The sequence below is a fragment of the Sorex fumeus genome, unplaced genomic scaffold, assembly GCF_029834395.1.
Source record: "Sorex fumeus unplaced genomic scaffold, SorFum_2.1 ptg000030l, whole genome shotgun sequence".
Lineage (NCBI taxonomy): Eukaryota > Metazoa > Chordata > Mammalia > Eulipotyphla > Soricidae > Sorex > Sorex fumeus.
In genome coordinates this window covers 15,451,657-15,512,604 of record NW_026606087.1, presented here as the reverse complement: position 1 = coordinate 15,512,604, position 60,948 = coordinate 15,451,657, and the positions used below count along the sequence as shown (strand labels likewise).

Below are 60,948 nucleotides of genomic sequence, written 5' to 3'. Positions count from 1 at the left end.
TTGTTTTTATTTTCATTTAAGCACGCAATGATTTTATAGAGATTTTAAATAACAATTAATATACATATTTAGTCATTTAAGTTATAGTTTTCATTGTTTCTCTTCTTGTCCCCATATTTCCAGATGGAATTCTTTTCCTTGTCTGAGGAATTCTTTAGCATATCTTGTCAAACTAGCTGTTGATAAATTACTTCAGCTTTGTAAAAGCTAAACCTAAAAGATGTAGGCATTTATATCTTTTATCTGCATTTTTGAATAAAAATGTTTTGGACATAGAATTCTAGATAGTGATACCTTTCCCCTTTTAGAAACTTAAAGACATTGCTCTTTATTTTTCTCTAGTACTATTTCTAACAAGAAATGTAGGGAAGTGCTCTGCTGTTGAGCTGCATCTCTGGCCCTGTATAATTTGGTTTGAAATATCTTGCTTTAGTGTTCATGCTATGGCATTCATTGAGATTCTTGTATTTATACATTTATAGCTTGTTGACTCTTCTCCACTCTTTCCTTGTGTACTCTAAATAGTGCCCAAATTAAATTCACCTTCACTTGAAATTATTCCCTATCCACTGATGCAGTATTTGATTTTCAGATGTTCTTATCTTTCCATAATTATTTTTATGGAAATAAGAATTCCCATCTGTGGTCATTATTCTGGGCGGGGATCAATTCCAGTAAAAATTGGCCTAGCAGATTCAGGCCTTCTGCGATGGAGGAGAGAGGTGTTAGAGATCGAAGTTTTGACAAGTCACTGTTTTATGTGTATCATACATTCTTTGTTCTTTTTGGTGGATATCACTACCTGTTACTCCATCATGGCTAGAAGAAATCCCTGGGGGTCATTTCAAAACATATTCATAGTTCAAGTCTATATGGGAAGTTGAAGAGAGACCAGAAATAATTCAGGAGCCAGGGCAAAAAGGATAAGTCTGCAGGTTCACATACCTCTAAAACTCTTGTAATCATTATTTTGGAATTGGCCTGATAGAATGGCTTGACTTGACATCATTTATTTTTGCATAGCTTAAATGAGAAAACCTGTGTTGTAAATTTAAAATATATAACTGTGAAACTTATCAGTAAAATATGAGAAAACAACTCAAATTTATTTTGCTTTATTTATAAACAAGATTTTCTTTTTGCTTATTTAAATACGTAAGATATTTATTTTCACGTTGTTTGAATATTTCTAAAACACTATGAAATGTTCTCTCACTATTTTTGTTTGTAAGAAAGAAACCAGATGACATTGGCCTTATATGGCTGGCATGAAGCATAAGGGAGAGTTCAAGAGACCAGATTCTCCTTCGTTGGTCAGGAGTTAAGAAACCCAAGGTCAGGGAATAGGGACGGACACATTATTTCTGGCGACCCTGTTATGAGAGGCATAGGTTTCAGACCTTGGGAGAGCCTTGGAGAAAGATGGCTTAATCCACTGGGATCCAGGCTCAGCAAGTACTGAAGCAGGGACCATTCACAGAAAGAAGGCTGAGGACGGAGTAAGCTTTAGAAAGGGGATGAACTGGTACTTAATCAGGAGGCCTCCATGAAAGTTTATCCTGCTTTCCCCCCCCTAGCTGTGTTTGATAAATCGGGAAGAAACTGGAAGAAAAACTCTTCATAAAGGCCAAATTCACACAAATGCTTCTTTTAGCTTTCCTTTACTTGTTCGTGCATCCAACTTCATGTTGGGAGCTGTTAGAAGAATCCCAGCTGGCATAGGGACCATCTGGAGAAGACCCGAGGGACCCTTTTACTCACTGCTTCTACCCTCCATTCCCCACAGGTCATCTTCCCAGGACACAGAGGCCAAGAAGACCCACAGCGGGCTTGGAAGGGTTACCAGTCATTAGACCCTCTGGATTGTACTAGCCACCCTCTCTGCTTTATGCAGGGAGAAGCTGAATGTGGGAGGAGGTGAGACAGAATAAATAACCTTGACAGAGATGTCTAAAGAGGTGGAGGCGGAGACAGAGAAGGCTAAACTTTGGTGAGTCTGCCAGATCTCTTCAGAAAGCCTCCTGGAAACAAGGGCACAGTTCCTTCAGTGCAGCTGAGGTGAGTGTGGGGGGTTCAGTGCCGATGTGGGGTTTCTGTAGCTAAGATCTCCTACTGGGCTGGCGGAGTGAGTGAGAAGCCAGACCAGGCAGAGCCAGAAATGGAGAGGTGGAGCTGGGATTGGAAAGAGCTGCTGATGCATGGATGGAAAACCTCAGTGATTATTTGTGTGGTGAAGGGAAGAATGGATGGGATTAGAGCATGCTTCTAGGTCACTTTTGAAACAATTTTCCAATGTTTAGTTTACTGGGGATTCATCCTGGTAAGGTTAGCTTAAATGTAGGTGAACAGGGCCAGGGAATAAACAGGAGGGGGACTAGGTTAAAACTGCATTGGGTTTAGTATGTGAAGAAAGTCCAGTGTCAATGTAGTTGAAACCCACTTTGGGTTTGTGGATCATAATGCCCTCTTCGGGGTGTGGATGCTCACACATCAGGAGTCATTGTATACTCTGCATCAAGAGTCAGGCTATGACTGAGATGAGGACTCACTTATTTTCCTGGGGCTTTGTTCTATGCCTTGGATCAGGGTTCTGTCTTTTGCCCATTTAGAAAGTGGGTGGGTGTTCACACTGCGATTCCCTGGCTTTGCACTCTTTACTCCCATCTCACTACATATACGGCTTGCAGACTTCTAAACAAAATATATCCTCTTTCTCTCTGGGTTCTTGCATTTGCCAGAACACTCTTAAAAAATTAGATCGTGTTTGTTGCTTAAATTCTCCGTAGTCACTCAGAGTTCAATCAGAGCTCCTTGCAACATCCTGCAAGCCCCCGCATGACTTTGTCCTGGTTCTCCTCTGAAAAATCTCATCCACTCTCAAAACTTGAACCACTTGAACCGTAAGTCTTTTGTTCTGTGATACTCCAAACTCATTTTAGTCTCGTGACCACAGAGCTCTGAGTACACATGCCAACTCCTTAGAAAGGCTTCCAGAGACCCTCGTCTCAAATATGGGCCACTTGACCCTGTTCTTTTCTGTCTTGCCACTCTGTTTTTTCTTTAGTGCTCTTACTTTGTCTGATAGTTTCTGCTTATGTATGTTTGCTTAATTTCTGTTAACCCCTTTCTACTACATGAGTTCATGCTTGTTTTTAGGCCAGGCCTGAAGTTTCTGTGGTGGCTTACGTTTACTTCTTTCTTACTTGATGCTTGGGCAGTGCTCCTTGCAGTGTTTGGGGATCCATAGGGTATCAGGGATTGAACCTGGGATCTGTCATACAAGCTATGTGCTCCAGATTTCTAAGTCATCTCCCTGGGTCCTAGACATTTTTTTCTTCATCTCCAGTTTTGAACTCTTAGTAGACACTGAGTATATCTTTGTTGTTTAATCAAAATCCATACTGAAAGACGATAGAAACTGAGAACTGATCCTTAATTGAAAGCATATAACTGTAAGGAGATGGAGGAGAGGAGGGGCTGGGGACACAGGGACATGGTGGAGGGAAGATGACACTCTGGTGGCAAGCATGATGTTGGAGTTTCTTTGCATAAAACCATGCCAGTATCAGTACTGTAAATCACAGTGCCTAAAAATAAATAAATCCAGTGTTTCCACATTTGCAAATTCCAACAGACCCTATGACTCTTGGTTCATATGTCACCTCCTCAGGGAAGCCCTCTGAGGCTGACAATTAGATGAGCCAATATTCAGTTTACTCCAGAGATTTTATGCTGAGCCATATTCCAGAATTTATTGCAACATTCCACAATGTCTGCATACTTCTCTTTATTTCTTCCCATCACTGGAGGACTGACATGAATTTATTTTCTCTGTATCTCAATGATTCAACACTTGGCACACAATAGTCAATCAGTCAATTGCTGTCAAAAATATTAGTTTATCCATCAAGGTCCAAGATCTGGTTTTCTCATCTGCACCACATTTCCTTATTTGCAGGCTAAATCAGAGAATAGCTCTGTAAGTCATGGATAAGTAGGTTGAGCTCCAGGGCTTATGGCACTCTTATAGGCTTTGATCCTACTTCGAGGTCCAAGCAGTCTTGTGTGAGTAGAATAGGGTTGGGCTAATGCACACTCCCATCTTTCCATTCTTATTTTATTTCTGGCAAAGGCTTTGCAAAGATTCCACTGCTATATCAAATACAAGAAAGGCAGGGGGAATGGGTGGTGGTTAAGGGAATGTGAATGATTTGCAGTGAATTTAAGTCCAGAACGGCCACTTCCCTAGAAGGGAAGACTCTCTGTTCAGTAGCTCCTAAAGTCACAATGTACTTCTTAGTCATTGCATTGTCCCTGAGGCCTGCCCATCCCTGCTGGACAAAGGCTCCCAGGGGCTGGAGCGATAGTACAGCGTATAGGGCATTTTCCTGCACGCGGCCAACCTGGGTTCGATTCCCAGCATCCCATATGGTCCCCTGAGCACTGCCAGGAGTAATTCTTGAGTGCAGAGCCAGGAGTAACCCTTGTGCATCACGGGTGTCACCCAAAAAGAAAAAAAAAGAAAAAAGAAAAAGAAAAAAAGATTTTTTTAAAAAGGCTCCTAGATATTTCTGGGGTTTCCTTTAAAGACTTTTTCAGATTTTCCTAGAAAGGCTGGCAGTGGCATCACAGACTCCCCCTCCCCCCCACACTCCACACAGACCTCAAGGAAGCCATGAAATATGAGTGTATAGCTCAGATAGGTTGATTGCCAAAATTCTCTTTTTGTTTGTTTTCCCCACTAAACCAAAGTGGGGATGGATAGCTTATCAAGTATCCTGAGTTCTCTCAGTTTCTCAGACTTCATTGAAACCTAACACTATATTCACCCCGGGAGAGTGGTAGGACAGTCTTGGGATGCTTTGGAAAAAACATATATTGGGCACTGAGAGATCTAATTAAGTCTCAACATCCTGACCAGCAGATGGAATACAATATCATGCCTACTGGACAGGGTGATAGGAATCTCCAAACATATGAAGAAGAAAGTACTGGGAACACGATGAAGTGTAAACATCTCTATATGGGGCCTGACCAAGTCACAGCCAGAATTGATGGGGCTGAAAGGAAGAAGAGTTCAAAGTCAAGTCCAGGAGGGTCCTCATTATACCTTTTCAGTTCCCTTTCCAAGAGTCTTCCCACCTTATTATGCTTTTCTTCTACCTCACCTCTTGAGCAGCTTTTATGAACGTTCAGAAGATGAAGCACAATTAAAGACAGCTTGGAATAGGAGGAAATGTGCTAATCTTCCAGTTAAGCAGTGTAGATTAAGCACTGCTTTATCAGTGGACCATCAAACTGAATAATACTCTGAGAATATTATTTAAGTCCTTGGGGGTTTAACAATTCCACCCATAATAAAAGGGCACATGCATAGATATCATGTCAGGGTGAGTTGTTCTTTGGTTAGACAGAATCCTTTCTTACCTAGTATTTGACATTTTGTGGGTACTCAGTGATTTCTGTTCCATCATAAAAACAAAATCAGGAGTGAGAGTCACTTTTTTATTCTTTGGGCTAGAAAATGTAGAGTTCAGAGTCCCTGATCTCCTGCCCTGACTGCTTTTCCTTGGGGTCCCTGAGATGGCAGGACATATGAATTTCCACTTTGGGGGGCTCATGCTCTCCCATCCTCACGAAAGTGCTAAGATTTTCCTTTACAGTTCTGCAAACTTTTCTAAAAATTCCTAGAACTTTTCAGGGAAAGTATTGAGCACAGGGTTATTCCCTGGAGGTGGTCAGGGAAGGGTAGGTTTTCTCAAAAAGGAAAAAAAAATGTGTGTTCTTTTTTAAGGTTGGGTTTTATTTTCAAAACAGAGTGATTTAATTCACTTTTCTCCAGGGCTCTGAGTGCAAATGGTTATAATTAGCCTCTAGTCTCTATGCTGCCCCCTAAGGGCACTGAATGAAATTGGGAGACACCTGGGCCTCTCACCCTGGCTTCCCTTTTCATTTCTTCATTTCTCTCCTGCTGTAGACCTCATGGCTTCAGGCTCATATTTCAGTTCTACTGAAGGTGGCTGCTCTAGGCTCCTCCGTATGAACATAGGGACGTGTCCTTGAGGGAAAGCGAAGATTGATTTGATAGTGGATAAATGAAAAATTTTTGAACGCTTCAATCATTTTCAGGGAATCTGTTTCCTGTATGAAACTGTATGAAAACATGAGGAAAAGAACTCTGCAGACAAAGATGTAACTTTTATGTCCTTTGGCCATTACTTATCTTACAGGATTTTGAAGCTATCTTATGAAGTTATTATTGTCCTCTGCTTATTTAAAGCTAACACTAACTTAATTCCTAGCCCCAGAATTCTGAGCATCATATTATTTCACCCCCAGAGATAATAGGGATAAATATGCCATGAATCCAAAGGGAATCTTATCTGGAATGTTCCCTATGGCAACTTGACCACTCACCACCAAGCCAGCCCTTGGGATTGCCCTGCTCTGTCATATCTGGTCTGATGCAATTTCTGCATAGTGCAGAGTATCCAGCCCTCTGGAGTGTCAGTGGTTTTTTGTGCTGATGTCTCCAGATTAAGAATTCGAGATTTCTGGAATCCTCTCTCACGCACAGACTGTGCTGCACTTCCACTTGCATTTAGAATAAAGGCTTTGCACCTGCCCAGGCTTCACAACGTATCATCTCATATTCACCACCTCTCTATGTTAGAAAAATTTTCTCTCCTTGGCCCTAAAGACTTAAATTGAGATCATTTTGCACTGGTATTCCAAATAATTTTTCTTTCTTTTTTTTCCAGGGGTGCTCAGGGTTTACTTCTGGCTCTGAGTTTAGGAATAATTTCTGGTAGGATTTCAGGGACCACGTGGGTACCAGGGATTGAAATTAGGTTGACTGTAGGCAATTCAAGTGACTTACCCATTGTATTATTTCTCCAACTCCACATTTTTCTTTTCAAAAGTCTCTATAGTTCAATGACAGTCCTTTCTTGTTTGGGTATGTTTGGGGACTACACCCTGCAATACTGAGGGCTTCCTCCTAGCTCTGTGTTCAGGGATCACTTGTGGTGGAGCATAAGGACCCATAAGTGATTCTGGGTACTGAACCCAGGTCAGTCGTGCTCTGGGCAAGCTCCTTCCTGACCTGCTGTACTAGCTCTCTGGCCTTTAATTTTTAACATTAGCTACTTAATAAATATGGGAGTGTCCTTACTTTTAAGCAATTCATAATTCAGTGGGAAAATATACTGTAATAAGTCTAGGTTAGGATGCTAAGTGCATAAAAAGAGACCAAAACAAGTTCCGTGGGAGCAGAAAACATTTTATCATACTCAGGGGAAACAGGCCTAGGAAAATAGCACTGAAGAAAGTAAATCAGAATGTGAGTAAGATTTTGATGAATTAGGTTCTGACCAGTGGGATGTCAAGGGGAGTGTTCTGGGAGGATTGTGACAGATGGAGAATGAAAAGCCAGACCAGCACAGAGGCTATGAGATCAACATTGCATTTATGAAATGCAAATGGCGTATATTCCACTGTGGCTGGAACATATGGGCACAACTGAGGAGTGATAAGAGAGAAATGGGACAGAAGCTAAAAGACACCACCTTTTGCCATGCCACAATAGTTTAGTCTTTATTCTCAAATTTGGAACTTTTTTGTTGTTGTTGTTAAGTAAAAAGATAGGGAAGACAGGGACCTGATTTCATTTTCTTTTTTTTTTTTTTAAGGTTTCTTCTTTTTTTTTTTTTTTTAGTGAAACACCATGAGGTACAGTTATAGACTTACAAATTTTTGTGCTTGGGTTTCAGTTATACAATGATCAAGTACCCATCCCTCCACCAGTGCCCATCATCCACCACCACAGGTCCCAGCATCCCCCCCACTCCCCGTCTCCCCCGTCCCACCCTGCCTCTGTGGCAGGGCATTCCCCCTTGTCTCTTTCTCTCCTTTTGGGTCCTGTGTTTTGCAAGAGAGACATTGAGTGGCAATCATGTTTAGTCTATAGTCTACTTTCAGTAGCTGTTAGAAAAGATGAAGTCATGAAATTTACATACAAGTGGTACTACATGGAAAGTATCATGTTAAGCGAAATAAGTCAGAAAGAGCAGGATAGACACAGGAAGATTGCATTCATCTGGGGAACATAAAGCAACAAAATGGGAGAATAACACCCAGGAGTGGCTGAGATTAGTACCAGGAATTTTGCTCAGTGTCTTGGAGGGCAGTCACATGTGCTAGGGGAAAAGGAAGCTCTGATAGAGAAGAGAGCACCAAATAAAGGGTGTTGTGAGGATCCTCCCAGGGTGATTTCATTTCCTTAGCGGATACTTTAGACTGTGCAGATGAAGAAGGCAATCCTAGGGATGGGATAGTCAGAATCAGAATACCTAGTCTGGGTGATTTTCTAGGGCCGCAAAACAGAAGAAAAAGCAGAGCACAGGAAAATAGCTAACAAGAGATATACATTTTTGCACATTGATTATGTTCCAGGATTTTTTAAGTGCTTGACATTTATCATATCATTTAATGCACCATCTTCCCCAGGTAGTCACTATTACCACTTTAAACATTATAGAACTGAGGCTTAGAAAGGTGAAATTAACTGCCCTTAGTCATGTAGCCAATGAAGTCACAGGCTGGGATTTGAGTCATGGATCTATTTCATTGCTCTCATACAGTTCTGCATTTCTGCTTTGAGTTTGTCTTTTGGACATGGAATGTTTAATGTACTTGACAGACAGTGAACTCTTGTTGTAACTTTAGAAGTAAGACTAATTCAGAGCTTTGTCAAACAGATGGGGAATTAATTGTTTATACATAACGAACTTACTGACAGGAAGGACTGGGGAGAGCATAAGTGCAAGAAAGCACTGAGAGTAAAAGTTTGAGACTATTGTCACCTAAGACTGTGCTTGAGGGTTGAGCAAAGGAGGCTTAAGGTTTCAAAAGGAAACCAGGAATGAATGATGAGAGAGTACTGAGAAGAAGCAGAGGAGGTGTGAGAAGTTCCCCACCCCCACCTTAAAAAAATTATTTTGGGGGCCACACCTGGCAGTGCTCAGAGCTCACACCTGTCTTTGCACTCAGAGATCACTCCTGGTGGTACTCAAGGATTGAACCTGGGTTGGCCATGTGCAAGATGATTACCTTACCCACCGAACTATCTCTCTTGTTTCAGGATTGCGAGCTTTTTGAAGAGGGAAACACTCTAAGATGTGGTACCAGATTGATCATTATGATGTAGTGATATTGTGATGTAGTTGAATCTGACCTCTTTCCCTGCTATAGGAAAAACATGTTTTCATGTTATAGGAAAAGCATGACTCCTTGTATCTTTTCACTCCAGCAATTTGAATTAAACTGTCACTTTTTGTGCTAAGACTCATGTTCCCTATGTCTTCCCATTAAATTTGTGTCTAGTTGATGAGATCTCAGGGTAAAAGTTCAGTGGTGGAGTCAATATTACTGACAGTTCTAGAGCCCCATGAATGTGTAAGTCCCTGCTGATGGTAGAGCATTTCATTCATGCCCAACAACTATCTTTATTAATGCCTAAATCCCTTCCCTCAGTTGTCAAAGGTCAGATCTTAAGAATCTAACATTTTTATCATTCCCAGAATAAAAGAATCATATACACATATGACATTTACATATTATATATTGTATAGTATATAAGTATTTATAAACTAATAGAAAGCAAATGACACCAATATTTGTGAATAAAAAAGGAAAGAAAGGAGAAAGCAGTTAACTCTGATTTTTTTCCACAGGAGATCTGATTAGAAACAACTCAAGTTTCACTCATTCTATTTTAGTAATCTCTATTTATAGCCATCAATTTTATAGCCAGATTTGAAGATGCCAGAACCCTGCCACAGACTGATTATTCCACCAGAGTCTCCAAGGTTGTATCTTCCCTGTCAGTTCAATTCTCTTAGTCTTGGCATATCCCCTGGAAGCCAAGCTTGAGATGGAACGCTTTGTTTAGATAACATGTTGAAGGATTCTGTCATGGGAAGAGGAGCTGGGGAAGTAGCATATAGCTGGGCAAAGAAGTTGGATAAGGCTCTACCCTTAGAAGGAGATGAGCTTCAGTCTGGCCTCTCAGGAAGCTCTGAAGTTCACACTGCTTTATAGCTTTGGTTATACCAGGAGGCAAGGGGGCTTGCTTTTGCACATATATGTCATGTAGTCACTAATCTAGATGTTGTGTAGGTGTGTCCTGAAGAGGAGTATGTATTCCTAGATAAAGTAACTTTAATTATGTCAAGGATAGTTTTTTGGAGACAGGGAAAACCAGGAACCTTTAGCACTCAACTCTCATTGAAGAGAGGATATCAATGCATTCACCAAGGGAAGTGGAGCTGAATAACTTCACCCACTAAAGCCATTATTCCTTTTACATTATAAATTGGGTAGCTCAAAAGTATGATTTTTGGATGGGCACTTGGGCTAAAGTTAAATAAAGTTAGCATATCAGGGTTTAGTTTTCTTAATCATATACAGGTTATCATAATAAAAAGGTATCACTATTTTGGATTTTTTTAATTGGCTACTTGAATTTATGATAGGGCTTAAATTAGGATTAGTATTATAATTAAAGAGATTCTTGGAATTGTGTTAAGATTAGCTGTCAGTGATAAACTTTCTCAATATTAATATTATCTTTGAATCTGTCTTAGAGTTTAGTGATAAAATTATAGTTGATATAAAGCATAGGGGAGCTTAAGGTCATAATTAATGATGAAATTCTATTCCTTTTCTATTCTAAGTCTTATATAGGCCTTATATCTTAATCAACAACCTATCTTTGGTGAATGAAATGACTTAAAATATAAGAATTTTTTTAGTCTCTCACTTGTTTTTATCGTGTTTATAAGACTGGATGAGTATTCATTTGGGCCTTGAGTTACGAAGAATTTTAGGTTGAGAATTAGAGTATATATGGGCAAGGAAGTCAAAGTTTGTGTCAAAAAGTTTGGGTCTCAACATGATAGATAAAAAGAGACATGACAGTGGGATTTTGAAGGCTCTGATTATGCCTTCAAAAGGCTCTGATTATGCCTTCTTTTTATTCCAGCTTTTACCTGCCTGGTTTGGCTCAGCTTCTTCACCATGGTGTCCCCTCACAGCAATGGATCCAGTGCTACATATTTCATTCTGATAGGTCTCCCAGGATTGGAAGAAGCTCAGTTCTGGCTGGCCTTTCCATTATGCACCCTCTACCTTATTGCTGTGCTAGGTAACTTGACCATCATCTACATTGTGCGAACAGAGCATAGTCTACATGAACCCATGTACATCTTTCTTTGCATGCTTTCTGGCCTTGATGTACTCATCTCCACCTCATCCATGCCCAAGATGATGGCCATCTTCTGGTTCAATTCCACTACCATCCAATTTGATGCTTGCCTTCTACAGATGTTTGCCATCCATTCATTATCTGGCATGGAATCCACAGTACTGCTGGCCATGGCCTTTGATCGCTATGTGGCCATCTGCCACCCACTACGCCATGCCACTGTGTTAACGTTGCCTCGTGTTACTAAGATTGGCATGGCTGCTGTGTTGCGGGGTGCTGCACTTATGGCACCCCTGCCTATATTCATCAAGCGCCTACCATTCTGCCGCTCCAATATCCTTTCCCATTCTTACTGTCTACACCAAGATGTCATGAAACTGGCCTGTGCTGATATCCGTGTCAATATCATCTATGGACTCATTGTCATTATCTCTGCTATTGGCTTGGACTCAATTCTCATCTCCTTGTCATACTTACTTATCCTCAAGACTGTGTTAGGTCTGACACGTGAAGCCCAGGCAAAAGCATTTGGCACATGTGTCTCTCACGTGTGTGCTGTTTTTATATTCTATGTACCTTTTATCGGGTTGTCTATGGTACACCGCTTTGGCAAGCGACATGATTCCCTTCTTCCTGTCATCATGGCCAATGTCTACTTACTTGTTCCTCCTGTGCTTAACCCCATTGTCTATGGAGTGAAGACCAAGCAGATCCGGCACCGAATCCTCCGTCTTTTCCAAGTGAACACTGAGACTTCAGACCACTAGTTGTCAGTAATAAAACTACTTTTTCTTTTAAAGTACTTCAGTTCAGATTTTAATATCAACGTTTTGGAAGACAGTATTGTGAAAAATGTTCCTCAATTAAAAACAAGACTGATCCTTTGAAAATGAAATGGGTTTAAAGAATCCTCCTGTGAATAGGGCAGCAAAATCATTTACTTCTAATTTCTGCTTCTCAACAATTTTTCCTTTAGTTCTTTGCTAACTTTAATTGTTAAACCCTGAGGTGGTTGTGGTTGGAGTGTTATTACTTCCCACTTAATCACTCAGTACAAATATCTAAATTATTTAGCAAATAATTTGTAGCATTCTGAAACAAGTGTGTGGAGAGCTGAAGTAAATCTACCGAAGGTTCATACATGGCAAAAGTAAAATATATACAAGATTATAATATATCAGACAATCTGTTTTAATTGTCCTCTCTCTATATATTTTAATATTCTGTATATATTTCGTGTTCAGCAGCATGCAAGGGCCATTCCTATCTCTGTGCTCAGGAATTGCTCCTGGAAGTACTTTAGGGATTGTGCACTGCTGGAGGTCAAACCAAGTTAGGCCACATGCAAAAAAAGCACCTTAAATTCTACACTATCTTTGTCCCCAGATAATCTGATTTAATACTGTGATTTCCACTTCAGAACCCTAACCCATATTGTGTCTCAGGGAAAAATATGTACCTGGATCTCCATCTCCAAAATGATCTCTGCAGAGAATATTTTTTAATTTTGAGCACCAGATTGAAGAGAAGAATTGAAAGTAAAACCATGGAATGACTATTTTACCAATATTAACAAAAGATGATACATTATACTCTGAGAATTTTAAAATCCATGTATCCTTTTTCTTATTCATGTTTCTTATTAACCTTTTGATTTAGGCAAGAATATGATGGTATACTATTTTACCCATTGGGAGATTGATAGTCAGTGGAGATCAGTGAATTACAGTAGAGTACACAAAATGAAAATAAAATGAAGTCTCTTGATGTTCAAGTCTATATTTCGGTAAGAGACTGTTAGATCTGGGCTACCAGGATTTGGTTAGTTCAGAGTCTTGCATTTCCTGGAGGAGGTAATTAATTTCCCTTTTAATTTACCTGGTATTAAGTTTAGAAATTTTTTGTTAATTTTGCTTATGGCTTTACACCCAATAGTTCCTATACATTTACCATTGTACTTGTGTTGTAGTGACAGTACTGTTTTGGGGTAATTCCTGAAAGTGTCTAGTTTGTCACATAGAGAAATGGGTGATTTACTGATTATCCGGTGAAATATTTTATGACAAGATGTGGCTGAGAGCATCTAGAAACTCATGGAAGAAAGGTAGAACAGGCTACCATCAACTTGGGAGCCAAGAGAGGAAGTCTCATGAGACTGAGCAGGGCCGTGGCACAGATGACTAACCAGGAAGCAAGACAAACAAGGTTCTACAGAGAGTAGAGCACATATTCCTAGGACTCTGAACTACCCTATAAGGAAAGCACATAGATAGAATGCTCAGACATTAAGATCACAGTAGAGAACAGGAAAGGTATTATATCTGAGGGTTACTATTAACATATGTATCATTCTAGAAGCCCACCCATGCCATGAGCTCCACAAGGAATATCAGTTCCAGAAGGAAGTAGAATGGTAAGAGAGCAGTGGGCTCTACAGAAATGCAGGCATGAGATCATCCATTCACAAAAGGTGATCTGGTTAGACCCAAAAAGAGGTAGGGAAGTGTGAGAAGCAGGAAGTATTATATAGAGCAGGGCAGCACGTATGAGCAGTTAGATTTTTTAGGCCATACCTAGTGACACCAAAACTACTTTGTAGAGAGAGCATGAGAAAAACACATCCAATTTCTTGGGTGAGAATCCAGAATCCAGAATACTGTGAGCAGTATATACTCTGCCAGGACTAATGACATAAACAAGAGTCAGTGCTGACTTTGGGCACTTCGGATCACGTGGGTGTTAACCCATAACGCTCTAGTGCCTTGACAGTAGACTTGAGAAGAAAATACAGAATGAGACAATTTATTTCTTGTTATAAAAGTAATATATGATCACTGTAAACAAAGAAAATCACAAATACTTTGAGCATATAAAAGAAATAAAAATAAAAATTCCAATAAACTTGTCATCTTAAAATAAAAATAATATTATCATTTTTGTGTTTATTCTTCCATGTCCTTAATGTTTATGTGCGTGATTTTTATGGACTATGGTGAATGTATATCTCTGCTTTATATCGGAAAACCTATCAGAGATACTGATAGGTAATAGAGTAATAGGGGCTAGGAAGATAACTTAAAGTGGTGGAATTTATGCACTCCTATTTCCCCCTCAGAATCCATGTCCTCAACTCAGTACCACCATATATGGCCCTGGTGGTATTCCCAGAACTACCCAACAGAACACCAATGCATCAGGCCTCCACTATAGGCCAAGTGTCATGATGGTAACTCGAGACCCCCAAACACTGTTGGGAAACTCTCATAACACTAACAGAAGAAACACATTTAAGTTTATTTCCAGGTATGTAGCTATTATCTAGATTTTAGAGAATTCCAACTTTAGGGTAGAACCTACACTTAGGGTAAAGTTTCACGTCTTTGTTATCCAATGTCTCACTTGTTTATAATAAATGAATATTTCCTTAGATAACCTGAGAGGTCTTGGAATAAAGACCTCTATCTTCTATATGAATATTCCTTAAATGACCTGAAAGGGATTGGAATAAATAACTACAATGAGAAGGAGAAACAGCCTTTAGACTTGATTGGATATTACCATATGTTCTGGACAAAGACCTGCCTTCTGTGCCTTTTACCTGTGTGTTCTTTTGATCTTACCTGCTTGCTTTGTCTGGATAATCTAAGGATTTCCTGTTTTAGTTACTTGTACCTTTGTTGGGTCCTGGAGAAGACTGGATAATATTAAATTCAGTTTATAACCCATTTGCTCATTTAAAAGGTTTTATCTAGAAAAGATTTATAAATATGTCTTGTTTGCTCCATTCTGACAACTAATGCTCTAACTAGTTTTTTTTTTGCTTGGCAAATTGACCTAATCACAGTCATCTTACCTTGATTTTTTTTGTACCACTCCTAAATCCCAAATAGCTTACAGAAGTTTTACCAAACACAAATCTGGTTATTTTACTACCTTACTTAAAACTCTTATCAGCGGTCTCTTATTTCCTCCTATATAGTGATGCAACACTTAGACTTGGTAAGCACAGAACTTGGAATGAAGCTTCCCCTGATTGTAATGATAATCAAAGGGATACAAATACTCAGACCTCCATTTGCATATTGTTTCAGATCTGGTTACCTGCAGTTTCACAGTAATCAGCAACCTCCAATGCCCAGGACTGCAGCTACCCCGTCTCTTCCAGAGGCATTTTCCATTTTGAATTTTCTATTTTCCATCTTCTATCACAAGAATAGGCTGGAGTGATGATAGCAAAGTGGGTATGGAGTAAGTGGAATTTTGCTAAAATGGTGGTCAGAGCATAAAATGACAGAGCACTTTTGAAAATTATTTAGAGCTAAATATGCCCATATGTTGTAATGCAGTAATTCTATGTTTAGTCAAGAAACAAGTGCACAAATGTGTACTAACCAGCTCTTCATTGAGGGTTTATTCTACTCAGAATGACTGAGTAATTAAAACTACTCAAACATGGAACAATAGCAGAATGGATATGTGGTAGTGTATCCTTATCAATGGCAATATAGGTGAATTATTTTCACAAGCAATATTAAATAAAATAAGGTAAAAAAGAGAACATGATTACTTTTTGTATGGCATTCAGATGGAACTAATTTAGAACTAATTTATGAAGGTAGATGATTTGCTTTAATGAGGATGAGGAATAAAAACAAGAGGACTTTCAGGGAGTTTGGGGTTGCTTTTACTGTTCTATTTTTGATCTGACTGATATTCAAACGGATGTCGGTGGGCCCCAAGGGTGGTTTATGCGAAGTGAGGAGGAGAAAGATGGGCACTTTCTCCCCAGCCACCTCGCCCACCCTAGGACCCAGAGTTACTGGGTTCTTGTCTCCTCACAGAAAAGAATTTCAGGAGTAGATAAGCTGTGAAGTAAAAACAGATTTGGAGGGTTTTGACGGGGAAGAAAAGAGAGAAAGTGGGAGAGAGTAATGCGCTCAAGAGAAAATCTGGGCTTTTCCAAGGGTGGAAACCCTACACACACCCCAGCTTAAGATATGGAAGCATGAAAGTACACATCTCAAGAGGGAAGATGCGGGGACACTTGTGCTTTGGCATCACATTGTGCTCAGCCATGTGGCACAAACAGCACATGGGCTCAGGAAGCATGCGCAGTATATACGCGCCCTTCCTTGGTTCAAGGTGGCTTTTATAGGGTTTCTCCAACCTGCCCACGTGTGCGGCTTCTACCCAGGTAAAAGTCTGTTGCTAGGGAGGCTGCCAAGGGGGTAGGATTGGAGTGGTGATGGTCTTCTTTGATATTCCTTTCCTGGCCTTTTATTTCTGCTGGAGAAGAGGGTCCAGCCTTCTCTGGGTCTGTTGCTGGCCAGGTGAAAATCTTATCAGGCTTTAGTTCTTGTTTTCTGCAAAGTTGCCTTCTTGGAAGTTCAGGGTACTGATATCTTTACCTCCCAGGAAATTAATTGCCACTGCCTTGAGGGAGGGGGACTTCCCTACCTGCCTACCTACATCAAAAACAGTAGACATGTTTATAATTTGCAAAAATTTATCTTTATTATTTATGTATGTAATACATAAATAATGTATATGATATCACGTACATTAGATTAATGCTAGGTATATGGTATCTTAGGAATGATATCTTAGGTACATGACATAATGAAAGTGAAGCAAGAATAATGTATGAGAGCTCCAAACGATTTATAGAAGTTGCTGAATCTCAAAGAATACTTATTCTCACATTGAGAAAAAAAGTATGCTGGTTAGAAGTAGGAAGGTCTGCCATTAACTAGGGACATTTTGGATCCATATTTTATGTAAAAATAGCCAAAGGTTGTCAGCTTATTTTTGTCATAGGCAGGCCAGGGGCTATTTGTGCATTAAAATAGAGTTCTGAATAATCATTATATTTCTTTGTTTTACAAATGTGAAGCTGTAAACTCAAAGGTCAATTCCACTGCTACTTGTGGCCAATCAGTTGAGAAACACAATGAAGGGTTGAGAAGGAGCTTTACTGGCAAAAATCTGGTAGATCCAAAGTGGGCATCAGAATGAACAATGAAATCTCTTTATGGTCTGGTCTCACTGTCTTATCTGAAAACCTAAATAAAGTATGAGACTACAATGTAGGTGAAAAAATGTGGGGGTGAAGGAAATAGATACCTCTACAGAGAAATATACTGTCTTCCTATTGGATCCTCTTTGGTTTCCCTGAGAAATGCAGGGGATCAAAGGCAGGGATTCGGGAGGTTGGGGGTGGTGTGGTGGTGGTTAAAACTGGTAAAGGCTGTCAAGAATAATTGCACAGCATGAACCCTAAGGCCCCACAGGGTAGTGGTCAAACTACATTTGAGGTCCACTTGATCTATGTGACACATTAACTGGATCTCACCACCCTAATTTTGTTGAAGCTGTGTCCTCAGGAAGGAACAAGGGATTGCTCTGGAGAATCTGTTTCTGTTCCAGGTTTCCTAGATTCATTGTTCTTACAGAAAAGAGTTTCAAGAGGAAACAAATAGTGAAGTATAAAAGCTTTTATTTAGAGAATAAGAGAAGAGAGAAGAGAGAAGATATCCCATAAAGAAAAAAAAAGAAAAAGAAAAAGAAATACCATCCTAAAACTTGGCATATGTGTGAATCTATAATGGAATGTGTGCTGCTTGTTTTTGCAGAAGTTGGTTTAATAAGGTTTTCTCAACACACCGCACGAAACTTTTTAATGTAGTTAAGAGTCTGTCACTAGGCTGATGTCAAAGACTTCCCTTTCCAAGGGAAAAGGACTAAAGGAGTTTGAACTTTAGGATGTGTTCTTCCAAGTTCTTATACTAACCCTTTGCTCCTGCTGAATGTATACATTTGATTTAAAGATCACACCTGGCAGTGCTCAGGGATCACTCTAGGTAGGATAGGGAGACCAAATATGTTACCGTGGGTTGAACCCATGTTATCTACTTGAAGGCAAACACCTTACCTGCTGTACTTTAGCTCCAGCCCCATCCTGCTAAAATTTTTTGTCTTCCAAAGGATACAAACTTCTCTGGGGTAGTATTGATGCCATTCAAATCTTTATGACCCCAATTTTTGCCTCTTCAAAAGGAGTTCGGTGTTCATGCTTTTGGGATGCTTGGGGTTTGATAACAGAGTAATTTATTTAGATTATATCTTAATTTTATTACTTCTCCAAATTTGCTGTCAGTATTCCTCATCTACCTGACTATACCAGATTTTATAGGAAGGATAAAATGAAGGAAACTGTTCTTTTGGGGAAGGGTTAACTGAGGACAAACTCTTTTTATGTTTAATTTTTTGGACAAGAACAGTTGTTCTTGTCTAATTCCAGATCAGAATGCATCATGAGTCATTCAAAACCTTTCTGGTCCTTTCCCAGGTTATCATCTCTCCCAGGCATTTACCTAATATGTTGCTTATATTTTTAGCTGGAGGAGGCAGAGTAAATCATAACAGGATGAGACCACTTGGGACCAATAGCTAGATTGAACACTCAGTAGTGCCTCAGAAATAAACAATGCCAATGTCATTGAAAGAAAGGAATTTTCCTCCAATGGACTTGTCTTATTCTACATAGAAGTATGCACAAACCTTTAACATTGCATTTTTATATTATATTATACATTTTATTATTGATCTAATTTTTATAATTACTCTAACATCAACTTTGTGGTTTTAAAGTTGACAAGTTTCATCTTTAGTATAAAGTGCTTGTGAGACTATCTTACAGGTAAGATTCACAATTAGCAAAGTCAGTGACAAAGGGACCACAGCCCGTGTTTCAAGGAGTTCTGGAGTCTATCCTACCCTGTGGTCATCTTCAGCCAAGAGGTTCCATAGTACACAGATACGTGCTGTGCAATGCTTTGGAGACCTAAACTATGTTAAGGTCAAAGGCAAGAGTCTGTTGAATTTGGTCCTTTAGTTTTATGTTGCCTTTCTACTGCTCTGACAACCACAAATTAATTTCTGGAATTGATCTCTTAAGCACACAGGTTCCTAGGGAAGGGTGATGCTTAAGACATCTTCCCTCTGACTATGGCAGGCTAGCTGCATCTCTCCAGAAACATACAGATCAGGGTAGTTTGAGCAGAGTCCACTCACGCTCACCTACCCACCTCCAATGTATTTCCATGTCCAGCTCCCAACCAAAAAAAAAAATTATAGCTCTGGCAAAGGACTATTGTTCGTAAAATCAGCGACTGTCAATTAACTTGAATGTCTTTATAAGACTGCAAACAAGAGGAGAGCCATGAGCACTCTGTATCAGAACATTTCTTAGTATTTAAGAGTCCCCAAATCTTGGAAGAGCACATACATTTCAAGGACAAGTACTCCATTGGCATTTAAAAAATATTTGAAATAAATATAGGGAATAATGAATGCTCAAGTCACTGTCTTCCCATTGTTCATCGATTTGCTCGAGCGGGCCCAGTAACGTCTCCATTGTGACAATTGTTACTGTGTTTGGCATGTCGAATCCATCATGGGTAGCTTGCCAGGTTTTAACGTGTGGGCGAGATACTCTTGGTAGCTTTGCTGGGCTCTCCGAGAGGGGCTGAGGAATCGAATTCGGGTCAGCCATGTTGGCCACTTGCAAGGCAAACGCCCTACCCACTGTGCTATCGCACAAGCCCAATGAATGCAATTTTTAAAAATAATTTTCTGGCATCTCTTTGTGAAAATGCTCATAGAAAAAGATTTAGGCAGGAATTGATCTATCCAGGAGGTTTTTTGTTTTGTTTTGCTTTGTTTTTGTTTTTGTTTTGAGTGGTTCTATCTCTTTCAGATCTCTGAATTCTTGTAATAGTTCTGTATCATCAGTATCTGCTCTTCCCCCTGAGCACCCTGAGCATTGCATCTCTAATGGGCTTTTATTTCACACTGTAGATGATGGGATTGAGTACAGGGGTCACCACCAAATATACATACGCAACCATAGCATGTACAATGGGAGGCAAGTGCTTCCCAAAAGGGTGAATCATGGACATCGTAATGACCGGGATAAAGAAAACAAAGACAGCCAGGATGTGGGAGACACAGGTGTTGAGGGCACGAACTCGCTCCCTGGGGGAGGCCAGACCCAGGACTGTGTGAAGAATGAGAATATAGGATAGGATGATGTGCAGAGAGTCTATGCCTCCAGTGGAGGAAATGACATATAACCCATAGAGAATATTTATGGTGATGTCAGCACAGGCTCTTCTCATCACATCAGGGTGAAAACAGAAGGAATGGGACAAGACTATTTTGTTAGGGCAGAAATTCAGATGTTTAAGCAGGAATGGCACTGGGAAGAGCGATAGGGTGGCACGGGCCACAATGGCCAGTCCAATCTTGATGATGACATTGTTTGTGAGGATAGTTGCATAATGCAGGGGGTTGGAGATGGCCACAAAACGATCATAGGACATGGCCAGGAGCACAGAGGACTCCACCACAGAGAAGGCATGGAGGAAGAACATTTGGGCCAGGCAGGCATTGAAGCCAATGAGCCGATAGTCAAACCAGAGAACAGCCAGAGTGGTGGGCAGTGTGCACATGGTGAGGCCCACATCTGTGAGGGCCAGCATGGACAGGAAGTAATACATGGGCTGGTGCAGGCTGGGAGTCCTCCTCACAGCCAGGAGGATCAGGCAGTTTCCAGTGAGGGCCACAGTGTACATGGAGGAGAAGGGGATGGAGATCCAGCCATGAACAGCTTCCAGTCCTGGGATGCCAATCATGAGGAAAGCATGTGACTGGAAGAAGGAGATGTTGACATTGGATTGGGAAGGGAGCATCTCAGAAGGCAGTTGAGGTATCCAGAAAGGAGCAACTTCTTCAATCTGGGAAAACAGAAAAACACTGGTAGGATACTTCCCATTTGGAGAATAACTGTCTTTGTGTTGTGTTATTTTAATCCATTGCTTTCTGCATTTTGGTTCTTACATTATGTTAATAATGTCCATAAAATAGTAAATATGTCCTCAAAACAAATATAGAGTATGCACAATGTAAGAGATATGTTGAACTTTTCCTTGACTAGCACACACACAATGACTGAGATGTAATTAAAATTTAATTGCTTATAATTGTAAATTCTGTAGTGTTTCTATACAATAGTAGAGATGTTTCATAGTGGCAGTGTTATGTAATGGATGTTGATATGTAAAGAGTACTCTCCAAATTCTTACCTTTATCATTATCACCAACTTTCGTAGCCTTTGCTTGGTCATTATAGTTTCTGGTTGCTGTTGCACTCTTAAGTGGTTTAACTATTTTAACACTGTTGGTTTTTGATTCCATTGCTGATGGAGAAGGATAACACTTTAGCTGAAGTGAAAGCAAAGAAAAAATTATTTCCCAGAGAATCCTGAGCCAGCTATTAGCATTGGAATAACTTTTGTTTGGAGGGATTTAACACACATCCTAAGAAATTCCCTTTAAGCAAATTTCTGGCAATTATAAAGTCCCAAGCTGAAATTGAAAGTATCAGGCAAGTTTCTACTAGGTATTTAGTAGCACTGTAGCAGTGTAGCACTGTCCTCCCATTGTTCATCAATTTGCTCGAGCAAATCAAACCAGTAACGCCTCCATTGTGAGACTTCTTGTTACTGTTTTTGGCATATCAAATACGCCATGAGCAGCTTGCCAGGCTCTGCTCTGCGGGTGGGATACTCTCGGTAGCTTGCCGGGCTCTCCGAGAGGGATGGAGGAATCGAATCCAGGTCACCCACGTGCAAGGCAAAAGCCCTACCTGCTGTGCTATCGCTTTAGCCCAGGTATTGAGTACACTGAAATATTTAGAGTTCATCTATGCCTGGCTCATAAAATATCATCCTGGATCATTGAGTGCCCTTTTTGTCCATGCCCTACATTACATTGTGTGTAAAGTATCCTTCTTTCATTCTTTTTATTTGATATTCATGTCATACAGCTTTAGAATTGTTACTAGTTAACATTTTGCTTGGCCCCTCAGCACACCAATCCTGAGATCTTGATTTATTCTGAAATGTGTCTTGCAGTAGGTCACTCAACTCAGCTCTGTCATCTGCCTCTTCGGAAGTACCTGGAAGTACCACAGTTCTAATGGCCAAGAACTCTAATCTCCAAGTCAGAATTTACACAGATGCCTACTGAAAATAGAAATAAAAAGACATAACTTCATTTAGAGTTCACTGTCAACTGTCGAGTAATGTAACTCATTTCAGTGGCTTATGTGGAACTAATAAATTTACTACTATGTCAATCATTGAATATCTTTTATGTTCAAATATTAGTTTTATTTGTAAGAAATAACTCACTTTTCAAAAAAGATATATGTCAATTATGCTTTACTGTATCTTTATAAAAAAATAAAAATAAAACTGGGACCAGAAGGAGGTGGAAGAAGTGAGGGAGAGGATGAAGATGGTTAAAAAGCAATACAGTGGAGCTAACAGTTTAATCGGGTAAATAAAGCCATCTGTAAATGGGAGATATAATTCAAATCAGTGTCTATTTGGTTTAAACATTTTCCACAGATCATTAGTTACATGTAGCTTAACCTACATATTGAAGGTTTTTTAGTGTTGTGTGTTTGGATATAGATGGGAATAGTGGTTGAAGCAGATTATCTGAAGAGCTTATTTTCTTGTAAAGTTCCACACAACAAAACTTCTGACTATACAACTGAAGCTCCATCCTGTTTCTCTGAAAAAACTTCATGGGTTTCTTCCATGTGACATTTCTATAAAGCCACATGTCTTTAAGTGTGCTACTTACCTCCTCATTTCTTTTTTGTCACATTTATTGAGACACCTCATTGAATTCAAAATTGTATTCCACTGATTTTGGTGGTTCACATTTATTATCCTCTATTTAATTTTTTCAGTTACAATCAAACTATTAATAATGAGAAAAATTAAAAAATACAGTACTTTTTTTTAGCTTTTTAGGTCACACCTGGCGATGCACAGGGGTTACTCCTGGCTCTGCACTCAGGAATTACTCCTGGCGGTGCTCAGGGGACCATTTGGGATGCTGGGAATCAAACCCGGGTCAGCCGTGTGCAAGGCAAACACCCTTCCCGATGTGCTATTGCTCCAGCCCCAAAGACTGTACTTTAAAAAGTTTTCTTTTACCTTAATTTTTTACATTTGTATGATGACAATTAATGCTATATAGTTTTACATATTAAAAGTTCATCACACTTTCATTTTAGTGCACTTAATGCATACTATAGACAATTTACTTGTCTTTACTTTGGATCAATCTAGGAAAAACCCTTTGAAGTAATTAATTTAAATCAGAATAGGGTCTGATTCCTGTGCTCTACAATTTAATTTGATAATACGCAAATTCATTTTATCTGGGATAAATGTCACAGTTTTCTTTATCTTTCACTGAGTTATGTATTATTGGATGCTTTACATACTCTTTATCCCTTGTTACAGGACTTTCCTTTACCCAATAATATAAATGTAGGTCAATACAACTTGAGTTATTTGTCTGATATATTAGACAAATAGAAAAATACAGAAATGAAGTATTTCAAAAAGTTTTGAGATCACAAAGATTTTATCATAAAACATGTTGTCAAAATTTGGAGCAATTCATATAGTTAATAAAAAATACTTCTTTTGTCCAGATAATGTGCTTTTTATGACTTTTCATTTACCAGGTGTTTAGTTCTAAGATGGTCTGATGTTCTTAGAAGAAATTACGTGTGTGGAAGGATATATTTTATTTTGGCTCTTTTATTAAAATGCCTATTTCTATAGAGAGTTGTATTGACATATTTTCTGGAACCCATAAATTCCAAAAGCAACACGTTAGTTAGATTATTTCTGATATCAGATCACATTTGCTCTTCTAGACTTATTGTTAAGACAATGAATGTCCCAAAATAGTCACAGATTTTAAAGCCATGCGGGGAAATTAATTAAAATACATTTTGTATTTTAGTATTTTCAGATTTTGTTATCTGGAATGCATGAAAAGAAAATTTGTCTGTAAACAAAGCTAACTATACAATGCCCTTACATTTTTTCTCTCAAAATCAGCTGAATTTTTAAAATATTTTTCCACAAAAAAATGTAATGAGAGGACATCTGTCACTGTCACTGTCCTCCCGTTGTTTATCGATTTGCTCGAGTGGGCCCAGTAACGTCTCCATTGTGACAATTGTTACTGTGTTTGGCATATCAAATATGTCACAGGTAGCTTGCCAGGCTTTGCCATGTGGGCGAGATACTCTTAGTAGCTTGCTGGGCTCTCCAAGAGGGGTGAAGGAATCGAACTCAAGTGGGCCATGTTGGCCGCTTGCAAGGCAAGTGCCCTACCCATTGTGCTATCTCTCCAGCCCATCATGGGACATGATAGGAGTATTTGTAACATGATATTGATCCATTTTACAGTTTATGAAGTACTGTTACCTCAGTACTACTCCACTACAGTAAGAGTTGAGATGGCAAGTAAACATTCAAATAATTTGCAAGAAGCTCTTAAATTCCCCTCATATTCTTACCCTACTTAGAGAAACAAATGGTACTAATTTACCTGGACATAAAGAGTCTGGGTTTGTGAATAATTACCATAAATCTATGCCCCACAGAGAATGGCCTTCTACTCTCTTCTTTATCTTGGATATAGAACTCTCACCTGTAGTTGTCCAGTTCTCCTTACTTTTATTCCTGCTTTTGATATTGCTCATCCCCATCCCATCAATCTCTCCATTTGGAGGCATTTTAGAGAGAGAGGAGCCTAGAATAGCTCATTTTGCCCCATTCGTTATTTAGAGTAGAATGTACTGTGGCCCCAAATACTCACTCTGCCTGTTGTCACAGTCTCCTCTGCTTTCTGAACATCCTGAAGGAGCCCAAGAAAACTCTTCAACTGAGATATTGCCTTTATACTATTTGCAGGATGCCTTAGTGACTTGCTGTTACCCAGGGATTTGTAAGCCACAGACCACAGAGGAGAGGCTTTCTTAGGTTTTCATGGTCAATAAAAATGTATGAGATATGTGTTTTGGGAGAGACATACACAGAATGCAAGACTTTTGAGCAACTAAGTTGTTGGGGGAGAGAATTAGATGCATTATTTCTGTGTGTCCATATGCTCTACCACATGTACAGGAAATGTGGAAAAGTACTTTATACTTTTACTTTTATGTGCTTTTTCTATGATAACATACTTATCTTTTGAGTTACATAATACATTCTGCTCTCTTTAAGTTCACTTCAGAGACTCAGGTTTAATTGCATTTATCCTAGGCTATGGTGGTTGTTTACACTGATTAAGCAGCCCCTTCTTCTTCATTTAAGAGGCTTATTCTGTCCCATAACAAATATGTATAACGTGATCTGAGATATAGATGGGATAGAAAAACCCTCCAAGGCAGAGAAATCTGAGTGGCGGTAGACATGTTGAGATCACCTTCATCTGTTTCTATGATCTTAGAGAAACAAAATGTTCTAGCCTAGGAATTTTTCTCTTGCTATTTGGTTCTTTTTCCAGGGATTTCAATTCTGTTTTTTTTTTCTTTTTTGGGTTACACCTGGCAATGCTCAGGGGTCGCTCCTGGCTCTGCACTCAGGAATTACTCCTGGCGGTGCTGAAGGGACCATATGGGATGCTGGGAATTGAACGCCCTACCTGCTGTGCTATCGCTCCAGCCTTCTTCTGTTTTTTCTAAAGAGTGAAATAAATGTAAATAAAGAAGACAGCCCTGAACTTTATTTTTTCCAGTTTATTTAAACACTGTGGTTTACAAAGTTTTTCATGATACATTTGTTAGAGGCATGCAATATTCCAACACCAGTTCCACCACTTGTGTGACTTTCCCTCTATCATTGCCCCATTTTTTCAACCACTCCCCAAGCCTGCCCCCTAAGCAGACACAAAATCATTTATTTTGCATTGCTTGTTACAACTAAATGTTTAACAGAACTTTAAAAAAATTTTCAGTTAAAGAAAATTTGTGAAAATTATTATATTTCACCAGAGGACATTAAGTCCTTGTCCGAGGGTTTACTAAACTATTGTTGCGTATAGTTGAGCCTTATGTGTAAAAGTTTTTGTTTGTGAGATTAGTTGACTTCTATGTTACTTTCCCATCTAACTTGGTGTGCTTCTATTGGGATAGCAATGTTGAAGAATTTGGAAGTTTTATACTGCTGCAAATGAGGCCCTGAACTCTAGAAACTTTTACTGGGAAGTGAGTTTACAAAGTGGCCTTTGTGGGATGTGGGCACGGTTTCCAGGGCCTCATAGGGCAGGGACTTTAACTATGCCCCTCCTGCCCCTCCTGAGCACACCCCAGAGTTTTCAGCCAATAGATTGGTGTATCCACAAATTTTTGCCACTAGTTGATTTTTTTTTTAATCATGAGTCTGTAAAGCTGAGCAGATAGATGAGCTTACCTGGTTGCAGTTCTGGATGTGGGCATGGCTTCCAGGGCTTCTGCAAGTATGGGGAGATGGGTTGGGGGAGACTGTCTGACCCCTCTCTGAGAAAACCCCAGAGTTCTCAGTCAAAAGTTCGGTGTACCTGAAATTTTCTGTAGTTTGGTGTCTCTGCACAGGAAAGCCTTGGATTTTATTGCAAAAATTTTATCACCACCAATATATTTTTTTCTGCAAATGGCAGTTTATTTTTCTTTTCTAGATGAAAAACTACTTGATTTTTGGTGTTTATAACATTTTAAAAGTGCATTTGTTGAAGAACACTTGTTTCAATTTCTTGGCTGTCATGATTCATGCTGCACATAACATAAAAATCCAAATATTTTCAGAGTTATTTTTTGTTTGTTTTCTTTGGATAAAAATCCAGAAGTGGAACTGTGGCACCATATTAGTAGTTCTAGTTTTGATTTGTTAAAAATCATGATACTGGGGCTGGAGAGATAGCACAGCGGGTAGGGCATTTGCCTAGCACGCGGCCGATCCGGGTTTGATTCCCAGCATCCCATATGGTCCCCTGAGCACTGCCAGGAGTAATTCCTGAGTGCAGAGCCAGGAGTAACCCCTGTGCATCGCCGGGTGTGACCCAAAAAGCAAAAAAAAAAAAATCATGATACTGTGTCTTGATACTTGTTTCCATAATGGCTCACATATTTATATTCTATACAAAAGTGCACAAGGATTGGCTATTTTTTCTTCAAATTCATCTGATTTATTGTCTTCTGATGATATTTATTCATTCTTACATTCATTCTTATAGGTATAATATGATACCTTATTGTGGTTTTGAAATGCATTTCCTTCATGATGAGTGATGAACTTTTTCTTGAACCTCATGATCACCTGTATGTTCACTTGGGCAAAATGTCAGTTGGAATCCTCTGCCATTTTCAATTGTATTTTTTTTTTATTCTTGAATTCTATGAGTTCCATTGGGCTACACTAGCATGCAACAGGGATGAATGGAAACGTTACTGGCGACTGCTCAAGCAAATCGATGAGCAATGGGATGACAAGTGATACAAGTGATGAGTTTCTTATATTTTCCAACATTTAAAGCCCTATCAAATACATAACACACTAATATTTCCTTCCATTCTGTAGGTTCCGTTTTTTGTTTCTGTTGTTTGTTTTTGGCCATACTTCACTATACTCAGCGATCACTCCTAGGATGGCTTGAGGAAACTAAATGCAGTGACCAGGAACAAATTCAGGTCTGCTGGAAGCAAGGCAAGAGCCTTATCCCTCTGCTATTTCTCTGGTCCCTTGTTTATTGTTTCTTTTGCTGTGGAGACTTTTTAGTTTGACGTAGTTACTCTCCTCCCCCCTCCCCCCCGCATGCCCCAGTCCCCTTCTGCTCCCTTTGTTTCGGAGTCATAAAAAAATCATGGCAATATTGATTTAGTACCTGACTTCTTTCCTAGAAATTTTATGATTACATGTCTTACATTCAAGTGTTTAAATCATTTTGATCTTTTTTATGGTGTCAGTTAGTGGCCCACCTTAATCTTTTCTGTGTTTGTACAACTCTATTACCAACACCATTTATTAAAAAAACTATCTTCTTCCTATTGTATATTCTTGCAATTTTAATAATAGCAAGGTTTCAGCTCTTTAGTAAGTAATATTATCAATAAAATATTAATATTATAGATAATACTGAATGATATCAATTATATAATCAAGATAAAATATTATTACTAATAATACTTTTAGTAAAAATTACATTTTTTTTTGCTTTTTTGAGTCACACCCAGCAATGCACAGGAGTTACTCCTGGTTCATACACTCAGGAATCACTTCTGGCGGTGCTCCGGGGACCATATGGGATGCCAGGAATTGAACCTGGGTCGGCTGTGTGCAAGGCAAATGCCCTACCTGCTGTGCTATTGCTCCAGCCCCAAAATTACTTTTTTTTTCTTTTTGGATCACACTCGGTGATGCACAGGGGTTACTTCTGGCTCTGTATTCAGGAATTAGTCCTGGTGGTGCTCAGGGGACTATATGCGATGCTGCAAATCGAACCCGGTTTGGCTGTGTGCTAGGCAAATGTCCTACCCGCTGTGCTATTGCTCCAGCCCCACAAATTACTTTATTTTAAATAAAATATAAGTAAGATACTTTAACATACAAATGTATCAAATTTATTTCTGTTTTATATATTCCTTTTATTCATCTGTGTATCTGATTTTATGCAAGCGTATTAGTTTTTAATTGCTACAAATTTATTATATAATTTGGAATGAGTGATGTTGTTGGGCTGGAGCGATAGCTATCGAGGGTATCTCGCCCACACGGCAAAGCCTGGGAAGCTACCCATGACGTATTCGATATGCAAACACAGTAACAACAAGTCTCATGATGGAGACGTTACTGGGCCCGCTCGAGCAAATTGATGAACAATGGGAGGACCGTGGACCGTGATGTTGTTACCTCTACCTTTTATAAGTTTTCTCAACATTAGTTTGTCTATTTAGTGTCTACTATGATTCCATTTAAACTTGAGGATAAAATATTCCATTTATGTGAACAATTGAAGATAAAATTGCATAGGGATTGCAATGAATTTGTAAAATATTTTTAGTTTAAATATTTTAATTCATGAGCAAATAATTTTTAAAAATATTTTGAAGAGCTATTTGTTGAAAATCTTAACATTTTATATTTCCAAACATTTATTACCAAGTTTTTCTTCAATTTATCTATTCAATTTTCTGCCATGTCCTTGCCAATGAGAAAATACTTTTTAAAGTAATTTCTCGGGTGACTTTGAAATGAAGGCATGACCATTTTTGTTCTTTTTAAAATTTTTTTATTATTTTGACCATACCTGGCAGTGCTCAGAGCTTACTCCTGGCTGTATGCTCAGGGATCACTCCTGGTTGTGCTCAGGGAATTATATGCAGTATCAGGGATTGAACTGTGGTTGGTTACATACAAAATTAGTTCCCTAACTCCTATACTATCTCTCTAGTCCAAGAAGGTCATTCTTGCACATAGTTGCTTCACAGTTTTAATGAAAGTATCCAGGGCTTCCATTGCTTAAAATGGAATATAAAACTTGTAACTAGTTGTTGCTTAAATAAGATAATAGATTTTAGTATATTTATTCAGAAATTATTTATTAAAGGGTTTACTTAATAAACCTTCTTCTTCTTATTTTTTAATCACCCTGAGATACAGTTACAAAGCTTTCCCGTTTGAGTTCCAGTCATACAATAATCGATCACCCAACCCTCCACCAGTGCATATCTTCCACCACCAAGAACCCCGTCCCATCCCTCCCCCACCTTCTGTAACTCCAAAATTCCAGATAATTAGGGTCTGGAGAAATCTCTGCAGTGAACGGCTCGGTTCAGAGATTCTTGTGTGTCTCGGGTTCATGGCCACCAAGGAGCTTAAGTAGCAGCCAGAGTCAGTTTGTGGGCATGACCTCTAGGATCCCATGAGAAGAACTAACTCATCCCCTATCCCTTGAGGCTCGGACTTTGTGGTCACTGAACCCACGAACCTGTATTTCTCATTGGGTTCTGGAGGTTGGTGGTCACTGGGGTATTTAGGGAGCAGGTGGAGGCCAATGCCTGCCCTAATCTGAGGCACCCCAGTGAAGTGGGCCTGGCTTAAAGTACGGAGGCATCTCTGCAGTGAGCTGCTCAGTTCAGAGATTCTTTTGTGTGTCTCTGGATCATGGCCCTGGTTTCTATCTTTTTCAGAGAAATAAACTATTGGCATATGTTCTGCAGGGTGTGACTGCTTGCCCACAGTGCACCACACTACTGGCCCTAACTGCTTTTGATCACTTTTGAGATTTATGGGTCTCTGAAATAAGACCAATAAATGAGCTTGTATTGCTGAGCCGGAGGTGCTTTGGGAGTGTGGCTCCCACATACCTAACTTGTGGCTGTTTAATATCTTGGTAAACTTAGCCTCAAGTTGTTGGGGTCCAGCCAAAGGCAGTGGTAATTTGGGGTATTAGGAAATCTGAAGGCACCATTAGGCTGTTGATGAACTTGCCCAACAAGTATTTGTAGAGTTAGTGTTAATAGAGTTAGTACTCTAAGAAGAATGGGGCTGGAGCGATAGCACAGTGGTAGGGCGTTTGCCTTGCACTCAGCCAACATGGCCGACCCGAGTTCAATTCCTCTGCCCCTCTTGGAGAGCCTGGCAAGCTATCAAGAGTATCTCGCCCGCACGGCAGAGCCTGGCAAGCTACCCGTGACATATTCGATATGCCAAACACAGTAGCAATAAGTCTCACGATGGAGATGCTATTGGGCCCGCTCGAGCAAATTGATGAACAATGGGAGGACCGTGACCGTGACCAAAAGTAGTTCTTCCAGGTGTGGAGGGATGCTCTGGTCTAGGAGTGTTGCCTAGTTAAGTTTAGTACTCTAAGAACCTAGGCTAGCAAGCAGATCAATGCAAAGAATAATTTTAATATCAAGTGATAAGTGTTTTAAGGGTGAAATAAGCAAGCCACTAATGGAGCAGATGGCAGGACACAGAGACAGAACTTGTTCTCTCTTCTTGGAAGGAAAAGGGTCTTTCTGTTAAGAGAGAAAAACTGGTAAAGAATCAGCAATGAAAGTGAGAGATTTCCACTCTGGAATTGTGTAGTTTTGGCTGCTTGCCTACATTTGGAGTAAATTTGGAGAAGGGTTAAACCCTCCAGCCAGAGAGCTTCACTTCTGATTCATAGGTTCTAAGCTAGGTCCTTTCACTGCCACTCACACGTCCATAAAAATATTATTTACTGTGTGAGAGGGCTGGAGCGATAGCACAGCAGGTAGGGTGTTTGCCTTGCACGTGGCTGACCCGGATTTGATTCCTGTGTCCCTCTCAGAGAGCCCGGCAAGTTACAGAGAGTATCCCGCCTGCATGGCAGAGCCTGGCAAACTCCCTGTGGCATATTCGATATGCTAAAAACAGTAACAACAAGTTTCACAATGGAGACGTTACTGGTGCCCGCTCGAGCAAATCTATGAACAATGGAAGGACAGTGCTACTGAATGATAATGACAATATAATATGTGTCATATAATTGAGGAAACCAAAGGGTTTGCAGAGATCACTGCTGAAATCTATGAATTGACTAGGGGTAGGAGTGGGCTAAGTACCAGTTCCAGAATGATTTTCAGTTTTCATACTATCACATTTGTCTGGATGTTTGCATAGGTGTGCAGTTGTTGTTCCTATATTTGAGTGCTTTTTAAGTAATTTTCTCTTAGTTAGATCCAAGTAAAACATTTTTGATGAGAATATCACATCTGTGATGTTGTGTGCTTATAGTTCATATCAGAAATTACATAAGTCATATTATTCTATTTTTGGTAGTAATATTTGATTGCTTATTTAATATAAAATTTTTGTCTACTTGTTTTATGATACTAATCTTATTATTAAGCCCAGTCCTTATTATTTAATAATCTGCACAACTGTACTTTAAGACATGTGAGAATTACGTTTCCCTGGAATTTTCAAACATTTATTGATTAGTTTTAAATAAATTGAAAACCACAAAAAAGTTATTTTCTATATCAATACTTAGTATATAAGTCATGACATTCTTCTATAAGGAAGTTGTCATGTTTTGTGTTTCTCTTCACTCTTTCAATTGTATCATAGACTCACATTTAAACATTCGTAATTGGTTAGATGCTATCCAGAGTATTGTTATTTTTTGTTTGTTTTAGATTTGTTTGGGAACCACAGCCAGTGGAGTTCAGGGGCAACTGCAGGCTCTGTGCTCAGGTATCACTACTGGCAGTGCTTGGGAGTCTATATATAGGGCTGAGAATTTTAATTTGTGGATGGTGTACAAGGCAAGTATTTTAACCTCTGTACTATTGTTCTGGCCCCAAATTATTTTAGCATTCTAAGTGGCATGTCTTTGAACACTGGTTACCACTTCAAATGACTTTTGATGATTTGTAATTTTCTTTCTTTACAAGTAATATTTTTTCTCTGGAGGCATAGATATTGCATTATCATCTTGTGTTTTTTCCTGATCTTACCTTGAACTTAACCACTGTCCCAAAAATACAAGTTTCTTTCAAGTGTTAGAAACCAATAGGTAGGCATAAACTTTTTTCACTGCTGCTGGTAAAACTGCTCTGAGCTCATTAATGTGACAGAAAAGAGATGGGTCAAAATATAAATGAAAAAAACCCTACATTTGCCAATATTGATGGCACTGACTTAATTCTAGTTTCTATTATATTTTTTTCTAGACTGTTACAAGGTCTTATACTATTATAAAAATGCTTCAAGGGCTTTCTTGCTTTTTTTTCTATTGTCGTCTTAGAATCTACTACACATGGTTAAGCTGTGTATAGTCAGACAATTAAGTAGATCTTTTACAATTGCTTTATTTTAAATAAATAAAAATTAAGACCAGTTGTATCAATCAGTTCTGCAAGTCCTGAAACTGATAACACCACCCGCCACTACCTGTTTTTCTTATACTTCTGCCTCCAAAAAAATACAGATTTTGTTGAGTTTGATTAATCACCTTTTTAGCACCAAATTATTCTTCACTTTAGTATTTGTTTTCATTTTTGCTTTTGCTATTGTATCCAATTTTTAAAAAGGGGAATGCCTATCTGTGAAAGAAGTGTTTCTGTCTGTCGTCTGCCTTTGTCATTTTCTCTAGAGAGGGCAGTGAACTTTCTAGGATTTTTTTTTCTGGGGTCAAGAGAGTCTTTTCAAGCAGTTCTTAGAGGGCTAGAGGCTATTCAAAGTATCAAAGGACACTTTGCCAGTTTGGCAGGAGAATTCACTGCAGGAGTTCAAGGGTGGGTATTACTTGGAACCTGCAGTACGAAGGACTGCTAGGATATCCTGGCAGTATTTAGGGATCCTTTAGGGTTATACCTCTATACCTGGAGATATTGAGGGGCATGTGGAGTCAAGGATTCAACTCATCTTCTGTTCATGCAAAGTATGTATCTCTAATTCCTGTGTTATTGCTCCAGTTTCTTTTCTAGGATCTTAAAGCACTTTATGTATACCTATCACAGTTCCATTGCAATTTCCTATAATTGTGTATTTATAAGTCTGTGTGCCCCATGTAGGGAAAACATAGATGTTTCATATTAAGATCTCCAATAATGGGTACTGATTCTTTTACAAGTGAACACTGAATAAAATCTGAAGTTTTTGAGTTCAGGAAAGAGTGTTTACCCAACAGACTGAAAGTTTCCGATTATTATACTCTATATACTTTGTGTCAGATCTCTGAATTAGGGCATTCTGGTCATAAAAGTGACTGTTGGGCTATGTTTTCCCTCGGAATCTGTCACTGTTCCTTGAATTCATCACCCTTGCCTCTTATCCCTTATTACTCTTATCATGGCCTCCCTGATGGGCTTGGATTTCACACTGTAGATGATGGGGTTGAGGACCGGGGGCACCACCAAGTAAACATAGGCAACCAAAGCATGTACCATTGGGGACAGGTGCTTCCCAAAACGGTGAATCATGGACACACCTATAACTGGAATGTAGAACACCAGAACAGCTAAGATATGAGAAACACAAGTGTTGAGGGCCCGAACACGTTCCTTGGGAGAGGCAAGACTCATCACTGTATGAAGAATCAGGATATAGGACAAGACTATAAGCAAGGAGTCTACACCTACAGTGGAAAGAACTACATACAACCCATAAAGGATGTTGACAATAATATCAGCACAAGCTCGTTTCATGACATCTGCATGGAAACAGAAGGAATGGGACAAGACTATTTTGTTAGGGCAGAAATTCAGACGTTTAAGCAGGAATGGCACTGGGAAGAGAGATAGGGTAGCACGGGCCACAATGGCCAGTCCGATTCTGATGATGACATTGTTTGTGAGGATAGTTGCATAACGCAGGGGGTTGGAGATGGCCACAAAACGATCATAGGACATGGCCAGGAGCACAGAGGACTCCACCACAGAGAAGGAGTGGAGAAAGAACATTTGGGCCAGGCAGGCATTGAAGCCAATGAGCCGATAGTCAAACCAGAGCACAGCCAGGGTGGTGGGCAATGTGGACATGGTGAGGCCCACATCTGTGAGGGCCAGCATGGACAGGAAGTAGTACATGGGCTGGTGCAGGCTGGGAGTCCTCCTCACAGCCAGGAGGATCAGGCAGTTTCCAGTGAGGGCCACAGTGTACATGGAGGAGAAGGGGATGGAGATCCAGCCATGAACAGCTTCCAGTCCTGGGATGCCAATCAGGAGGAAGGAGTGTGGTTGGAAGAAGGAGGTATTGACGTCAGACTTTGAAGGAAGCATTCTTGTATGCCAACTAAAATCTCCAGAGAGAGGTGAAATCTTTAATCTGAGCACAAAAATAAATGATAAGATTATATTATTTTTAAAAACCTTAGTTTTCTCCTGGGTAATCAGTGACAGTTTATCCACACAGATATTAATTATAAATTACAAAATATGTGAATATTTTAAAATGTACTTCATCAAATGGGAAACTAGAGAATAATTTATAATTTAAACTATCGACTGTAAATGTATCATTTGATTTTATGAAGCACTGTTGTCCTTATAAAATGAGGAAAGAAATTTTTTTGTTTTGTTTTGTTTTTTTGATCACACCCAGTTGTGCTCAGGGTTTACTTCTGGCTCTGTACTCAGGGCCCACTCCTGGCAATCTTGAGGAACCATACGAAGTTCTGGGGATCAAATCTGGGTTGGCTGCTTGCAAGCCAAAAGTCCTACCTGCTGTACAGTCACTCCAGCCCTGGAAGGCAATTATTTTTATGAAATTTGTTAGATGATTCTCAAAAGTCTAACAAAATATTGTTTTATAATAAAAAAACAGAGACTTGTGTTAATAAAGAATTCTAAAGGATACACAAGCTTATTTTTTTTTCTTTCTTGAATTTTTCTTTAACATTCCAATTTACCCCCCCCCAACCGCTCAAAATGGAAACCAATATAGAACTTAATAAGCCCACAGAGAAATAAACAAAAATACCCTAAATATGAGTTAATGAAAGGAAATAGCTATCAAAACATCTTTTAATGTAATCAGCTAACGCTATAAATAATGAACTTGCTTTCTTAGGAGGAACAAGCACTCTGTTAATAATGCAGAGGATTATTTATATTTTGGTAGATCATTTTTAAAAAGAAAAGTGAAGTGAAAATGCTGACACACTACATTTTTCATCCTTCATTTCTTCATTGACATCACTGCTTAGCAAATATGAATCCTAGACTGCAGTAACACGGTCACTCAGGGATGAATAACAAGCACAAAAATCATAGCATAAAATTTGTAAAGGCATAATTTATAAAAACTTAAGGGGATAAAGTAAGTCAGAAATACATAAGATACTCTTTTGGAGATGAGTTATTCAAGACAAAGTAATTTTTTATAAAATTTTCTAATTAAGTCATAAACCAAATTAAAAACATTTATAATAAAATAAAAGAAATCCTAAAAAATAGTAGACCAAACTGTAAGGAACACTTATAGCAGAAATTGTGGGTAATTAAACTGAAAATGACTATGGCCTGGTAGCTGGATAGAGGTTTAGAGAGATCAGCTCTTTCTAAGTTTAGGCATTTCTGAGATTTTTTTAATAGTCAACGTCTATCAAATCAGAAGCTTTCCACTCTAACAAAAACAACATTTAATATCAAATTTTCTAATTAAACATGACAAATTGTGTACAATCTTTTAAATTTGTTTCTCCAAAATTTCATTTCAATGACTGTGAACAAAATGATCTCACAGTGACAATAAAATATACAATATAAGGTATTTTATTAATATTATGGTTGAAGAATAAAAAACAGAAAAAAATTGTTAGAAACTAGCATAAGGAGATTAACTTCCTTTAGAAAACTTAGTTCACAAATCTACTTCAAAAGAATTAAGAGTTAGAGTTGATAAAAGCAAGAGTGGAGATCGATATTTCAAACAGAATGATTTTGAAATGAGCAACTATATGATTCTCTCTCCTGTATTTTCCACTATTACAAAAGATAGATTGATTTTTTCGTAGGGGCTAGAGTGATAGTACAGTGGGTAGGGTACTTGCCTTGCTTGTGTTGGATCTGGGTCCGATCCCTGGCATTCCATGTGGTACCCAGAGTCCCGCCAGGAATGATCCCTGAGTACAGAGCCAGGAGTAAGCCCTGAGCATCACTGGTTGTGCTCCCCCCACCCCGGGAAGCAAAACAAAACAAACAGATTGATTTCTGGAAAAATTCTTCCAGCAATATTCTGGATACAGAGATAAAAGACAGAAATGGAAATACAAAGAACTTTGGAGAGATAGTACAGTGTCAGGGTACTTGTATGTGGTTGACCTAGGTTTGATTCCCAGGACCTCATATGGTCTCCCTAGTCTGCAGGAGTGATCTCTGAGCACAGACCTAGGAGTAAGCTCTGAGTTCAGCTTAGTGTGGCTGAATACAAAAACAGAGAAAAAACAAAAACAAAATAAGGAACTTGAAGGAAGTTGAGACTTTTCCAGCTTCTCACATTTATACATTTTGTTTAGTGTCCTGATAGTTAGGATGAATTTGTAGCACCAGATAGCCACAGTGGCGCCCTATGGCCAGATGATGAGTGCCTTTGGAAAGTACTCTAGACAAGAACAACGACAGCAATACTGCTAGACTAGTGCTCAGAATGCAAGATGGAAAGATAACTTAATACACCTCTACTCCCTTTCAAGAGAGACAAAAGAATTCATCCCTCCCTTAAAACATGTTCTTAGATTTCATCTAGTCTTTGAGCTATAAACGTCTTGAAGTTCAGGAAATGACCCTCCTTCGAATCTTCCTCAATCAGGGAGAGGAATATTGTCTCTCTTTTTCTATTACTGATTACTTTTTCATCTGCAAAAATTTCAGATCCTTCCCACTAACAGCTCTTTTGGAACTGAAGATATTAGCTATCACCAAGCGGTAGTGGAGAACAAGTGTATAAATACCTCAGGTAACTTACCCCGGTCGTACCAGTCTTATCTGCCATCCAACATCCTGAAAGAGTTCAGGATACTTTTGTGGCAGAGGGATGGAGTTTTATCCCACAGCATGGAGACATCTCATCAGTGCCTGTCTCCAGGGAAGACCAAAATCTAGGCCATTATGGAATAGCTTCATTCAGGTCCTGGGGGAATGGAAAAGTTGGAACTCTGAAATCAGGGGAATTGTTTCGTGATTTGGTCAGTAAGAAGGAAGAGAATAGCCAGAGAGATAGTACAGTAGGTAAGGTGGTATTTTTTCCTGCAAGCAGTAGGGCCAACTTCAATCCTGTTTACTACATATGGTTCCCTGAGCACCAGCAGGAGTGATCATTGAGCACAGATCCAGGAGAAAGTCCTTAGAAAAGCCAGGTGTGGCCCCCACCCCACCTCCCCTATCACCCTCAAAAAATAAAATTAAAAAAGGGACATGATCATAAAATTCTACCAAGTTAAAAAATGTTATATTTAGAGACAATTAACTTTGAAAATATTTCTGAATTTAAAATTCTTTCAGGACAATATTCCTCAGGACTCTACTTGGCCAAGCCCGTGGGTGAGTCCTCAAATGTAACAGTCTTGTAGAGGGTCATGATACAGAGTTGTACGCTAGAAGGGTAGCAGCTCTGACTTAACTCAGCTGAAGGAGTTAGGAAAGGCTGTTTACATGGAGAAAGACGCACAGAAAACTGTTCTAAATTCTGTTCTCATTCTGGGAAAGAAACCAGGATGTCAGCTTCACATCAGATCCAGAATTTATCTACATTCCTAGCCTGTCTTTGCAGAGGGTAGTAGCACTGTAGCACTGTAGCACTGTCCTTCCATTGTTGATCGATTTGCTGGAGTGGGCCCAGTAACGTCTCCATAGTGAGACTTGTTACTGTGTTTGGCATATTGAATACGTTATGGGTAGCTTGCCAGGCTTTGCCGTGCGGGTGAGATACTCTGGGCAGCTTGCTGGGCTCTCAGAGAGGAGCTGAGGAATCAAACTCAGGTTGGTTGCGTTGGCCGCGTGCAAGGCAAAGGCCCTACCCACTGTGCTATCTTTGCTATATAGAGGGTAGTGTTATATAATGTGCACTGAAAGGGATTGATTCTTCTATAAATATCTGGTAGAATTCACAGAGGAAAATCGGCCATTTCATTTACTTTGAAGAAGTAAAATTTTAATTTTGTCTGAAATTTTTTGATTTCCATTAATTATTTAGGAATACGTTGTCTTGTTTCAAAGGATTTTTTTTTTTGTAATGGCATCATAGTTGGAGAACATAGCCTATGATTACATTTGTTTAAAGCTGGTTTCTTTGATATGAAGGGGAAAGTCTCTTCATCGCTATTTAATGAAGATTTTCTCCATGCAGTTGTTATGACAATACAGAGAGGGTGCCATCATTGACACTGGGTGATGCAGAATGTCTTGAATCTCTTTGATTTCACTCCAGATAAGAGAGGTGTGTACCTCATTACTGTCAGGTGAAAGTACAAATTCTAGACACATTATGTGCTTTCCACTATAATGTGGGAGAAGATATTCTTCACAAGTGTCTTGATTATCTGTGAATATAGTGTTAATTGCCCATTTGACATTTCCTAACACCATTTCAAAGAGGATACGGGGTCCTCCAACAAAAACTAGAAAGTTATAAGTCTAAGATCGACACTATTATTTTTGGAATCACTAGTTGATTCACTGCTATTTCTATGAGATTTGGCTAAAATAAAATTACGGTCTTAAAGTCTTCTGTTTTCAAGGATACCTTTTTCTCATCCTTTGTTTATTTAGGCTTTTAAAAAGGGCTTTTTCTATTTGGGTTTCTTGGCATTGGGGGGGTTTTAGTTTATTCAGTTTCAAGTTTAAAATATGAAGTTTGTTGCTCATCCCAAAAGGTAGCTGCCTTTAAGACTTTGTTTCGGAGGGTACCAAATAAAGGTATAGACTAAGCTCTAGATACGAAATTTTTTCTTACAGTGTTAGAAAATATCTGTAACAAACCTCTGTGTGCTCACTTTGATTTTCCTCATTTATCCTACTTAATACATATTCAAACTCAACTTAAGTACCTCATATGCATGACACCTCTCCACGTGACCATAACAAAACCATTTTTTCCCTAACTCTGAATCACATCCTACCTTAAAAATTCTCCTATGAAACACTTGGGGCCCTGCATTAATAAAGGTGGTTTTTATATATGACAAGCACTATTAATATCCACTATATATTTTGTGGATTTTCCTTGAGCCAAAGGGTATTAAACATTTATCATAGATTGCTTTGGGGGGAAGGGCATAACCACAAGTTCTTGGGGCTACTCTCTACTTTGTCCTTGAGGGTTGGTCCAGGAACCACATGGTGCTAGGAATCAAACATGATGTGAACTTATTGGTCTCTTACATGGTGCAAACTTATATTGATTCTTGAATATTTAACATTAACTTACAGGAGAGAAATGAACATTGGTCAAGGATTTTGGCACTAGCTAGGAGAATTGGTGGTGAACATGATGGGAAAGAATCCCAAGCATGTGATGTTGGTAATCTCTGTCCATAAATATCTATTAAGAGTAAATCTTTCCTTCTTCCTTCCAATAACAACAATAACCACAAAAATTCTGGGTAAATCTCTACCCTCCAGAAACAGATGCATTAATGTTCTGTCTTTATTTCTTGTCAGTCTAGTTGGGAAAATGAAGTAGGACTCAGATAGGGGTTGAGTGAAATTATGGGAGAATAGGACTTGTCTTACTCAGAGGGTGACTTCAGACTCTGGCTCTCAGGGGAAGTGGCTGCCTAAAATGGTGCCCTATGTTGACCAAGCCAATATAAGCGTAGCTGGGAACTACAGTCCCTTGAGACTTGTTCTCACTGGAACAGACGCTCTCATTACACTGAGCACTGTCCCGTGTTTTGGGGGCCTCTCATGGTAGGGGGTATCTGTTATCACTTTTATGAGTTTCTCTGTTTTACAAACATCCAAGGATTTTTCTGAAACCCTTTCAGATCAGTAGGAATTATGAAGCACACACTCTTCCAGGACCCTTGTTCATGTAAGTGGTTGCCAAACCCCAGTAGTTTGCTATCTTCTAGAATGCCATCAATCTGCACGTGGAATCTTTAAAAACCATGTTATTTATAGTGGTTTTCTTCGTTTTGTGCATAAAGTAGGCCATTTTAATTCTGCTTGAATCCCATTGAATCCCACTTCCCCCATTTACCAAGCTCCTTTCCTTTCCTCAACATTCTAGTCTTGGTGAAGTAGCAAAGCCTGGCAAGCTACCCTTGACTTATTCGATATGCCAAACATAGTAACAACAAGTCTCACAATATTACTGGGCCCACTCAAGCAAATCAATGAAAAAAGGGAGGACAGTGACAGTGACAGGAATGTGAGAGAGACAGAGAGGGAAGGAAGCCCAGTCCTTTAACTTAAATTCTTAGGTCAATGTGACTAGTTGAGTGGTTTTGGTTTTTTTCTTTTTTAAATCTGTACATTTTAAATCTGTACATTTTCTTAAAGAAATCTACATTTCTTTAATTGCTGGAGTGATAGCACAGCAGGTAGGGCATTTGCCTTGCATGCGGCTGACCAGGGTTCGATTCCTCTGTCCCTCTCGGAGAGCACGGCAAGCTACAGAGAGTATTCCTCCCACACTGCAGAGCCTGGCAAGCTCCCCATGGCATATTCAATTTGCCAAAAACAGTAACAACAAGTCTCACATGGAGACGTTACTGGTGCCCGCTCAAGCAAATCAATGAACAACAGGATGACAGTGTTACAGACAGTGCTACAATAATAATGAGGATTAACTGAGCTGTACTATGCACTAAATACTGCGCTAAGTGTTGCACAGATTATCACTGTATCACTGTCACCCCATTGTTCATCGATTTGCTTGAGCGGGTGCCAGTAATGTCTCCCTTTGTTCCTGTCACGTGCTAGTGTAGCCCAATGGAATATTGGGGGCTCTTTCATGGTCAGGGGAATGAGGACTGTCATTGTTACTGTTTTTGGCATATCGAGTACGCCATGAGTAGCTTGCCAGGCTCTGCCATTGCACAGGTTATATTACATATAATCTTCAGAAAAACACTGCGTATGTACTATTATCTACTCTAATAGATAAGGAAAAACTAAAATTCAGAGAAGGTCAGTTGTCTGGGTCATGAAACTGTTTTCTCTTTCTGCTGAACTGGATTTCCTTTTAGAGAGTCTATGAATATATCACTATCACTATCACTATCACCCCGTTATTCATCGATTTGCTCAAGTGGGCACCAGTAATGTCTCCATTCCTCCCTGTAACATGCTAGTGTAGCCTGATGACATACTGGGGGCTATTTTAGGGTCAGGGGAATGAGGATCATCATTGTTATTGTTTTTGGCATATCCAGTACACCACAGGTAGCTTGCCAGGCTTTGCTGTGTGGGCGGGATACTCTTGGTAGCTTGCCAGGTTCTTCAAGAGGGATGGAGGCTTTTGGGGCAGCCTCTAATCACCTTTACAGGTGTTCCCAGTCAGGCATATATGCGGGCAGGATACTCTCAGTGGCCTGTCAGGTTCTCTGAGAGTGAGAACTAGAGAATAAGAGGTCATACGGCTGCAAATGCGGCTGCGTGCTTCCGGGAGCTTGGTTTTATTGTCTCTGGATCCTGGCTGTTGATGAGGTTACTTGGCAATTGGTGGGTGTAACTGTCAAGCTACTGGAAGATGGGGGATCTGGGTGGAGGAGGCCCAGTCCCGAACTGAGCAGGCTTGGAGATCTCAGCCCCGGGTCTTGCACACCTGGGTTCCTCTGCCGGTTCCTTCATTCATGAGGCTCGTGTGAGCGTGTGGAGAGTGGTTTCAGCATGGCTGTAGCTGAGTCCCAGAGGTCTTCAGCTGCCAGGGCTCTGCTCGGGGCGGAGAGGGAAACTCAACGTGCCCTCCTCCAAGGGGCCCTGGTGAGGACAGTGAATATATCATGTGGTGAAATACCCAGTTTGTGAGAGCGGACTTGAGTTTTGGAAAAAATTGTACTGATAGAATAAGAGTAGATTAAAAAATATCTTGTACAAATAGTCATTGAGGTTACAGAGAAAAAACGATGGCTTTTCTTGGTTTGTTTTGGGGCCACATATGGTGGTGCTCAGGGCTTACTCCTGGCTCTTGCTCAGGGATCACTCCAGATGGGGTTGAGGAACCATATGGGATGCTAGGGATCAAACCCAAATCAGCCACATGAAAGGCAAGCACCTTACCCACTGTACTATTTCTCTAGTCACAACAATGACTTTTTTTTTTGCTACACCCAGCAATGCTCAAGAGTTACTCCTGGCTCTGCACTCAGGTAGGCAAACACCCTACCCACTGTTCTAAGGTATGGTTTTTTTTACGTGAATCAAAATGTGATTTTCTTTTTTTTTATTTATTTTTTATTTATTTTTTACTTTTTTATTATTAGTGAAACACCATGAGGTACAGTTGTAGATTTACAAATTTTTGAGCTTGGATCTCGGTCATACCACGATCAAATACCCATCCCTCCACCAGTGCCCATTTTCCACCACCAGGATAATATCCCTCCCCCCATCCCTCCATCCCCCCCCCGCCACTGTGGCAGGGCATTCGCTTTTGTTCTCTCTCTCCTTTTGGGTGTTGTGATCAGCAAAAGAGGCATTGAGTGGCGAACATGTTCAGTCCAGTCAACTTTCAACCTGCATCTCCCCTCCTGGGAGGATCCTCCAAACACCCTCCATTTGGTGTTCCCTTTTCTATCTGAATTGTCCTTTCCCCTAGAATACCCGGCTGGCCTCTAAGCTATGGAGTAATACTCCTGGTGTTGATCTCAGCTATTCTTGGGTATTAATCTCATATTTTGTTATTTTATATCCCCCAGATGAATGCAATCTTTCTATGTCTATCCCTCTCTTTCTGACTCATTTCGCTTAGCATGATACTTTCCATATTGTACCACTTGTATGTAAAGTTCATGACTTTATCTTTTCTAAGAGCTACATAGTACTCCATTGTGTAGATGTACCAAAGTTTCTTTAACCAGTCATCTGTTCTTGGGCACTCAGGTCTCTTCCAGTTTCTGGCTACTGTAAAGAGTGCTGCAATGAACAAACAAGTGCAGATGTCACTTCGGCTACACATTTTTGCCTCTCTGGGATATATTCCCAGGAGTGGTATCGCTGGGTCAAATGGGAACTCAATTTCTAATTTTTTGAAGAACGTCCATACTGTTTTCCAAAAGGGCTGAACCAGTCGGCATTCCCACCAACAGTGAAGGAGTGTCCCTTTCTCCCCACATCCGCGCCAGCAACGGTTGCTTTTGTTCTTTTGAATGTGGGCCAGTCTCTGAGGTGTAAGATGATATCTCATTGTGGTTTTGATATGCATCTCCCTGATGATTAATGATGTAGAGCATTTTCTCATGTGCTTTTTTGCCATTCGGATTTCTTCTTTGAGAAAGTTTCTGTTCATTTCATTGCCCCCCATTTTTTGATGGGGTTGGATGTTTTCTTCTTGTGGAGTTCAACCAGTATTTTGTATATCCTTGATATCAACCCCTTGTCAGATGTGTATTCGGCGAATATTCTTTCCCATTCTGTAGACTGTCTTTGTATTTTGCTCATTGTTTCTTTGGAGGTACAGAAGCTTCTTAGTTTAAGATAGTCCCATTTATCTATCTCTGTTTTCACTTACTCAGCCAGTGGCGTGTCATCTTTGAAAATACCATTAGCCTCAATGTCATTTAGGGTTTTGCCAACTTTGTCTTCAATGTATCTTATGGTTTGTGGTCTGATGTTGAGGTCTTTAATCCATTTTGATCTTACCTTTGTACATGGTGTTAGGCAGAGTTCTGAGCCCATTTTTTTGCATGTAGCTGTCCAGTGATGCCAGCACAATTTGTTAAAGAGGCTTTCCTTACTCCACTTCACATTTCTTGCACCTTTATAAAAGATTATATGATCATATGATTGAGGGGAGATGTCAGTGTATTCAACTCTGTTCCATTGGTCTGCAGTTCTGCCTTTGTTCCAGTACCATGCTGTTTTGATTATTACCGCTTTGTAGTAGAGTTTGAAGTTCGGGAGGTTGATTCCTCCCATTTTCTTTTTCCCAAGAATTGCTTTAGCTATTCGTTGGAGCTTATTGTTCCATATAAATTTCAGGAGTGTTTTCTCCATTTCTTTGAAGAATGTCATGGGTATCCTTATAGGAATTGCATTGAATTTGTACAGTGCTTTCGGTAGTTTTGCCATTTTGACAATGTTAAGTCTCCCGACCCATGAGCAGGGGATGTTTTTCCATTTCCTCATGTCCTCTTTTATTTCCTGAAGTAGCATTTTGTAATTTTCTTTGTACAGGTCCTTTACTTCCTTAGTTAAGCTGATTCCTAAGTACTTGATTTTCTGGGGCACAATTGTGAACGGGATTGATTTTTTCATATAGCTTTCCTCTCTCTCACTGTTTGCGTATAGGAAAGCCATGGACTTTTGGGTATTGATTTTATAGCCTGCAACTTTACTATACAAGTCTATTGTTTCTAGGAGTTTTTTGGTGGAGGTTATTGGGTTCTCTAAGTATAGTATCATATCATCTGCGAATAGTGAGAGCTTGATTTCCTCCTTTCCTACCTGGATGCCCTTAATATCTTTTTCTTGCCTAATCGCTATTGCAAGTACTTCCAGTACTATATTGAACAGCAGTGGAGAGAGTGGGCATCCTTGTCTTGTCCCTGATCTTAGAGGGAAGGCTCTCAGTTTTTCCCCATTGAGGATGATGCTTGCTGTAGGCTTATGGTAGATGGCTTTAACTATGCTGAGGAAAGTACCCTCTATACCCATTTTGGCTAGGATTTTCATCATAAAGGGGTGCTGGATCTTGTCAAATGCTTTCTCTGCATCTATTGATATGATCATATGCGTTTTATCTTTTCTTTTGTTGATATGATGGATTATGTTGATTGATTTCCGAATGTTAAACCATCCTTGCATCCCTGGGATGAATCCTACTTGGTCATGATGTATGATCTTTTTGATGAGTAGTTGGATTCTATTTGCTAGTAGTTTGTTGAGGATCTTTGCATCTGTGTTCATCAGGGATATCGGCCTGTAGTTCTCTTTCTTTGTGTTATCTCTTTTTGCTTTTGGTATCAGTGTGATATTTGCTCATAGAAACTGTTCGGAAGTGTATTTGATATTTCAATTTCATGGAAAAGCTTAAAGAGGATTGGGAGTAAGTCTTCTTTAAAGATTTGGAAGAATTCACTGGTGAATCCATCTGGGCCAGGGCTTTTGTGCTTGGGGAGACTTTTTATTACCATTTCAATTTCCTTGATGGTGATAGGTCTGTTCAGGTATTCCAGGTCTTCTTGGTTCAGCCTTGGGAGTCTGTAGGAGTCTAGGAATTTATCCATTTCCTCGAGGTTTTGATGTTCCGTGGCATAAAGCTTTTCAAAGTACTCCCTGAGGATCCTTTGAATTTCTGTAGTTTCTGTTGTAATGACCCCCTTTTCATTTCTGATTCGGTTTATTAGGGTTTTCTCTCTCCCTTTCTTTGTGAGTTTTGCTAGGGGCTTATCGATTTTGTTAATTTTCTTAAAGAACCAGCTCTTGTTTTCATTGATCTTTCGGATTGTTTTCTGGGTTTCCATCTCGTTAATCTCTGCTCTGAGTTTTATTATTTCCTTCCTCCTGTTAGGGTTGTGCTCCTTTTGTTGGTCCTTCTCCAAGTTCTTAAGCTGTGAGGTTAGTTTATTTATGTGGGCTCGCTCCTCCTTTCTGAGGAATGCTTGTAGAGCTATAAACTTTCCTCTTAAGACCACTTTTGCTGTGTTCCATAAGTTTTGGTAACTCGTGTCCTCATTTTCATTCGTTTCTAGGAATCTTTTGATTTCCTCTTTAATTTCCTGTCTAAGCCACTCGTTGTTTAATAGCGCACTGTTTAATTTCCATGGTTTAATTTAGTTTTCTGTTTTTGTGTGTGATTTACTTCTAATTTCAGCGCATTATGGTCTGAGAAGATTGTTGATATAATCTCTATCTTCTTAATTTTATGGAGGCATGTTTTGTGGCTCAGCATGTGGTCTATCTTGGAGAACGTTCCGTGTACGCTTGAGAAGAATGTGTATTCAGCTTTTTGTGGATGAAGTGTCCTGTATATATCGACTAAGTCCCTTTCTTCCATTGTTTCCCTCAGATGAAGTATGTCCTTGCTAAGTTTGAGTCTGGTTGATCTATCAAGAGGTGACAAAGCGGTGTTGAAGTCTCCCACTAGTATTGTGTTGCTATTGATGTCTTTTTCCAAATCTATGAGAAGTTGTTTTAAGTACTTTGCTGGTCTCTCATTAGGTGCATATACATTTATTATTGTAAGTTCTTCCTGTTGTACAGATCCTTTGATCAATAGGAAATGGCCTTCACTGTCTCTTATGACCTTCTTCACTCTGAAATCGATGTGGTCTGATATGAGGATGGCTACCCCAGCTTTTTTCTGGGAGCTGTTTGCCTGTAGGATTGTTTTCAAGCCTTTGACTCTGAGTCTGTGTTTGCTTTGACTATTGAGATGTGTTTCTTGCAGGCAGCAGAATGTTGGGTTCAATTTTCTAATCCATCCTGCCACTCTATGTCTTTTAATTGGTGCGTTTAGCCCATTGACATTGAGAGAGATTATTGTTATGGGATTTTGTCCCATTGTTCTGTTGAAATTTAGTGTTTTTGAGAGGCCTTTCTTGCCTTAAAGTAGCCCATTTAGTTGTACTTATAACCATGGTTTTGAGTCTATTAAGTTCCTGAGCTGTTGTTTGTCTGTGAAACTGTGTGTTGTTCCTTCTATTATGAATGAGAGTCTCGCTGGGTAAAGTATTTTTGGAGAAGCATTTATTTCATTGAGTTTTCTCACTATGTCCCACCACTGTTTTCGGGCCCTGAGGGTTTCATCAGAAAAATCAGCTGTGAATTTTAAGGATGCTCCTTTGTAAGAGATTTCTTTCTTCGATCTTGCTGCTTTCAGAATTTTGTCTCTGTCTAAGGTTTTGGTCATTTTGATCAGGATGTGTCTTGGGGTATTTTTATTCGGATTTCTTTTAGTCGGTACCCTTCAGGCCTCCTGGATGTGGTCACAAGTTTTCTTCAGCTCTGGAAACGTTGTAGCAACGATTTCTTTGACAGTTTCTTCTTCATCAATGTTTTCTTCCTGTCCCTCTGGGACTCCAATAATTCTTATGTTACCCCTCTTGGCTTCATCACGATCTTCTCTTGCCATCTGTTCTCGAACTGTGAGTCTCTTTTCCATTTTCTGCTCTTTTCTGACAAGACTCTGAACTTGATCTTCGAGCTCACTGGTTCTGTTCTCAGCCGCTGTTACTCTGCTGCTGAGGCCTTCCACTGAGATTTTCAATTCGGCTACCAGGTTTTTCAGGTCCGACATTTCCGATTGCGTTTTCCTCATTTCTGCCTTCAAATCCTCTTATCTTTTATTGGCATTACTTTCCATTGTTTCTTTTAGTTCCCTAAGCATCCTGAGTAGCTCCATTCTGAATTCCTTGTCAGAGAGGTTGTCTAACGCTATAGTACTGTTGGTGTCTTCTGGGCTAGCCTCGTGAATAAGAAAGTTTTGTGGGCTTTTGCGTTGCTTTACCATTGTGACCAGTGTGGTTTGGTCCTTCACACTCGCTGCTACTGTTCTGGATGAGTGAGGAGAGACTGCCAGGAGCCGTTCAGCTTTGTTGCTGCTAGATGCACCTCTTCTACCTTTCTGAGTCTGACCTTCTTCTCAATCAGGCGTTATTCTTTGTTTTATAACTGACATTGAGTGAAACTTTTGGAGGAGTTGCTATTTACTACTGAGCTTGTATAGCTATTTTCAAACAGAACTTTTGTTGGAAATGGAGTAGGCGAGTGGGATTTTGTTGAATTGTAGTAGAAGAGGTGAGAAATTTTTGGTTGGTATTAGGTAACAAGTTGATGAAAAGGATGAAAGGATGAAGGTCCAAATTGCTTGGAGTGAGTGATATACCTGCGGCTGGAAGCAGGCCACGCCCACTTTTAGGAGGCCACGCTCCCTTCTTGGAGGCCACGCCCCTAGCCAGTCCCAGGCCACTCCCTCCCAGGATCCTGGATGGGGGGGGCCGGTGGGCTGCTGTGCCCACGGTCCCGGAGCTGGACACGTGCTGGGGGCTGGGGTCCGCGCTGTCCTCCGGCGGGGCTCGCTGGGTGGGCGGCGTGTCTGGGGTCAGGGGCGGGGCTCCGCTGGGCTCCTCCAACCCACCTTGATGGGGGGGGGGCGGTGGGCTGCTGTGCGTGCCGGTCCCGGAGCTGGACGCACGCTGGGGGCTGGGGTCTGCGCTGTCCTCCCCAAAATGTGATTTTCAAGGGATCCTGAAGGTACTTTGAAATTATAGTGACTTCTTAATGTTTAGAACACATAATATTTATAATGGGGGTGGGATTTGAAGGTCATCCAATTTTATAACCAGACTTTATAGCATTAGTTTAAAGAGATTTATTTATCTTCCAGAAAAAACTTGGACACTTAAGAAGCAAATGGTGCTGTATCTGAACCTGTGTTGAATTCATAAAGAAAATGTTACCCTGTACTCTACACTTCAGATGAAAGAGGAAGACAAGTGATTGTGTAAATTCACCAATGAGGGAGAAACAATTTCTCAGGATTCTTTAACACTTCTCTGTTGATCCTGCGCAGTATCATCATAAGGCAGGACATCAGGAGAGCTGAGTCAAGACAGACTGTCATTTATTTATTGGAATGACTTAGGGAAAATTAACCTTTCTGTGTGTCAGTTTCTTAATCTGCAAAGTGGGGTCCATCTCAAATGTCTGTTTTGGGGACTATCTACAGTATCCATTATAGATAGGAGAGGGATAAATTGTAAGCTCTCAGTAAATGGTGATATTAAATATATTAGTTGCATTCATAATCCTCATTTTCTCACATATTTATCTCCTTCTTTTAATGTGGGTCTCCAGTCACAGCTATTAGGGAAGCCAAGGAAATGTTACATAAGAGACATAGAACAACTGTACCCACATTAAAGTAAAGTAAAAGTAAAGGCCCTCCCATTGATCATCGATTTGCTCAAGCGGGCCCAGTAACGTCTCCATTGGAGACTTTGTTGTTACTGTGTCTGGCATATCGGATACTCTCAGTAGCTTGCCGGGCTCTCCGAGAGGGGTGGAGGAATCGAACTCGGGTCGGCCATGTTGGCTGCGTGCAAGGCAAACACCCTACCCGCTGTGCTATCACTCCATCCCTACTACTTTACTTTACTTTATGGTATTTCCCACTTCAAGTTGGCAGCCCTTTTCAGTCTTCTGTTTGGGGAATTTCTTCAAAGTCACAGGAACAAAAAGAGTGAAAATGTGGAGGAGCTAAAATTCAAGGGCTAACTTTGTACAATGAAAAAGTTGTGGCAGTTGATGGACATATGTAAAGTTCACCCTTTAGGTGGACAATTGCTACGGGTTAAACTTGGAGTGCCTGGGATGTACCCCACCCTTCTGAACTATCTCTCTGGACCTACAGGTTTTAGTTTTTATGGTTTCTTGCTTTACAGTTTAATGGAAGCTTTCCCTTTTATTTTTTATGAGGACTTTTATTGAGACCCAGAACCTGAGTAGAACATGTATATCACATGGGAGAATAGAACATGTATATCACATGGGAGAGGAGGGATGAGTAAGATTGAGAGAGAGAGAGAAGGGGAGGGAGGGTTAAGGAATTGTCTCTCATGATTAATCATCAGTAAGTCCAAAATGTGCAGGCTGGAAATCTGGGGAAGAACAAACATTGCATTTCAAGTTCAAAGATCATCCTTCAACAAAATTCCATATTCTCCCTCTTGCTTGGGAGGTGATTAGTCTTTATTTATTTATTCTTTTAGTAAGATCAAGTTATTGGATGAAGTCCACTCACTTTACACAGGGAAATTTGCTTTACTCAAAGTTCACCAATTTAAATGTTATTCTTAAGAACAAAAATCCATGCAAAAAAATAACCAAAAAGCCCTTGTAGAAAGATCCAGACAATTTATATCTTTAACCAGCACATCCAATATATAATTATTTAATATGTCCTTAATATAAAATTGATACATTATTTATTTGATGATTTTGTTGTTGTAGTAAACCATAAATAAACTAAAATATGCCATTTGAATATTTTAAGGTACATTTCTGAGATATTAAGTATATTCATACTGGCTTGTAACCTTCACCAACTATTTGTTTTTAGAACTTTCTCATTATTCAAAGCTAAAATCTTACACTTCACTTCACTTCACTTAACTTCCCGTTAGTCATTGAGCGGGCACCAGTAACGTCTCCATCTGTCCGTGTCGCGTGCTAGTGTAGCCCAATGGCATCTGTTCGCTCTGGGAACATGAAGATCCTCAAACCGATCGTTCATGATCTTGATGAAGAAGTCTGACCATCTGGTAGGTGGGCGGCCACACGGTCTTTTGACATCACATGGGATCCAGTCGGTAACAGCTCTAGTCCAGCGGTCGTCTTTAAATCTCATTACGTGACCAGCCCATCTGATTTTTGACACCTTGGCAAATGAGACAGCGTCCTTGATTCTTGATCATCGACGGATGTTGGAACTCCGGATTCTTTCTCTCATTTGAGTGAAGCGTGATACTTCAAGCATAGCTCTTTCAATTCCTCTTTGGGAGACCTGAATAGCATTTTCATCCTGTTTACATAGGGCCCAGGTCTCTGAGGCATATGTTAATGCAGGAAGAACAGTGGAATCAAAGAGATGTGCCTGGAGCCGGAGGTTCTTCGTCCTCTTAGCTATTTCTTCGACGTTCTTGAAGGCGTTCCAAGCCGCTCTCTTCCTCCTGCGCAGCTTGGGTGCCAGGTCATTTGTCATGACCTGTTGCATTCTGAGATGGTTGTTCCATTGAGAGCGAATGGGGCATCAGGAACAAGGCTGTTTCTCATAAATATTGTCTTCGTAAGGTTCAGCTGTTCTAATAAGTGTAAAACTTTACACTTATTAGATTTTACACTTATTAGTGTAAAATCAGTCTAATAAGTGTAAGATTTATTAAAATCTTACACTTATTAAAATCTTACACTTATTAGACAATAACAAATGTTACCCCCATATATTTCACTCCTTTCCCCTCTGAGCCCCTGTTAACATTTCTTCTTTCTGTCTATATAATTTGGCCTATTTTAGGTAATGTGTTTAAGTGGAATTGAACTATTGTCCCTTTTTGTCGGGCTTACCTCAGCATAATACCTTATGGTTCTCACATTGTAGAATGCATCAGAAGTTCATTCCCTTTTATAACTGAATAATATTTCATTCTGTCATATTTCTGTTTATCCCTTTATACACTGATGAAGATTTAGGTTACTTATATCTTATGTATATCTGCTATAGATATTAGATATAAGTAGACTACTTTGAAAATTGAATAGTTTAAGGCACAGGGAAGATGAAAGGAGACAGCAACAAAACATGAATAATGAGCTGTGGTGGAAGACAGTGGGAGCTCAGAAAGCAAGATATACATGTTCTACTAGATTGTCAATCTATTCCATTATTAATGATGAGACAGTTTGATTTCAGTCTAAGAAATCCCCAGGTAAATTAAAGAAGATGGGTGTTGTGAAAAGATATGTAAGAGCATGTAACTAATCTCATAAATTCAAACCTTAACCTCATTATTTGGTTGAGGTCTGATAACCCAATCTCCATATTTATAGATGTTTGACTCATGTTCAGGAATCACTCCTTGCAGGCTCAGAAGACCATATGAGATACCAGGGACCAAATCTAGGTTGGTTGGGTACAAGGCAAGTGCCCTACCCACTTTACTATTGCTCTGGCTCATCACCTGCATTCTATTTTTGTCTGTCCTGGGTTAATTACATGACTTTTGAGTCCATTTTATTCATTTATTGTTGAATCACTGTGAGATAGACAGCTACAAAGTTGTTCATGATTGCATTTCAGCCATAAGATGTTCTAACACCCATCCCTTCACCAGTGTATATTTTCCTCCACCATTGTCCCCGGTTTCCCTTTCACCCTCCCTCTATCTGCCTCTATGGCAGGCATTTTTCTCTCTCTCTTCCTCTCTCCCTTTCTCTCTCCTTTAAGGCACTGTGATTTGCACTACTGTTACGAAAAGGTTATCATGTATATTACTTTATCTCCTTTTAGGACTCAGTTCTTGTCCAGAGTGATCATTTCCAATTATAATTGTCGTTTTCTTTTTTCTTTCTTAACTTCACTTCTCCACAACTTGTGGCAATCTTCCTACCATGTACTGGTCTTCCTGGTCCTTGTCTTTGGGTATTGAGTGCATTTTATTGCCTCTGACCTGGGAATCTCAATTAGAATCTTTCAGATTTGTCTGTTTGGAGGACTCTTCTCTGGGTATGAGGTCAAGTGTTTGAGGACAAACCTCTCCTAAGAAAGAGCATATAGAATTGAATATTCTCTATAGCTTATCTGCTTAAATCTCCAAGATTTTCTCAGTGAAGCTACTGAGGAAACACATGGGCCCAATAATTGTCATCATTTAGCTTCTCTTCAGACGTACACAAAAATGCATAGGATTTTCCATTTGGAGAATGATGCATTCAGCGTCTTTGCTTTTAACAAGTAATGCTTCTCAGGAGGTAAGAGAGATCAGGAGAAATTTCATCTTTACAGATTAGAGTTTATAGATACCTATGAATGTAAATGCAATTAAGTTTAACACAGAAAAACTTTTAATAAAATTTTATTATGTCTCATGACTAAATAAAAAGTCAGATATTTAAAAATGCATGACAGGTGCAGAATATACCATGAAAAGAAAGACATGAATGAGATAAAAGGTAGATAAAATATATTCTCTCTATTTGAGAAAGAAGGGCTTCAATGGGCTTGGGCTTGAAGCGGTCATTGAAGCCCTAGCCAATCAGGGCATTCAAGCCCAATACATCAGGATCCTCCGTGAGCTGTATTGCGGATTCACTACCAGGATCTCACCATTCTACAAAGAAGTGATCGTTGATGTCAAGAGAGGGGTGCGGCAGGGTGATACCATTTCACCAAAACTCTTCAGTGCCACCCTCGAGAACATCATGCGACGACTGGAATGGGAAGGAATGGGAGTGAAGATAGATGGTTGGCAACTACACCACCTCCGCTTTGCTGATGACATTGTTTTAATAACACCAAACATCAGCCAAGCGGCACAAATGCTGGCCGACTTTGACCGTGAGTGTGGAAAGGTAGGACTACAGCTGAATCTTACGAAGACAATGTTTATGAGAAACAGCCTTGTTCCTGACGCCCCATTCGCTCTCAATGGAACGACCATCTCCGAATGCAACAGCTATGTGTACCTAGGTCGAGAGGTCAACATGACAAATGACCTGGCACCCGAGCTGCGCAGGAGGAAGAGAGCGGCTTGGAACGCCTTCAAGAACGTCGAAGAAATAGCTAAGAGGACGAAGAACCTCCGGCTCCGGGCACATCTCTTTGATTCCACTGTTCTTCCTGCATTAACATATGCCTCAGAGACCTGGGCCCTACGCAAACAAGATGAGAACGCTATTCAGGTCTCCTAAAGAAGAATAGAAAGAGCTATGCTTGGAATATCACGTTTCACTCAAATGAGAGAGAGAATCCGGAGTTCTGACATCCGTCGACGATAAAGAATCAGGGACACTGTCTCATATGCCAAGGTGTCGAAAATCAGATGGGCTGGTCACGTAATGAGATTTAAAGACGACCGCTGGACTAGAGCTGTTACTGACTGGATTCCACGGGATGTCAAAAGACCGCGTGGCCGCCCACCTACCAGATGCTCAGACCTCTTCGTCAAGATCATGAATGATCGGTTTGAGGCTCTTCATGTTCCCGGAGCGAACAGATACCATTGGGCTACACTAGCACGCGACAGGGACAAATGGAGACGTTACTGGTGCCCGCTCGAGCAAATCGACGACTAACGGGAAGTTAAGTGATTAAGTGATTTGAGAAAGAAACAGAGTATAGCTGGTGAATGGTGGCTGTAATTAGTACATGATGCAAAATCTAAATCTATTGCTCACAGAGAGGGTAGGGTTAACTCTCAGCAAAATACAAACTCATTCATTTTAGAAAACAACAGAGAGTAAACAGAATTCGCATTGGCTGAGGAAATAAATGGCAGATGTTAAAAGGAAAAAATAACATGTGCAAGCTAGCAACCATATTTTCAAATTGAGATTATCAAATTTAATGTACCCACAAACTATTTGACTTAGTTAAGTAATCTGGTTAATATGAACTTAACTTTTCTCACTTGTAGTAAGGGAAAAACAAACATGGCACCTACCACATAAATTTGCTGGGTAGATCAAATGAAGCTTGGAAAATACTTTTCACAGTGCCAGGAAGTACTCAAGATATTTATTGCCAGCAAGTTCTCAGGTAGTACAAAATGAACCACCACTGTGACTAGTACTGATTTATGTAAATTCTCCTTTTATGCTGGTGTGACGGTGGGCCTTGCATGTAGCTGACCCGGGGTTCGATTCCTCTGTCCCTCTTGGAGAGCCCAGCAAGCTACCAAGAGTATCCCACCCACGGCAGAGCCTGGCAAGCTACCTGTGGCATTTTCGATATGCCAAAAACAGTAAGAAGTCTCACAATGGAGACGTTACTGGTGCCCGCTTGAACAAATCGATGAACAACAGAGGACAGTGCTACAGCACTACATCCTTTTAATTTCACATTTAAAAAGATCTCAATGTCATCTAAATAGCAGTTCTATTATAAAGAATTTTAGAAAGTAGGAACAAAAATAAACCACTAGTAATGGGTCAATAGTAATGAGCATATTTTCTTAAAGACCCCAGAGGGTTGTGTTTGCAATGTGATTTCAGGGTCATGTTTGCTTATCGTTTTTCTCAATTATAAGAGTGTTTAATTATTTGTTTATTGTTTTTCTCAATTATAAGAATGTCTAATTTTATTTTTCTGTCCATTAATTTTTGTGGTGCCAGAGACTCACATATACAAGAATTTCATATATGTAAGGCAATTATACCACATCTGAGCTAGATCCTCAGGCAGCATGCTTCATTTTATAGAAGAGTCCTTTCTGAACTTTCAATTTCTGGTGTTTGAGTCACATCTGGTTGTGCTCAAGGCTTACTCCTGGCTCTGCACTCAGAGACTGTAGGATAACAAGTCACAAGGAGCTTTCTCCCTTGTCACAAGGAGCTTAGCTTTAATAGGTTACACCCATTACAGTGCTCCCGAGTCACTCCCATTTCTTTCTTTATCTGTAACCACTTCTCTATGCTCTCCACCCCAACCAGTTAATCAGCTTTTCTCCTAATCAGAATCTGTTAATTTGTAAAGTCAGATCCTTCTAGGACACTGAATTTGTATTGTAAGTTAATATTGTCTTTCTCCTCTCCTTAAATCTTTTGAATAGTTTACTTTAATGCAATGTCCTTTTTGTATAGATACAGGAAGACAGTTAATATTATGCTTTGTAACTTAGGATTTAATTGGTTTTGAATAGTATTCACTCCTGGGCATCTGCTGTCTCAACTTAAGCCTCAATTGCCCTTAGTTCCTAGCACCCCAAAAGTAGGGTCCTGACGAGGGACTGAATGGACCCAGGGCAAGCTGTGAGCTACGCTGGCATCAAAATGGGCCAGGCCAAAGTGTCACAATTCTTAACTATAAGTTAAGAGTTTGGTCATAGACAAATGCTGTTAAGATCCAAAGAACTACAAGACTAGGACCATACTAGGGATAGGAAAGACTATCTGGTCTGAGCACTTTAGTCTGAGATTGAGATGGCCCTAGTGATGTCAGTGGGCCCCCATGGGTGACTTATGTGAAGCGGGGAGGAGAAAGTTGGTCACTTTCTCCCCAACCACCCCTGCCACCCAGGAACCAGGGTTAATGGGTTCTTGTCTTGCCTCACAGAAAGGAATTTCAGGAATACACAAACAGTGAAATGAATAGATTTTATTTGGAGGATTTTTAGGGTGTGGAGGGGGAGTGAGTGAGAGAGTAACATACTCAAGAGAGAACACCGGCTTCTCCATGGGCGGAGAGAGCCCCTAGACACATCCTAGCATTATACAGAAAAACATGAAAGTACACATCTCAAGAGGGTAGATGCGGGCGACACATGTGCTCAGCCCACATGTGCTCGGCCACATGGGCGCAAGCAGCACATGAGCTCAGGCAGCATATGAGCTCCCTTCCTTTGTTCAAGGTGGTCTTTATAGGGTTTCTCTAACCTTCCCCTATGTGGGGCTTCTTCCCAGGTAAAAGTCAGACAGTGGGAGCTCAGAAAGCAAGATATACCCGGGTCAGCCGCGTGCAAGGCAAATGCCCTATCCTCTGTGCTGCGTCTCCAGCTCCCTAAAATAATGCTTTCTTTTAAAAAAAGAAAATAATATCAGGAAATCATCATATCAACCATGTAGGATAAAGAAAAGTGGTATGGTAGGAGTCACCTGCTGCCTATACCCTGAAGGTCTTTGCCACAGCTGATCTTGAATATAGCTATCACTCGAGTCCTGATCTGCTTGGTCTTGGCACCATAGATAAGGGGATTGATGACTGGAGGCAGAAGTAGATAGACATCACCCATCAGAACATGTACAATGGGATTAAGGCTATTTCCAAAACGATGCACGACAGAGAGGCCAATGAGGGGCACATAGAAGGCCAGGACCACACTAATGTGTGACACACAGGTGCCAAAGGCCTTAGCCCGTTCTGTCTTGGATGGCAGTTGTAGAACTGTCCGTATAATCAGAAAATAGGACAAGGAGATGAACAGGACGTCCACGCCCATGACTAGCAGAATAGCAGTGAGGCCGTAGACCACGTTGGGCAATGTGCCCGTGTGGGCCAGTTTCATCACATCCTGGTGCACACAATAGGAATGAGAGAGGACATTGGAGTGGCAGAATGAGAGCCGCTTAATGAGCAGAGGCAGTGGGATAAAGAAGAGGGATCCACGCACCACCGCCACCACGCCAATCTGCACGGTGACCGTGTTGTTGAGCACTGAGGCATGGTGCAGTGGGTGGCAAATCGCGATGTAACGGTCAAAGGCCATGGCCAGCAGGATGGTGGACTCGATGGCTGAAAGAGTATGAATAAAGAAAATTTGGGCGACACAGCCATCAACAGTAATCTCCCGGGAATCAAACCAGAAGAGGGCCAGGATCTTGGGCATGGTGGTTGTGGACAGGGCCAGGTCGATAGCTGCCAGCATGCAGAGAAAGAGGTACATGGGGGCGTGCAGGCTCCGTTCTGTTCTTACGATGAAGACCACGATGCAGTTTCCAAACACTGCCACTGCGTACATTGAAAGCAGGGGGAAGCCGATCCAGAAATGAGCTGCTTCTAGTCCTGGGATACCAATAAGCACAAAGGTGGCATGTGTGAAGTTGCAGGAACTCATAGCTGGCACCGAGAGGGTGAGGTCACACTGGCAGCCCGCAAGCCTGCTAGGATATGAAGCACAATCAGAGAGGCCAGTCCTGGAGACCCAGAGCTGAGTGCACTCCCTCCCCCACTCTCCTCCTCCCCACCTCAAACCACTTAGATTCCTTCCTAAGAGCCAAAGACCATTCCCACAGGGGAGAGTGACAGCTAAGACTTATTTGTCAGTCACTACTCTCCAGGTCTATTTTTATCTTTATTTTCTTCATTTTTCTTTCGGGTCATACCAGGTAGTACTTAGGAGTTACTCCTATAGTGCTTGGGGAATCACACAGTGTCGGACATCAAACCTGGATCTCCCATATACAAAGCACAGTGCTCTAGTTTATTGAGATTTTATTTTTTTAAATTGAATTACTGCTAGCTGCAGTTACAAAGCTTTCATGTTTGAGTTTCAGTCCTCAGTATCCCTCCACCCCCACCCTGTCCCACTCCTCCCCCTGTCTCTATGGCAGACAATTTTTCCTCTTGCCCTCTCTTTCTCCTTTTGGACATTATGGTTTGCAATACAGATACTGAGAGGACATCATCCTTCGGTCCTTTATCTACTTTCAGCACACATCTCCCATTCTGAGCAATCCCTACAACTATCACTGACTTAGTGATCCCTTCTCTTTCCCAGCTGCCTTCTCTCTCAGTATTGAGCTATTCTTTCCAGTCTCAACTTTCATTTTTTTTTGTTTCTTTTTTTTTCTTCAGTTTTTGGGTCACATTCAGTGGTACTCAGGCTCAGCACTCAAGGATCACTCCTGGTGGTGTTCAGGGGATCATATGGGGTCCCAGAGATAAAAACTGGGTTGGTATGGGGACAAATTCTTATTTCAAAATATGCTATTCTTAAGTTCCCTGAAATTCACTCTCTAGGCCCTACCTTTATCGCTTGAATGCCCTTTTCTTAGTTATGTGTTAAAAATATCTATTGACAACCCCTTTCAGAAAATATGTCCTCTTTCTTTCAATTATGAATTGATTCCATAGGCTTTTATAACGCAATCTACTATGTGCAAGAATACTTGCTGGATTAATCAAGACAGATTGACTTTTATTGATTTATTTTCTAATAGTTTTATTTGACATTTTTGAAAGTTTTGGACCAAGAAATATGAAGTAAATTTGTTATAAGATTGCCAAGGGGGCAAAATAAAGAAGTCATCTTATTTAAGCCAGGAAAGATTTTTTCTTTCTTTCTTCTTTTATTTGTTATATGCCTGCCATAGTGGGAGGCTGGGAGATGCCAGGGACCCTGGCTGGGGATGCTGGTGGTGGGATTGGTGTTGCAACATTGTATGCCTGAAGCAATTTTATTATAAACAACTGTGCAAATCACAATGTTTTAATAAAAAAAAGTAAAGAGAAAATAAAAGACTATTTGCTAGATGAGAAACGGAAACTCCCTCTTGGAGAGCCCGGCATGCTACCAAGAGTATCATGCCTGCATGGCAGAGTTTGGCAATCTACCCATGACATATTTTATATGTCAAAAACAGTTAACAACAACAGGTCTCATTCCCCTAACCCTGAAAGAGCCCCCAATACACCACTGGGCTACGCTATCATGCGACAGGGATGAATGCAGATGTTACTGGCACCCTCTCGAGCAAGTCAACAAACAATGGGGCAGCAAGCGATTCAAGTGATTTGCTAGATGCTAGCTGATATAGAGATGATAAGAGACAACTTCTGCCCTTCAGAATAGATGTCCTTCCTAGGGTGGAAAGTTGTACCCAAATAAGGTATTCATTTAATGACCGGATTGGGGGAGCCATTCTTGGAGTAATCAAGAAAGAATTTTTGTTCAGCCTTGAAATACAATGTAACAAGAAATGTAACAAGATAGTGAATAAAGGGTTTGTCATACCAGTAGGGATAGGTAGCTTTTCTCTCTCTTTTGTCGGGTGGTGTAGGATAACATTGGTTTGTCCTTTCTGCCTTACTTCAGGGAGCTTAGGTTTATTGGGTTACTCCCATCACAGTGCTCCCATTCCTCTGTGTTTGTTTGTAAGTTCTTTCTTTGTGTTCTGTTGACTTTTAAATATTGTTTTTCTCTTCTCTTTAAGTCCTTTGCATAGTTATTTCAGAGCAATGTCCTTTTTGTATGGACACAGGAAGACAGTTAATGCTATGCTTTTGTTTCTTGGGAGTTAATTGACTTTGAGTGATATTTACCTTCTGGACATCTGTTCTCTCAACCTAAGCCTCAGTTGCCCTTACTTCCTAGCACCCCTAAAGCAGCGTCCCGACAAGGAACTGGATGGATCCAGGGCAAGCGGTGAGCTATGTGCTACCCTGGCATTGAAATGGGCCTGGCCAAAGTGCCATAATACTTAACTATAAGTTAAGAGCTTGGTCATGGACAATTGCTGTCATGATTCAAAAAGTAATAACTAGATTCGGACTCTGCTAGGGTTAGGAAAGATTAATCTGGCCTGAGCACTGTAGTCTGAGTCTGTGGCAAGATGTTCCCAGGAGAACCACCCTACAAGCCTCAGTGTATTTCTTACTGTGTCCATACAAAAATAACTAATATTAAGAAGTAGAATTAAGATGTTAATCAAGATGTTAATTAAGTTATTGGACTAAGGAGAAGAACACCCCTAGGTGGTGTTTCTGCCCTTGAGCCTGGTGGAAAGTCAGGAAGGGCTTTTTTTTTTTTAAATTTTTATTCGTGAAACACCATGAGGTACAGTTGTAGATTTACAAATTTTTGTGCTTGGGTTTTGATTATACAATGATCAAATACCCATCCCTCCACCAGTGCCCATTTTCCACCACCATGGATAATATCCCTCCCACCCCCATCCCCTCCCATCCCAC

At 40.1% G+C, this 60,948-nt stretch overlaps 4 protein-coding genes across 4 annotated transcripts; 1 reads left to right on the top strand and 3 right to left on the bottom strand.

The window, feature by feature from the left end:
• The first annotated feature begins 11,079 nt into the window (after positions 1 to 11,079).
• Positions 11,080 to 12,033, top strand: LOC130025285 (olfactory receptor 51E1). Its single transcript, XM_056116241.1, has one exon. The coding sequence runs from the start codon at positions 11,080 to 11,082 to the stop codon at positions 12,031 to 12,033; it is 954 nt and encodes a 317-aa protein (XP_055972216.1).
• Positions 12,034 to 20,109: 8,076 nt separating this feature from the next.
• Positions 20,110 to 21,018, bottom strand: LOC130025309 (olfactory receptor 51I2-like). The gene has a single exon (XM_056116267.1). The coding sequence runs from the start codon at positions 21,016 to 21,018 to the stop codon at positions 20,110 to 20,112; it is 909 nt and encodes a 302-aa protein (XP_055972242.1).
• A 12,959-nt stretch (positions 21,019 to 33,977) lies between these two features.
• Positions 33,978 to 34,940, bottom strand: LOC130025212 (olfactory receptor 51I2-like). The gene has a single exon (XM_056116156.1). It carries the CDS (start codon positions 34,938 to 34,940, stop codon positions 33,978 to 33,980), a length of 963 nt encoding a protein of 320 aa, XP_055972131.1.
• Positions 34,941 to 57,130: 22,190 nt separating this feature from the next.
• On the bottom strand, positions 57,131 to 58,120 carry LOC130025356 (olfactory receptor 51E2). The gene has a single exon (XM_056116315.1). It carries the CDS (start codon positions 58,091 to 58,093, stop codon positions 57,131 to 57,133), a length of 963 nt encoding a protein of 320 aa, XP_055972290.1. The 5' UTR covers positions 58,094 to 58,120.
• Positions 58,121 to 60,948: the final 2,828 nt, after the last annotated feature.

Excerpts from the sequence above, each read along its gene's own strand:
- LOC130025285 (XM_056116241.1), top strand. The coding sequence starts at position 11,080 with ATGGTGTCCCCTCACAGCAATGGATCCAGTGCTACATATTTCATTCTG.
- LOC130025309 (XM_056116267.1), bottom strand. The coding sequence starts at position 21,018 with ATGCTCCCTTCCCAATCCAATGTCAACATCTCCTTCTTCCAGTCACAT.
- LOC130025212 (XM_056116156.1), bottom strand. The coding sequence starts at position 34,940 with ATGCTTCCTTCAAAGTCTGACGTCAATACCTCCTTCTTCCAACCACAC.
- LOC130025356 (XM_056116315.1), bottom strand. The coding sequence starts at position 58,093 with ATGAGTTCCTGCAACTTCACACATGCCACCTTTGTGCTTATTGGTATC.